This window comes from Notolepis coatsorum (genome assembly GCF_963971535.1).
Source record: "Notolepis coatsorum genome assembly, chromosome: 5".
NCBI lineage: Eukaryota > Metazoa > Chordata > Actinopteri > Aulopiformes > Paralepididae > Notolepis > Notolepis coatsorum.
In genome coordinates, this window is record NC_140169.1 from 1,536,923 (window position 1) to 1,609,011 (window position 72,089).

General features: G+C 45.0%; 1 protein-coding gene across 1 annotated transcript; it reads left to right on the forward strand.

Moving 5' to 3' along the window:
- Nucleotides 1-5,187: 5,187 nt before the first annotated feature.
- Nucleotides 5,188-26,297, forward strand: LOC311229244 (uracil-DNA glycosylase-like; the record flags this gene model as incomplete). Its single annotated transcript, XM_084315311.1, has 6 exons — nucleotides 5,188-5,238; nucleotides 6,549-6,677; nucleotides 6,767-6,862; nucleotides 13,643-13,740; nucleotides 17,094-17,182; nucleotides 26,272-26,297. 6 exons carry the CDS (start codon nucleotides 5,188-5,190, stop codon nucleotides 26,295-26,297), a joined length of 489 nt encoding a protein of 162 aa, XP_084171437.1.
- Between the last annotated feature and the right edge of the window lie 45,792 nt (nucleotides 26,298-72,089).

The window sequence follows — 72,089 nt, forward strand, 5'->3', positions numbered from 1 at the left end:
AGGCGGAGGAGTTGGAGACACCAGACTGCTGCTGACACAGGCCCTGAGTGATGGACAGATCTTCAACAGCAAGACAAGGCGAGACATCAGCCAGTTTGGCATTACGACGGAGCGTGATGGGGCTCTGTGTCGGGTTCAAGACCTTCATGGGGACCCAGCGGTCGCCCCACATGGGAGTCACCACTCTCCCCACTATGATGTTGCGAGGGGCCGACCTCGCTGAGGTGGGCTCCACAATGACTGTACTCCCAGGAGACACATGTGCACTGGCTGGTAGCTTCCCCCACACTAGATACTCCTGCTGAGGGAGGAGGGTAACCGCCTGGCATAGCTTCACTGTGCCTATCACCCCGGGCGGGTCTGGGCCCGACCAGCGGGAGGTGCAGCTTAAGAGCTCAAGGAACTTCTCACACTCAGGGTCTCTGTTTCTGCAGGACACAAGCTCCCAGTACTTTTCAGTCGACTTCAGCCTTTGGAGAACGGACTTGATTACATTAGTGCCAATTATAAACTCGTCTCTCTGACCTGGCACAACCAACGTAGGAACCACAAATTTTGACCCACAAACTTCAATCTCCAAATCATAGACACACTTTGGTCGAGTAGTCAAGCCACCACAACCAACCAGCACCACATTCACAGGTGCCGGCTGGACACAAGGGAGAACACCAGCGGTTTGTAACTTTTGTTCACCTTCCTCACTGAGCGTGCATGACATACTACCAGAATCCAACATCCCCCTCAATGTGTACTTGTCACTGACTAACACTGGAGCATAAAACAGTTCACTAGCTCCGTTCACTCTCTGTGACCCAACAAAGATGGCTGTTTCGTTTTCTGGAAGTAATCTGCAGCTGTTTACATAGATGGCTTCTAAGTCTGGTTCTCTCTCGAGGGTTTCATTCACTTTGCCCATACTATCCCTCTCATTGCATGGGCTGGCTAGTTTAAAGGGGCAGCATTGACAGGATGGGTCTGAGCGGGTCTGTTGGAGGGAGATGCTGATCCAGCTGATGGCTGGGAGATGCCAGGGCATGAGTCCTCATAGTGACCAGGGCGGAAACAGCGGTGGCACAGCCGATAGAGCATACAGTGTTGATAAGTGTTATGCCTGCTGTCTTGACACACTTCGCATGGGTCGTGCTGGTTGTGCGGGTAACTCTGCTGATTCGGTCTGGCCTGGTTGCGCGAATAACCCTGCTGACTTGGTCTGGCCTGGTTGCGCGAGTAACTCTGCTGACTCGGTCTGGCCTGGTTGCGTGAGTGGTACGTCTGCCCATTACTTGGCTGGATGTGGGAGCGAGACGGCTGACCAGGCTGAGCCTGTACTGCTGGGGCCAGCGAGGCCGAACACAGTGAGAGCACACGGTCTAACAAGTCAACCACCTGATGAAGGCCAGGGTCTACAGAGGGGGGACTCGCCGGGGCAGGAGTCATTAAGATGGGTGTAGGAGGGCTGAGGGCCTGCGTTGCGGCTAAGACCCTGTGGGGCTCACCAAGCTGTTCATGAAAAGAGCCAAAGGAGGGAGGCTGCTGTGACTGCACAACAACAGAAGACTGCTGGGCCCCACCATACAGGACAGGAGGGGATGGGCCACCAGCCATGGGGCTCTGACTGCATGCCGAGATGTTAACCTGCTGTGCCCATGAACTGGATCTCCTTTGGTCTCTCTGGTAACCATCTAGACGCTCCTGGACCTCAGCTGCAGTCCACTGCTCCACAGGCTTCAGCTGGAAGGACATAGCTAGACTGGGATCTGGGCAGTGCGTGATCAACATCATCACGACCTCGGCGCTCGCATCATCAACACACCGACCCCGGCGACGTAGACACTCATCTGCAACATCGATTGCTTTATTCAGCCGGACCCAGTAATCCATCACTCCCTCACTAGGCCTGGGAACCATGGCATAGAAGTCGGCCATGGGCATACTGGAGTATGTCAGCTCGCTGAAGTTACGCTTTAAAATGTCAAACACAGCTGCAGGGGTCATATTGGCAGACAACTCAGGCCGGCTACGCAGTGACACCTTCACTATGTCTCTAGCTTTACCAGTCAACCTGCCCATCACTAGATCACACAATTCTCTGTCGGTTTTACAACTCGCTCTAGACAGATACACTAGCATCATGTCTTCCCACTCATGTATGGAGACTGGCTCAGTGCGATCACCTCTGAAGAACGGAGGTGGTTTAGTCTCCGCCTGCACTATTACTTTCATCCTTGACATGTCTGCACACCCAGAAAAACATTGTGGCTGAGGGGCGGGGACCTGGGGCTCAGGGGCGGGGACCTGGGGCTGATAACTGGTCTGGTGCATGGCATGCAGAGTAGATGCAATTTGTTCTCCTATCTGTATGGCAAGGTCTGTGACGAGGCTGCCTAAATCCTCTGACCTAGCAAGTTGCGGGGCTGCATCATTGCCATGCGTGATTGGAGTAGATGTGGCCACTGGCCCCACTGCTTCAAACACTGACTGGCGAACTGTAGACTGACTCAGTTCCACAGGTCTTCCCCTCCCACACATAAGAGCTGACTGACCCCTGCCATATACAGGCATCATACCCACCATCTCCAGATCTGGTGGTGCTGCTTCAGACATGTTCAAGAATTAAAAATAAAAATGCTTTAGAGGGCTATAAACAAAAGAAAAGTATGTGTGAATGTGTTAAATGGCCGCTTGTTACTGCTCAGACTTTAAACACTAGACTACACACGAATACATGTAGGCTACTGTATGGCTATCCATTCACAATTTACCAGAACAGATGGGGGGGGGGGGAAATAATATATATATATATATATCTCATTACCAGCCAACCATATAAACAAATTAGTTCCTAATTATATTTACAGTGGGCATGTGTTAGATAGCAACACTTGTTACTGCTCAAACTTTGAACATTAGACCATAGGCTATCTATTCACAATACATAACAGATGAAAGAAAAAGAAAAAAAATACAATGGTCTTGTACAACTAGTGTCGTCTCCAATTACTGTATCATTACAATAATATTTACAATTACAATCAATAGCATATTATTATCAAACAAAAACAACCAATATCACATATGCGCTTATCCTATGCGCACACGTTAACGTTCGACGTTGTACTCAGCACAGCCAGTTGAATGAAGAAGCGGCGTGCAGACAGCGTCCCCGGTGGACAGGCGAGCGTTGTCCGTTGTCCGAGGTCAAACGGCACCACGTGTGACCGGTGTAGTAGGGTGTACTCTCTGACGGCGTTGTGTTAAGGACGACAGACATGGATGACTGTTGACGGACTTTATTTCCCTCCTGTTAGGTTACAAAGGCAACAATATGCAGCAGCATTAGGAACACGACATCTGCAGCACGAGCTCACGGAGTTCCAGGTGGGACTGGCTCATACGAATGACACATTTTAATATACAATTACATTGGAAAAATATACACAATTGAATACAAAACGGACACATGGGAGCTACTGTACACACATACCTGTTAGGTTACAAAGGCAACAATATGCAGCAGCATTAGGAACACGACATCTGCAGCACGAGCTATGGTTGAGAAAAGACGTGACTGCATTAACTCCATGTTAACAGTGCACGTGTGTGCAAACTTCCTACATGCTATTAAAGTGCATTTTACCCAGTCAAACCTCCCACAAAACAACTGCACAGGTACATAATTATTAACAACAGTAGTTACATTACAAACTTGTTTCACAGTTTTAGGAATGTAACATACAATATTTAACAACTTTTAGACCGAAGTCTTTCACTGAACATAAGTAGTAGTGCTTACCCCACGGAGTTCCAGGTGGGGCTGGCTCACCGCGAGACAGCAGGCAGGATGTGTGTCCCGGAGGACCGGAAAAGTAAGTGTGTCGATTTCAAAATAAAAGCCTTAACTCCCAAAAGTGCAATAAAACAAAACTAAAGGAATGAAATCAACTTAAATCAATAAAATAAAATGTTTAGGAGTATTAGTGGAATGTATTAAAGTGTATTTTGTGATGGGGTGTAATTATCTATACAAGGCAACAAGGCACTTGTTACACATTCTAATCTATTCTCAGGGTAAAGGTTGGCTAGAATTGCAAAGCAAATTGAGAAGTAGTTACTGGACTGCCTTGAAGATGAATTGGAAAGTCTGGACTCCCTTCCAGTTCGTCAATATCAACTTTGTGCCAGTCGAGGTAAGTCCCACTGACACACACCACTGTTCTCCTCAAAGGGTTTCAAAGTAACTGACCGTTGCCTTTTCCTGTCTCTTCTGTTTTTACTTTCAGTTCAGAGTGCTGTTTGCCAACATGGTTGCCATGTTTTGGTATGCTTACCTTGCTTCTGTGAGGAAATGAAAGATGATTTCCTCCCTGATTGATGAATTGCACCACAGCAGCTGGTGTATGGCTGTGAACACCAGAGCACACCAGAGTTTGTACAACCAGACCAGTTAATTTTGTTTGTTGTGCTACACCATAGCGGTCATACAATAACTACTGTAATTAAGTCCTAACAAATGGTTTAAGTTTAACTCACTCAAATGTAACATTATGTGATCTAACACTGTTGATGTATTGAAAAAAGGAAAAGGGGAACGCACTGTTGGAGGTTCTGAGCACAATAAAAACACAATAGTATGAAAGAAAGTTGTCGTACTCGTAACTCAATGCAAAGATAATCTTTTAAAGCCAACATTTCTGTTGTGTTGAAACATTGGCTTTAATCAATTATATTTGCATCGAGACTATGATTATGAAAAAACTTTCTTTCAGAATATTGATGATATATTGACCACATTTCAGTGTGATCATAATGAATGAATGTAATATTTTATAGTATGATGTAATTTTTTTTATTTTTTTTAGGGGTATACAAGCATTGCTTCAACATAAACATGAACGTTTTACTCAGAACAAGTGTGCTTTAGCTAATAAATCAATAGGCAAAACATGTGGAAAAGAACTAAATGCCTAAAATGTTAAATAAAATGGAATGATTGACATTAAGGTCTCAGGGGTGTGTTCTCTCAGCCTCCTCTCAGTCGGAGAGTCAGGAAAATGGTGCTTCCAGCTTTGACGTTGTAGTACTCCAGTGTATTGGCGTCTTCCATCTGCCTGCTCTCGTGAAGCAGCCTCTGTTGGTCCACAGGCACTTTCTCCTTGTTTTCAACCTTGGACTTCAAAGTGCCCGCTGATGAGGGTTTTCAGTGAGCTTACTGTTGTGTCTGGCTGCACCCTCAGGGAGGTACACGCTCCATCAAACATAGTGATTTTTATATCCATACCTGTAAAATGATTAAGAGTAACATTTAAAAATATATATCTACTCAATTCAACAGTCAACAGATCCTCTGTTATGTGCTAGCAGTGAGTACAAGTTTGTTTTATTTGTCACATATAATGTGCATTACAGTGAAATGCTTGATTCTGTATGAGCCCCCTGAGAGGTTGCTTCATACAGTAAACAGAATAAAGCCCAAACACTATACAAAATATACAATATACAACAAAATACAAAATGCTAACTTTTCAAAATGCTAAAATGCTATCATAGCAGCCACTGTAGCTGTTTAAGGTGCACTCTCGGTAGAGCCTGTGCTAATTAAGCCATGTGTCGTGGTAATAAATATATACTTTATAAAGTAAAGTATTCCCTCCGTCTGGACAGTCAACACTAATTAATTAGAAATCATGTAAATTGGCTTACCTTTTTTGTTTGTTCTTTAGATTTACAAAAGGTGTTTTATATATATCTCTGAAGAGTAATGTACTGGAAACGACCACAAGTCCTCGCTCTGTACTCTGTGAAGCTACAGCTGATCAGTGTTTATATCGAACGCGTGAATACTTTACCCAAGGCAGTTGTCCTTCCGCGTTCGGTTTGCGCGCCCTGATTGGCCTCTCAGCGCCCAATCGCGTTAACGCTACTATCGCCTAACTACTCGCTCAATATACTACTATCACTCAACTCGCTACCGCCGTGCATCAGCTTTTAGTTCCACAGCCCAAGTCCTCGCCCATTTCCTCGTATTGTTTTCATCTCTCTATATTAACGTAACGCGCTATTCATATCAATCGACATCACATCAATATAAATAACGTATTGTTTTCATCTCTCTATATTAACGTAACGCGCTATTCACATCAATCGGCATCACATCAGTAGCGAGTTGAGTGATAGTGAGTTGAGTGACAGTTAGTTTTAGTATATGATGCACGGCGGTAGCGAGTTGAGTGATAGTGAGTTGAGTGATAGTTAGTTTTAGTATATGATGCACAGCGGTAGCGAGTTGAGTGATAGTGAGTTGAGTGATAGTTAGTTTTAGTATATGATGCACAGCGGAGATGAAAACAATACGAGGAAATGGGCGAGGACTTGGGCTGTGGAACTGAAAGCTGATGCACGGCGGTAGCGAGTTGAGTGATAATAGTATATTGAGCGAGTAGTGCAGCGATAGTAGAGCTAACGCGATTGGGCGCTGAGAGGCCAATCAGGGCGCGCAAACCGAACGCGGAAAGACAACTGCCTTGGGTAAATTATTCACGCCACCCGAGCAGCTAGACCGAATTACCCAAAACAAGAAAGCCGCTCAGGAGAGACTCTCCAGTCGAGCACCAGACAGGTTTGGTGAAAGCTGGAGAAGGGGACTGTCCACTGAGTTTGGAAAGCCTTATTTTGAACAGGCGAGAAATAGAACCATCACATTGTACATTCATTGTTAGTCTTAAAAAGAACAAAAAAAAACTTAAACTGCTTCTTCTCTGTGTCACAGTTGGTATCCTTTGTTTCTGAAGAAAGGAAACGCCAAACTGTCTACCCACCTGCTGAACATGTGTTCACCTGGACACAGATGTGTGACATCCAAGATGTAAGTTGAACAATGCTATCCTAGCGCGCAGTGGTGGAAGAAGTACACCTTTACTTAAAGGATAACTTCTGTATTTTTAAACCTGGACCCTATTTTTCTGTTGTGTGTGTGTGTGGTTTAAATGTAAAAGTAATGTAATAAAAAAAAAGTCAGCCAACGAACAAGATTCTTGTACCGGATCTCCTCTCTGGTAAACAAGAATACCCTGAAGTCTCTGGCAGGAGCACTCATTCAAGGGTACTACGACTATGCTTGCACCTCATGGTACCAAAGCACTTCAAAGGCGCTAAAAACAAGATTACAAACATCACAAAACAAACTGGTCAGACTACTGCTTGACCTTACTCCTAAAACCCACCTCACCCCTGCCCATTTTGACAACCTAGGATGGCTTAGAGTAGACGACAGAGTACAGCAACTTGCAATGGGCCTGGTCTACAAGATACACTACACCACCTAGATACCCATGTACATGTTGAAATACTTCCCAAAGGTCAGTGAATACCACGACCACAACACCAGAGGGAGTTCCACAAATCATGTTCAACACAGATTCGGCTCAAACAAGGGACTAAACACGTTTTGCAATTATGCAACGCCCTACCCACAGCCGTAAAATAATGTGAATCCCTACCCACCTTCAAAACCACTCTCAAAGAGCACCTATGGGAGGCTGCAATTCTGGCCCCGGTAAATGTCCAAACCCCCACCCACCCACCCAACCCCCTCAAATGTACAGTTTCAGATTCAGATTACTTTATTCATCATATACAAATGGAATGTGATTCGACATTTCAGTGCATGATTCTTTTCACAAATAGGAATAACATAATAATAAATATATAAGTGCAAAACAGGACAGAACAGTGAGACAACAATAAGACAGTAAAGGTGCAGTGGTTGGGGACATGGATACAGTGCAGCACAGTTAAAGTCTAGAGGTCCAGCCCTAGATAGATAGATATATAGATAGATACTTTATTAATCCCCTTGGGGAAATTCAGGGTATCTCGCAGCTCATACAGTATACAGACATTGACAGTTCTCATTCAGTTGTTTCACGTTATGTCTGCATCATGAATAAAAAATAAGCACATGATAAAATTCAATTAAATCATATCTATCAATGTCAATAAGAGCATGATGAGATAAAAGCAGGTGTATAAAATAAGTGTGTAAAAACAGGTGTATGAAACAGTGTATAAAAACAGGTGTAAAAACAGGTGTGTGGGTCAGAGGTCGCCATAGGGGGGGGGGGGGGGGGGCAGGGGGGACACCTGACTCGTTTACCAGGCGAGCTGCTGAGGAGAAGAAACGGACTCTATGGCGGGACTTTAATGTCTTGGGTAGCTGCCTGCCGTGGGGGAGCATGATGAAGAGGCCGTGACCCGGGTGGGCAGGGTCTGCCATGGTCTTCCTCGCCCTCCTCGAGGCCCTGGTGGAATGTAGGGACTCGAGGGAGGGAAGGGGGCAGCCGAGCGTATCACCAGCCGCAGCTTGGCCTTGTCCCTGACCGTGGCTGCAGGGAACCAGGTGATGATGGAGAGGGGGGGGGGGGGGGGGGGGGGGTACTACAGGGAGTTCAGTGTCGTATGGCAGTGGGGAAGAAGCTGTTTTTAAAACGGGATGTTTTGGTGGTCAGGGATCTGTAGCGCCTCCCGGAGGGCAGCAGCTGGAAATGTGGTGTGCTGGGTGAGTGGGGTCAGAGATGATTTTTCTAGCTCTCCTAATTGTGCTTTGGCGGTGGAGTGATTCCTGTATTGAGAGAGACAAACATTTGAGGTGCAAACATGCACATTGACCTCTAAAGGTTATGTTAAAGTGGTTATGCCGGCTCTGATTACGTCCTCTTGACGTTGGCAGTCCTCAAATTTGAAAGTACATAATCCTTGCCATGTTTTCTATGCAAAAACATTTTCTTCAGAGGAACTAGTATAGTGGAGTACAATATTTCCTTTGAAATGTTGTGGAGTAAAAGTTCCCTAAAAGGAAAATACTCAATAAAGTGCATAACTCGAAATTTTACTTTTTACAGTTACCTGTTACCTATCTATCCACTTCATGCCTAGTGGCACATAAGGCCTTCACAGAGCGTTTCCACTTCTCCCGGTCAGCTGCTGTTGTTCTTGCTTCAGGCCATGAGCTCCACCCTGCCTCTTTTCTTTCTTTCTCTACTGTGCGTCTCCAGGTAGTCTTTGGTCTTCCTTTTCTTTTTTTCCCTTCTGGTGCCCAAGTCATTGATATGTTGCAGTCGTTGTTGTGGTCTTGCCTCAGTATGTGTCCTATCATCTTCCATCTTCGCCACTTCACTTCCTTGCTCAACAGCTTCATGTCGGCTCTTTCTAGTAGCTCTACTGTGCTGATGCGGTCTTGCCACTGGATTCTGAGGATTCTTCTGAGGCATCTGTTATGGAACACGTCGACTGATTTGTTGTCTCCCTTGTTCATCTTCCATGTTTAACATCCATACAGTAGCACTGGCACAACCAGTGTTTTGTACAATCTCAGCTTTGTTCTTCTTGAGATGCTGTTGGAGTACCAGATCTTTTTGAGTTTGATGAATGCACCTCTTGCTTTGGAGAGTCTGTTCTTTAGGTCTTTCATACCTCTTACTTCTTTACAGACGGTGGCTCCCAAGTATGTGAATTGGTCTACATCCTCAATCTCTTGGTCGTTGATGTTGATTTTGTCATGGTTTCTTGCATTAATTCTCATGGTTTTTGTCTTTCCGGTGTTAATCTTGAGTCCCACTCGTCTGGCTTCTCTCTCCATTCTTGTCGTTTTTTCCTGGATTTGGTGTTTGGTAGAGGAGAATAATGCTACATCATCTGCAAAATCCAGATCGTCGAGTTTTGATGTCAACTTTTTACAGTACTTGAGAGTAAAAATACTTAATTACTTTCCACCACTGCAAGAGGGTCGGGCACCCTAAACCTTTCAGGGGGTATAACATTACACCATACAAATAACAAACGAAATGGTACCACCAGCATGGCATTTAGCAATTGCTGTATTTTCAAATTCAACATACATAGGAAGCGGCAAAATAGCCTAATAATTTATTGAGGGTAGGTCAGAGTGCAGGTTCACCCACTATGCACACACCCCTGGAGCAGTTTTCTGGTTCAGTGCCTGAAAAGCATAATTTGGATTTTTGGAAATTTAAAGGAACATGGCGACATTTTGGGAAATTAGCTTACCGTCTTCTCAAGAGAGAGACAAGAAGATAGATATCAGTTTCCTCTCTGTGCCTCTCAATGAATGGAAGCGGACATGTATGGGTAGCCTATGCATTGTCCAACTAACACCTCTCCCGAAGGCTAACCGGTCATGTCCGCTTCCATCCATTGTGCTAAGCTAGGCTAACATGGAGCCAGATAGCAGCCTACTGAACGCACAGAGAGGAAACTGGTATCTATCTTCTTGTCTCTCTCTGGAGAAGACGATAAGCTAATTTCCCAAAATGTCGCCATGTTCCTTTAAATTGTGTGAAATACTTGCCAGTAGTGTTGTGGATCCAAAGCTGTATAAGCGAACGGCAAAGCTTTAGACGGGCAGCAAACTCTAGCGCGTAGGAATACATTGTTCTTTTCAAGAAACAAAATAGTGCCAAGTGGAGGACCGTGATTTTGTGTTAGTGTAGCTAAGGGGCTACACAACCCTGACTGTATTGAGATATGTTAGATTAAACCACTGCTAAAGAATATGTTAATGGCCAGACAGTATAGGTAGACAAAATGGCGGTGTAGTACTATTCTGGGCCTAAATGTTCTGATATAATCAGAAACGAAACCTCTGTCTGCTCTGCGTTGTGAAAAACCTTAAACGCCCTGAAGTACTATCAAAACAAGCAAACCAGGAAATGGTTTGCGGCGGCGGCCAACAGAGGTTACGACGGCTTGAGAAAGGGAGGTCCGAGCAGTTTGATCTTTGAAGAATCCGTGTTTAATGAAAAGGATTTCAACAATACAAATCAACGATTTGAAGAATAAAAGCAATGAAAACTACGAGATGCAACCACTATGCCGGAGGATTCGTAGGATTCAGTCTAAATATTCAATATCTATGAGCTCGACGTCTGTTCTCGTTTTTCCGTTGTTATCTCTCGTCTGCTCCGGGGCGTCGCCGCTGTCTTTCGGTCCCGTGGAGGAAGAGTGTAGATTGGATGTTGTTTGCTCCTTGTCGTCAGTGGGGTTGTCCCGCTTTCTCTCAGAGCCTACCATCTTAAAGACTAGGTCTCCGCCTCCCAACATTACGTCATGGGGGCGGGTCGTTCTGAGCGTTAACGAGCTCCCTATTGGATGACCAGTAGTCCTGCCCGTTCATAGGCTACCTTCACCCTTGAATAGCTCTAGGCCGGATTTCCTTTTAAGGATTGTTTCTAGCAGTTTCTAATTTGGGGTGTTCAGCAGCTGCCACTACGGTTTCTAAAAGGGTGGCTACTAATCAGCGAGGCCAGTTCCGTCTCTCCTTTGTTCTTAGGGCCCGGTGTAAACACTTCAGTGTCTCCACCCTCCCATAAACACAAGGCTTTCTTTTGATCTATTTGTAACAAAAAGAGTTTGCGACCAAATGTCTGGCTTCTCTTAACAATCAGCCTTATCTCTAAATCTCGGTTTCAAGAAGTCTATTTGATCTTGGGGGGTTTTAAACAGCAGTCTATTGTAAGAATGTCGGTATGGGGTGATACACTCAGCTGCTACCCCCATTTTTCCCCCTCTCCAGGAGTCAAATGACGATTACTTTGAGTCAGCTATGAATATGATGATGCAGCTTACCACCTCCGTCATGTTGCCATTCTGATTCCGTTTGTACAGTATATTTTAAACAGTTTTTGGAAAACTACTACAGCGGACACTCCATTAACTGCGCGGGGACAGGGATACAAGTGGAACAAGCATTTTAATGTTAATAGCGACATACATATTATATATATCACGGTTCTCTTTTAATAATAGAATGTCAGTGCAACAAAGTCAGAGGTAACTATAGTTCCTATACTACGGATACCCAACCGGAGGAGTTCGGAATGGAGTGAGACGTAGCGAAGCGGTACAGGTAAAAGCAAGATGGTGGCTGGAGACGGTGGTTCTCTCTAGAGCTCCGGCTCCAGAGAAACTGTAGACTGGTGGGATGATCCTGTCGTCGCTGGGAGAATGGGTCTCGTACGGACCGGTCCTTGTATTCCTAGCGCCCGATGGCAGGATTAATAGCTATTAGTCCAAACGCCCGTTGGCATGGTTGATAGCTAGTTAGCCCTTGGTGCTAGGCTAACCCGCATGAAGTCTTTGATAAATAGTTATATTCAGAACGTCGCTGAGTTCAACTATAAGTCTCTCCACGTTACTTCGCTTACACAAGTCACTATACTGTGCCAATAATGGCTCGACAATATTATAGTTGTATCTAATTAGCCGTACAGCTCTCTATAACAATACGCTGCTCTCGGTCTGTGTACAACTGCACCAGACGTCTTCTCTCTCACTCTGCTAGTTTTCCTGTTAATGCTGCTGCTACACGTCTTCTTCACAACACACTCTATCTTAGTTCCCTGTGGACTCCGCCTGTTCACCTGTACAGATCAATGCGCTCGCTCCCTTGACCGGGCATGCCTGAACATGTTCTGAAACATGTCTAGAGGGGCGCGCGCCCTGGCGCCTACGGCGTTAAGAATGGGACATATACAATAAGCGAATGATGAATACTGGTAGGTAAACAGATGACGTAAAGATATATATCTTATATATATAAACAATATATAAGTTATACAAAATAATAAACGCAGACTTTCAGTGTTAATCTGGACCTTCAGAACAGTTAGAAATGGGAAACCCGTTTCATACAACTTCAAAGTCCAAAAATCCAAACTATTGTTTTTTTTTTTTCTTTTTTTTTTTTCTTTTTCCCCCTCCATTTTCCTCCGATTTTCTCCCATCCCAATGTTAGTCGTATGCCAATTCCCAGTCCCTTCCTGGTCGCTGCGCACTTACCCCCCACAGTCAGATCATCTGGGAGAGTGGAGGCTACCACGTGCTTCCTCCAGCCAATCACCGCTTCTTTTCACCTGGCAGCGCGGATTCTTATCGAGGGGGCGTAGCGTGTGGGAGGACCACACTATCCCCCTCGAGTCCTATCCGCGCTTAGCAGGCGCCCCGACCGAACTGTAGGAGTCGCTGTTTACAACGACCCGGACCCACCCCGCCAGCTTCTCCCACCCTCTAATACAGCCAATTGTATTAGTGCAGACGGCCAGCCAAGCTGGTAACAACCCCGGAGCTGTGAGCTGGATTCGAACAGGCGAATCCAGCTCACAGCTCCGGGGTTGGTGACGAACGCAATCTCCGCTCGGCCACCTAACCGCCCTCAAACTATTGTTTTAATCAAGGGCACTATGGCAGACATGGTTGGCACCATATAGATGCAATACTGCTCTATTTTACGTAGGAAGGAGAGAATGCTATTTTCCTGCCAAAATTGACCTAGCCTGTCTGGGTTCAATCTCACAACCTTACATTTACAAGCTAGCTTCTCAAAACTTTAGGCTACTACCACACCCGACTCTAAAGATCACTTTATGGGTGTAACTTTTAATCATCTTCCATCAATTCAACAAATAAATTGTGTCCCTGTTCACTCACCCTCTGTCTGTCAAAGCTATAAGGAGCAGTTGGGTTGAGCAAGTAACCTGTAGGCTTCAAAATAGTAATTATAAGGTCAGTTGGGTTGGGTTGTCATTGCCATAGATTCACTGATGAGAACTGTCTTTTTCTCTAACCCCAGGTCAAAGTGGTGATTCTCGGCCAGGATCCATATCATGGTCCCAACCAGGCTCATGGATTGTGCTTTAGCGTGCAAAGACCGGTTCCATCTCCTCCCAGGTACACCATGTCACCTTGAGTACTGATCACACAAGCTACATGTCACCCTGAGTACTGATCACACAAGCTACATGTCACCTTGAGTACTGATCACACAAGCTACATGTCACCCTGAGTACTGATCACACAAGCTACATGTCACCCTGAGTACTGATCACACAAGCTACATGTCACCCTGAGTACTGATCACACAAGCTACATGTCACCCTGAGTACTGATCACACAAGCTACATGTCACCCTGAGTACTGATCACACAAGCTACATGTCACCCTGAGTACTGATCACACAAGCTACATGTCACCTTGAGTACTGATCACACAAGCTACATGTCACCTTGAGTACTGATCACACAAGCTACATGTCACCCTGAGTACTGACCATACAAGCTACATGTCACCCTGAGTACTGATCACACAAGCTACATGTCACCCTGAGTACTGATCACACAAGCTACATGTCACCCTGAGTACTGATCACACAAGCTACATGTCACCCTGAGTACTGATCACACAAGCTACATGTCACCCCGAGTACTGATCACACAAGCTACATGTCACCCTGAGTACTGATCACACAAGCTACATGTCACCCTGAGTACTGATCACACAAGCTACATGTCACCCCGAGTACTGACTTGCTCTGTTTCTTTCCTCTCTTAAAAACAAGAATGCCTAAAGCCACATCCACGTTGATTGCATAAATACGTTGCTCTCCGACAGAAATTAATTAATTTAGAATGAGAGAATCTGTTACCGGTTTTCTTTTGAATGATGCATGTTATATAGATTGGCCAGTTTGAATAAACAATGTTGTTCTGTATATTCATGTCTTTTCATGTATTGAATATACAAACAGTGTCTCAAGCGAACGCCGGTGGTCTCGCGAGAGGTTAAGCGTTGGACCGTGACGTCAGTAGAGTCACTCCAAGCAGTGCTGGGAAGCACAGAATGGAGTGTACTCCGTGATAACACAGCCAATATTAACGAATACACCGAAACGGTGATTGACTATGTCTGTACTCAGGTAGAAGTAATAATCCCCACCACCAAAATTAATATCTACCCAAACCAAAAGCCCTGGGTAGACAAATCCGTCCGTGAGGCTCTGAAAGTGCGCACATCAGCATACAACACCGGGCTGGTGACAGGCAACATGGAAGAACACAAGATGGCAAGATACAACGTCAGGAGAGCAGTAATAGAGGCAAAACGGCGTTACAAGGATAAAGTTGAACTTCAGTTTGAACAGGCTGACTCTAGAGGCATGTGGCAGGGCCTCAGAACAATGACAGACTACAAAGGAACCCCCCTCAAACTGAACAGTGACATCTCCTTAGCAAATGATCTCAACTCCTTCTATGCGAGGTTTGAGGCTGTGAATAACAACACCAGCCTACAAACCACGGCAATGGGGGGGGGGGGGTCTGCTGATGGAGACTCAGTGTTCAGGGTAACAGAGCATGAGGTGAGACGGATCTTTAAAAAAGTGGATATCAGGAAGGCAGCAGGACCGGACGGCATCCCCGGCCGCGTCCTAAAAGTCTGTGCCGACCAACTGGCCCCGGTATTCACTGACATCTTCAACCTGTCCTTGGAACAGGCCGTCATCCCCACCTGTCTGAAGAAGTCCACCATCATCCCTGTACCCAAAAAATCTACGCCCGCTTGCCTCAACGACTACCGCCCTGTAGCCCTCACCTCCATAGCCATGAAGTGCTTTGAGAAGCTAGTGAAGGGCTACATCTGTTCCTCCCTCCCAATCAACCTGGACCCTCTGCAATTTGCATATCGCCCCAACAGGTCCACAGAGGACGCCATAGCCCATGTGCTGCACACAGCAGCATCACATCTGGACAAGAGGAAGGGGAACTATGTGAGAATGCTGTTCATCGACTACAGCTCAGCATTCAATACCATAGTCCCCTCCAAACTCATAGCCAAGCTCAGGGACCTGGGCTTGAACTATGACCTGTGCCAGTGGGTCCTGGACTTCCTGACGGGCAGACCCCAGGTGGTAAGAGCCGGCAACTGCACCTCCTCATCCATCACGCTCAACATAGGGGCCCCCCAGGGCTGTGTTCTGAGCCCCCTCCTCTACTCCCTGTACACACATGACTGCGTAGCACAGCGGAACAACAACACCATCATCAAATTTGCTGATGACACAGTAGTGGTGGGCCTGATCTCTGCCAACGACGAAAGGGCCTACCTGGAAGAGGTAGAGAACCTGTCACAGTGGTGTCAGGAGAACTGCCTCTCCCTGAACGTCAGCAAAACAAAAGAGATGATTGTGGACTTCAGGAGGTCGGGGGTCAAGGACTACAGCCCCCTCAGCATCGACGGGGCACCAGTTGAGAGAGTGAACAGTTTCAAGTACCTCGGAGCCCACATATCCGAGGACTTGACATGGACCACACACATTGACAGTGTTGTGAAGAAGGCACGACAACGCCTCTACTTCCTCAGGCGCCTAAGGAAGTTCCAAGTCAGTCAGAAGATCCTTAGGAACTTCTACTCATGTACAATAGAGAGCATCCTGACCGGCAACATCACCTCCTGGTTTGGGAATAGCACTGCACAAGACCGTAGCAGACTACAAAGAGTGACACGTTCAGCCGAACGCACAATTAGAGGGGGGCTTCCCACCCTCCAGAACATTTACAACAAGCGGTGCAAGGGGAAGGCTAAGAGAATTATTAAGGACTCGAGCCACCCGAACAACTGCCTCTTTGAACTGCTGCCGTCAGGCAAGCGATACCGGAGTCTTATGGCGAGCACAGAAAGACTCAGAAGGAGCTTCTATCCCCAGGCCATCAGGCTGCTAAACGAACAATAATCGCTAAACGAACAATAATCACTATGCAACAACCATCAAATGCACACAGCACACACACCCACACGCACACACACACTCACTCAAACAAACAACACACTGCAGCACCCACTCTCCACACTTTAGATCACACAAACACACTTACACTTTTTATTTATTGATAAAGGATTTGCACTACAACTCGTACACCTACTGTGAATTGTACCTAAACTGCACCTCGTCCATTCATGCCTTGCACTATATAGTATTGTATATTAGTACACTGCACAGTATTGTATATTGTATGGTAACTACGTCTACGAACATTGTACATATGTCTAAACTGAACACTGTGACCTCTTTTTTTTCTTCTAATTTTTACTATGTTCTTATTTCTACTTATCTTGTCATGCACAGTCTCTGGAGCGCAACAGTAAGAAGCATTTTGTACAAAAGTATTCTGTACTTCTGTATGACAACTATTAAAGAAACTTGAAACTTGAAACTTGAATGAACCCTTACACCGTTTCTTCGTTCTCAGTTTAGTGAACATGTACAAAGAACTGGCCTCTGACATTGAAGGCTTTGAGCACCCTGGACATGGAGATCTGACTGGATGGGCTAAGCAAGGTACCGCAGTTGGGTTGAGCAAGTATGACCTCTGGTGTCTGGAGAGGTGTGTTGCCTTCTATCATCATAATGATCTAGTTAGATTTGGTTTACTTTTAATTCATGTTACTTATCCTGTCTTCCTTCAGGAGAGACTCTGCGTTGTGTTGTGTTGTTGAAGTAAAGTCACTTGAATGAAATCTTCCCTTGAGATAATATATGTATATATGGCTCCCAGTATTCTCTTTATAACACAGGTTTATAGGCATAAACAGCAAAATTGTTACAATTCGGTTGCTCTCGGTTGTTCTCTCTGTGTGAGCTGAATACCGAAGAAGGAGACAGAAAACGCCTTCTCTCCTCCAAGGTGAAATACCAAAGAAGACGCCAAGACTTTCTCTCCCTGGCATAATATGACCATTTGTTATCACCCGCTCCATACTTATCTCCCTTTCTGGCGGCTTTTAAGCTTAGCAGCGTGGCTACATAAGTAGAGCTCCGGACTCATGATCAGAAGCTCACCGGTTCGAACCCCGGTCAAGGCTGTTGTCGGAAAGTGGTGTTGTTGTCCAGAAGGGAGCACTGTGTCCTCTGGACTAGTCAGTAACAATGCCCCTGTTACGGTGACAGGGACACCGTACAGCTGCGAGTGCCGTTCTTCGGATGAGACGCTAAACCGAGGTCCTGACTGAATTCGGTCGTTAAAGAACCCAGGACGCCTATCGCAAAGAGTAGGTGGTTCCCCCGAAATTCCTGGCCAAATTCCCAGGTCTCTGACATCAAGGCCACCTAATCATCCCGCCCCCCTTAATTGGCTGATATCAATCCCTGTCTCCTGAGCCGTTCAGCCATTGTGTAGTGTGGTGTGTGCCTAGTGCCAGTGTATGGCAGCCATTGAGCCTGCGTAGCCCAAGGTTGGGTGCTACCAGTGGTGGTGAAGGAGGCATTTTCCACCCTACATTGTGGGGAGCGCTTTGAGTGTAGAAAAGAGAGACGAGAGACGCCATCAGGATACCTGAATCTAGTCTAGCTAACTAAAATGTTGACACTTGCCATAATATCGGGTCAGAAATAAGAATAGACTGTTCCTTCCATATCAACACCTTCTCTGCTTAAAGGAAAACTCCAACATTTTGGGAAATTAGCTTATTTAACATCTTCCCTGTCGTATGTTTTCATTTGGCCCTTCTCGTTCTTCAGGAACACTTGGATTGGAGTGGGTTTAGTTACCAGCAACCACACTTCAGACCCAGATTGCAGTCCGTAAGAGCTCAAAGATCTTGAATCATCATTGAGGCTGATCTTCTGGCCATTGCCATATGACAGTCTCTGACTCACAGTGGGCACTTTAAAGTGCTCGCTGATGAGGGTTTTCAGTGAGCTTACTGTTGTGTCTGGCTGCACCCTCAGGGAGGTACACGCTCCATCAAACATAGTGATTTTTATAGCCATACCTGTCAAATGATTAAGAGTAACATTTAAAAATATATATTTACTCAATTCAACAGTCAACAGATCCTCTGTTATGTGCTAGCAGTGAGTACAAGTTTGTTTTATTTGTCACATATAATGTGCATTACAGTGAAATGCTTGATTCTGTATGAGCCCCCTGAGAGTGTGCTTCATACAGTAAAAAGAATAAAGCCCAAACACTATACAAAATATACAATATACAAAGTACAAAATGCTAACTTTTCAAAATGCTAAAATGCTATCATAGCAGCCACTGTAGCTGTTTAAGGTGCACTCTCGGTAGAGCCTGTGCTAATTAAGCCATGTGTCGTGGTAATAAATATATACTTTATAAAGTAAAGTATTCCCTCCGTCTGGACAGTCAACACTAATTAATTAGAAATCATGTAAATTGGCTTACCTTTTTTGTTTGTTCTTTAGATTTACAAAAGGTGTTTTATATATATCTCTGAAGAGTAACGTACTGGAAACGACCACAAGTCCTCGCTCTGTACTCTGTGAAGCTACAGCTGATCAGTGTTTATATCGAACGTCACGCTGGACGCGTGAATACTTTACCCAAGGCAGTTGTCCTTCCGCGTTCGGTTTGCGCGCCCTGATTGGCCTCTCAGCGCCCAATCGCGTTAACGCTACTATCGCCTAACTACTCGCTCAATATACTACTATCACTCAACTCGCTACTGCCGTGCATCAGCTTTTAGTTCCACAGCCCAAGTCCTCGCCCATTTCCTTGTATTGTTTTCATCTCTCTATATTAACGTAACGCACTATTCATATCAATCGACATCACATCAACATAAATAACGTATTGTTTTCATCTCTCTATATTAACGTAACGCGCTATTCATATCAATCGGCATCACATCAATATAAATAACGTATTGTTTTCATCTCTCTATATTAACGTAACGCGCTATTCATATCAATCGGCATCACATCAGTAGCGAGTTGAGTGATAGTGAGTTGAGTGATAGTTAGTTTTAGTATATGATGCATGCACGGCGGTAGCGAGTTGAGTGATAGTGAGTTGAGTGATAGTTAGTTTTAGTATATGATGCACGGCGGTAGCGAGTTGAGTGATAGTGAGTTGAGTGATAGTTAGTTTTAGTATATGATGCACAGCGGAGATGAAAACAATACGAGGAAATGGGCGAGGACTTGGGCTGTGGAACTAAAAGCTGATGCACGGCGGTAGCGAGTTGAGTGATAGTAGTATATTGAGCGAGTAGTGCGGCGATAGTAGGGCTAACGCGATTGGGCGATGAGAGGCCAATCAGGGCGCGCAAACCGAACGCGGAAGGACAACTGCCTTGGGTAAGTTATTCACGCCACCCGAGCAGCTAGACCGAATTACCCAAAACAAGAAAGCCGCTCAGGAGAGACTCTCCAGTCGAGCACCATACGGGTTTGGTGAAAGCTGGAGAAGGGGACTGTCCACTGAGTTTGGAAAGCCTTATTTTGAACAGGCGAGAAATAGAACCATCACATTGTACATTCATTGTTAGTCTTAAAAAGAACAAAAAAAACTTAAACTGCTTCTTCTCTGTGTCAAAGTTGGTATCCTTTGTTTCTGAAGAAAGGAAACGCCAAACTGTCTACCCACCTGCTGAACATGTGTTCACCTGGACACAGATGTGTGACATCCAAGATGTAAGTTGAACAATGCTATCCTAGCGCGCAGTGGTGGAAGAAGTACACCTTTACTTAAAGGATAACTTCTGTATTTTAAACCTGGACCCTATTTTTCTGTTGTGTGTGTGTGTGGTCTGGTCTAAATGTAAAAGTAATGTAATAAAAAAAAAGTCAGCCAACAAACAAGATTCTTGTACCGGATCTCCTCTCTGGTAAACAAGAATACCTTGAAGACAGGAGCACTCATTCAAGGGTACTACGACTATGCTTGCACCTCATGGTACCAAAGCACCTCAAAGGCGCTAAAAACAAGATTACAAACATCACAAAACAAACTGGTCAGACTACTGCTTGACCTTACTCCTAGAACCCACCTCACCCCTGCCCACTTTGACAACCTAGGATGGCTTAGAGTAGACGACAGAGTACAGCAACTTGCAATGGGCCTGGTCTACAAGATACACTACACCACCTAGATACCCATGTACATGTTGAAATACTTCCCAAAGGTCTGTGAATACCACGACCACAACACCAGAGGGAGTTCCACAAATCATGTTCAACACAGATTCGGCTCAAACAAGGGACTAAACACGTTTTGCAATTATGCCACAACAATGTGGAACGCCCTACCCACAGCCGTAAAATAATGTGAATCCCTACCCACCTTCAAAACCACTCTCAAAGAGCACCTACGGGAGGCTGCAATTCTGGCCCCGGTAAATGTCCAAACCCCCACCCACCCACCCAACCCCCTCAAATGTACAGTTTCAGATTCAGATTACCTTATTCACCATATTGTATATACAAATGGAATGTGATTCGACATTTCAGTGCATGATTTTTTTTCACAAATAGGAATAACATAATAATAAATAAATAAGTGCAAAACAGGACAGAACAGTGAGACAACAATAAGACAGTAAAGGTACAGTGGTTGGGGACATGGATACAGTGCAGCACAGTGGGGGAGCATGATGAAGAGGCCGTGACCCGGGTGGGCAGGGTCTGCCATGATCTTCCTCGCCCTCCTCAAGGCCCTGGTGGAATGTAGGGACTCGAGGGAGGGAAGGGGGCAGCCGAGCGTATCACCCGCTGCAGCTTGGCCTTGTCCCTGACCGTGGCTGCAGGGAACCAGGTGATGATGGAGAGGGTGAGGATGGACTGGATGATGGCGGTGTAAAACTGGACCATCATAGTCCTCGACAGCCTGAACTTCCTCAGCTGACGTAGGAAGAACATCCTCTTCCGGGCCTTTTGTTGTTTTGTTGTTGTCAAATGTATATACTCTCTTTTAGAAACTCTGTCTCTTAAACAGTACTGTATATTTGTATATCTTGTTGTATGTCATAAATGTCTGGATGTAACTGTATATTTGTATGCTGGTCTCTGACAAGAACAAGTTACAGGTTGAAAAAACCCTCAGCTCGGAACTAGGCAAAATCTGCATATGGCTCGCTGATAACAAACTATCATTACACATGGGCAAAACAGAGTCCATTCTCTTCGGTTCAAATAACAAACTCAGCAAGACCGACGGCTTCTCAGTTACAGTGGGTGACAATATTGTCACAAGGAAAGATGAAATTACCTACCTGGGTTCCATCCTAGAGGCTAATCTCTCCTGTGACAAAATCGCATCCAATGTAATAAAAAAAGTCAACCAACGAACTCGATTCTTGTACCGGATCGCCTCTCTGGTAAACAAGAATACCCTGAAGACTCTGGCAGGAGCACTCATTCAAGGGTACTACGACTATGCTTGCACCTCATGGTACCAAAGCACCTCAAAGGCACTAAAAACAAAATTACAAACATCTCAAAACAAACTGGTCAGACTACTGCTTGACCTTACTCCTAGAACCCACCTCACCCCTGCCCACTTTGACAACCTAGGATGGCTTAGAGTAGACGACAGAGTACAGCAACTTGCAATGGGCCTGGTCTACAAGATACACTACACGACCAAGGTACCCATGTACATGTCAAAATACTTCCCAAAGGTCAGTGAATACCACGATCACAACACCAGAGGGAGCTCCACAAATCATGTTAAACCCAGATTCGGCTCAAACAAGGGACTAAACACGTTTCGCAATTATGCCACATCAATGTGGAACGCCCTACCCAAAACTGTAAAGGAATGTGAATCACTACCCACTTTCAAAACCACTCTCAAGGGACACCTACGGGAGACTGCAATTCGAAACTGGCCCCTGTAAATGTCCTAACCCAACCCCCTCCAATGTACAGTCATTTACCTAGTATGGTTTTGTCAATAGTCCAATGTACAATTGTGCTCGTTTGTACAGTGTGTGTGCCTCCCCCCCCAATGTACAGTTTTGCTTGTTTATACAGTGTTTCTCCCCCCCCCCCCCCCCCAACCACCTCTAATGTAAATTACCCAGTATGGTTGTCAATATCCCAATGTACCTAACCCCCCCCACCCAACCTCCTCCAATGTACAGTTTCTACGTCAAATGTATATACTCCCTTTTCTTGACTCTTTTTGTATCACAAACAGTACTGTATTTGCAAATCTGGTATGTCATAAATGTATAGATGTAGCAGTACTGTCTATCTGTATGTCATGTATGTCATATATGTCCTGATGAATTGAAAATGGGGGACCCTGATGTAAACAAGACGAAAGTCTTTCTCTGGTCTGCATCCCCTTAACAATTGTGTGTATTGAGCTGTACTGTATTGTACCCATTCTGCAATCTGTTAATAAAGTTTTCAATCAATCAATCAATGTCGTGTATGTCATAAATGTTAGGATGAATTGAAGATGGGGGACCCTGATGTAAACAAGACGAAAGTCTTTCTCTGGTCTGCATCCCCTTAACAATTGTGTGTATTGTTGCCGTGTGCTGTGGGACATGTATCTGCTGTACACCTGTTCAAATAAAAAGAAGTTGAGAAAAAAAATAATGATGATAATAATACCAAATATATAAAAATACGTATGAGAACAGTGTAAACAATATCATTAACTCTGAATATAAAAATATGAGAAAAGAAAACAAGACGCGGTCTTGGACTAGTGGGGGCCCCTGATTCGAGGTCTTGGTGAGCCGGAGTGTTAAAGAGGCATGATGCTCTGGTTCGCTGGGGCGCCGGATTTGGGGTCCTCACGGGGTGGGGACCTTGGTTGCCGATACTGGAGAAGATGGGTGCTCAGGTAATCTCGTCTTATGGTACATATATATAGGTATATAGGTATATATATATATACTACAGGGAGTTCAGTGTCCGTATGGCAGTGGGGAAGAAGCTGTTTTTAAAACGGGATGTTTTGGTGGTCGGGGATCTGTAGCGCCTCCCGGAGGCGTGTGGTGTGCTGGGTGAGTGGGGTCAGAGATGATTTTTCTAGCTCTCCTAATTGTGCTTTGGCGGTGGAGTGATTCATGTATTGAGAGAGACAAACATTTGAGGTGCAAACATGCACATTGACCTCTAAAGGTTATGTTAAAGTGGTTATGCCGGCTCTGATTACGTCCTCTTGACGTTGGCAGTCCTCAAATTTGAAAGTACATAATCCTTGCCATGTTTTCTATGCAAAAACATTTTCTTCAGAGGAACTAGTATAGTGGAGTACAATATTTCCTTTGAAATGTAGTGGAGTAAAAGTTCCCTAAAAGGAAAATACTCAATAAAGTGCATAACTCGAAATTTTACTTTTTACAGTTACCTGTTACCTATCTATCCACTTCGTGCTTAGTGGCACATAAGGCCTTCACAGAGCGTTTCCACTTCTCCCGGTCAGCTGCCGTTGTTCTTGCTTCAGGCCATGAGCTCCACCCTGCCTCTTTTCTTTCTTTCTCTACTGTGCGTCTCCAGGTAGTCTTTGGTCTTCCTTTTCTTCTTTTCCCTTCTGGTGCCCAAGTCATTGATATGTTGCAGTCGTTGTTGTGGTCTTGCCTCAGTATGTGTCCTATCATCTTCCATCTTCGCCACTTCACTTCCTTGCTCAACGGCTTCATGTCGGCTCTTTCTAGTAGCTCTACTGTGCTGATGCGGTCTTGCCACTGGATTCTGAGGATTCTTCTGAGGCATCTGTTATGGAACACGTCGACTGATTTGTTGTCTCCCTTGTTCATCTTCCATGTTTCACGTTTCACATCCATACAGTAGCACTGGCACAACCAGATCTTTTTGAGTTTGATGAATGCACCTCTTGCTTTGGAGAGTCTGTTCTTTAGGTCTTTCATACCCCCTCATTCTTTACAGACGGTGGCTCCCAAGTATATGAATTGGTCTACATCCTCAATCTCTTGGTCGTTGATGTTGATTTTGTCATGGTTTCTTGCATTCATTCTCATGGTTTTTGTCTTTCCGGTGTTAATCTTGAGTCCCACTCGTCTGGCTTCTCTCTCCATTCTTGTAGTTTTTTCCTGGATTTGGTGTTTGGTAGAGGAGAATAATGCTACATCATCTGCAAAATCCAGATCGTCGAGTTTTGATGTCAACTTTTTACAGTACTTGAGAGTAAAAATACTTTCCACCACTGCAAGAGGATCGGGCACCCTAAACCTTTCAGGGGGTATAACATTACACCATACAAATAACAAACGCAATGGTACCGCCAGCATGGCATTTAGCAATTGCTGTATTTTCAAATTCAACATACATAGGAAGCGGCAAAATAGCCTAATCATTTATTGAGGGTAGGTCAGAGTGCAGGCTCACCCACTATGCACACACCCCTGGAGCAGTTTTCTGGTTCAGTGCCTGAAAAGCATAATTTGGATTTTTGGAAATTTAAAGGAACATGGCGACATTTTGGGAAATTAGCTTACCGTCTTCTCAAGAGAGAGACAAGAAGATAGATACCAGTTTCCTCTCTGTGCCTCTCAATGAATGGAAGCGGACATGTATGGGTAGCCTATGCATTGTCCAACTAACACCTCTCCCGAAGGCTAACCGGTCATGTCCGCTTCCATCCATTGTGCTAAGCTAGGCTAACATGGAGCCAGATAGCGGCCTACTGAACGCACAGAGAGGAAACTGGTATCTATCTTCTTGTCTCTCTCTGGAGAAGACGATAAGCTAATTTGCCAAAATGTTGCCATGTTCCTTTAAATTGTGTGAAATACTTGCCAGTAGTGTTGTGGATCCAAAGCTGTATAAGCGAACAGCAAAGCTTTAGACGGGCAGCAAACTCTAGCGCGTAGGAATACATTGTTCTTTTCAAGAAACAAAATAGTGCCAAGTGGAGGACCGTGATTTTGTGTTAGAAATGGGAAACCCGTTTCATACAACTTCAAAGTCCAAAAATCCAAACTATTGTTTTAATCAAGGGCACTATGGCAGACATGGTTGGCACCATATAGATGCAATACTGCTCTATTTTACGTAGGAAGGAGAGAATGCTATTTTCCTGCCAAAATGTACCTAGCCTGTCTGGGTTCAATCTCACAACCTTACATTTACAAGCTAGCTTCTCAAAACATTAGGCTACTGTGTCCCTGTTCACTCACCCTCTGTCTGTCAAAGCTATAAGGAGCAGTTGGGTTGAGCAAGTAACCTGTAGGCTTCAAAATAGTAATTATAAGGTCAGTTGGGTTGGGTTGTCATTGCCATAGATTCACTGATGAGAACTGTCTTTTTCTCTAACCCCACGGTGCTAATTGCACCCTTACTTACAATTCATTATGAGATTGAAAATGGGGGACCCTGATGTAAACAAGACGAAAGTATTTCTCTGGTCTGCATCCGCTTAACAATTGTTTGTATTGAGCTGTACTGTATTGTACCCATTCTGCAATCTGTTAATACAATTTTCAATCACCTGCAGCCCTATCTACAGTACACGTTCTCTCACGTACCCAGACCCTCCAGATGTGGTGGAGGCACTGGCCTTCTGACCTCTCCCTCCTGGACTATAAGCATATTATCACTCCCTGATCTCAACCTCTCCTCTCTCAAATATCATGTGGTATCTATGTAATCTGTCTGTAGTCCATTCAATCTCACCATTGTTATTCTCGTTTGCCCTCCAGGTTCCCTCGAACACCTCCCAGACTAGCTGGACATGCACCCCCTGGTGCTAATGGGGGACCTACTTGACTCTTCACAGTTTGCCACAGTGGGACACTACCTTCTATCTACTCTACTTCTATCTACCATGTATCTTTGTCTCTCTACCTTCTATCTGCTCTACTTCTATCTACCATGTCTCATTCTGTCTACCTTCTATCAACTCTACTTCTATTTACAATGTACTGTATCTTTGTCTCTACCTTCTATCGACTCTACTTATATCTACCATGTATCTTTGTCTCTCTACCTTCTATATATGCTACTTCTATCTACCATGTATCATCCTCTCTACCTTCTATCAAGTTTCAAGTTTCTTTATTAGTTGTCATACAGAAGTACAGAATACTTTTATACAAAATGCTTCTTTCTGTTACGCTCCAGAGACTGTGCTAGATAAAAAAAGATAAGTATAAAATAAAATAAGTAGGCCTATAGCAGTATAAAATGGAAGTCACGTACGTAGACACAAGCGTTCAATATGTACATAATGTACAATGTTCAATGCAAAGTAGAAGTAACTGAGTTACCATACTATACTATATAGTGCAAAGCAGAAATGGGATGAGGTACAATCTAGGTACAATTTACAGTAAGGTGTACTGAGGTATGGGTTGTAGTGCAAATTCCCTGCAAATAAATATAAAGTGTGTTCTAAAGTGTGTAAGTGGGTGCTGCAGTGAGTTGTTTGTTTAAAGTGAGTGTGTGCTTGTGGATGTGTGTGCTGTGAGTGCATTTGATGGTTGTTGTATAGTGTTATTGTTCGTTGAGCAACCTGATGGCCTGGGGATAGAAGCTTCTTCTGAGTCTTTCTGTGCTTGCCATGAGACTCCGGTATCACTTGCCTGACCGCAGCAGTTCAAAGAGGCAGTTGTTTGGGTGGCTGGAGTCTTTGATAATTCTCTTAGCCTTACCCATGCACCGCTTGTTGTAAATGTTCTGGAGAGTGGGAAGCCCCCCTTCAATTGTGCGTTCGGCTGAACGGGCCACTCTCTGTAGTCTGCTACGGTCTTGTGCGGTGCTATTCCCAAACCAGGAGGTGATATTGCCAGTCAGGATGCTCTCTATTGTACATGAGTAGAAGTTCTTAACACTTTCACTGCCCAAGCTTAATTCATTTTTACCTCCTTGAATGCCCAGCACCACTTCAATGTTAACGTTAATATCGCCTAATCTATGTTTTAAATTATGGCTATGTGTCCAATCTGCCCATTGCTTATCAAAGACTCATTTTCCAGTCAACATTGTAGTAGCAGATTTTTTTTTTGTTTTCTAGCATTTTGAAAAGCACTCGTTTTCATGGAAAAATGAAGACATTCCATGATAATCGCCCTTTACTGGAATATTTTAGAATGTTGTAATTTTTCGGCCTATTTATGAATCGCCCTCAAATAAACGCTAGATTATAGATAGTACATGTGCACGCACGCTCTGGCCGCAAGCTGAAAATCGATTCTCCTATTTCCTGACCGCTCGCACAGTGAAACAGCCATATCACATAATCACATAAAAGCTTATATCTCCGTGAAAACGAGTCTGATTATCCTAAGACTGGTAACATAGATTCCTTACCTGAGATCAGATGGTATCCAAATGGATTATTGCAATTCCTGATCGCTATTCGAAAAAATCGATCCTTTTATTGATTCATACTGTAAAAACACATAATCCTTGCTGCTCTGAGGCTCACTAGTGGAGCTGATCGACCCCGGCTGCGTGAGTGAGAAGTAAAATGTGGAGTCAGGGATTTTTTTTCTCATTCATTTTCATTGAGTTCAATCCAAAAGGGTGAATTACCATCTGGGAGACGATAGGGGGTGCTTTTTTCACATCTGAGCGCTTGGAGTGGCTGAATTTCCAACGGTAGACTCGGTTGATGAAATATGATTTCAGATCGCAAAAATTCAATAAAAAATACAAGAATTCTCGTTCAACATTCAACCCGCGGGGGGTAAACCCGAGAACTCGGGTTGGGCAATCAAAGTGTTAAGGATCTTCTGACTGACTTGGAACTTCCTTAGGCACCTGAGGAAGTAGAGGCGTTGCCGTGCCTTCCTCACAACACTGTCAATGTGTGTGGTCCATGTCAAGTCCTCGGATATGTGGACTCCGAGGTACTTAAAACTAGGGATGTCCGATATTATCGGCCTACCGATATTGCCATAAAAATTTGATATCGGCGAGGCGCCTCGGTATTCTAAACTCCGTGTCGGTCAATTATTTTGCGACAATGACCTCGTAGCTATACATTATCCCTTACTTAATTACCTGAAATTATTCAGTTTTTTTGGGGGGGGGAAACCCTGCATATATCGGTATCGGTTGATATCGGTGTATATCGGTATCCGAAATTAAGAGTTGGACAATATCGGTATAAGGTAAAAAAGCCAATATCGAGCATCCCTACTTAAAACTGTTCACTCTCTCAACCGGTGCCCCGTCGATGCTGAGGGGGCTGTAGTCCCTGACCCCCGACCTCATAAAGTCCACAATCATCTCCTATCTACTATAGACCACCGCAACACTTCCGGGATTCTGAAATCGGGGAGGAGATAGCGGGGGGAGCATATGAATGAATGTGGATGAGAGCCGTGATGTAAGTGGTTGCAGATACGGCTGTGGGGGTGCTAGAAACATGATCGAATAGACGTTTATGCGCCTCAATCTCCTGAACACGGCGTGATCCATTCCTAATCGATCAGAACTAAATCGGCAGAGAAAAAGCCCATTTTAAAGCACCTATTCCGCATGCACATGCGCAGAGTGCCCATGGAGTCTGGACGACGCGAGATGACTCACGAATGAATGTGGACTGTTCCATCAGAGGGCGGAGCTTCGGTGGTAGTGTGAGTGGCTACAGACCACTGCACTTAAATATAAACATTAGTCTACCTGGAGACTCAATGAGGTAATTGTAGATGTCGCCATAAGACGCGTCTGGCCATTTAGTGGGATAATTTTTTTTCATTATCCTGTTCGGCTGAAAGGACACTGGCCACCGAAGCTCCCCCCTCTAATGGAACAGTCCACATTCATTCATGCGTCATCTCGCGTCGTCCAGACTCCATGGGCACTCTGCGCATGTGCATGCGGAATAGGTGCTTTAAAATGGGCTTTTTCTCTGCCGATTTAGTTCTGATCGATTAGGAATGGGTCACGCCGTGTTCAGGAGATTGAGGCGCATAAACGTCTATTCGATCATGTCTCTAGCACCCCCACAGCCGTATCTGCAACCACTTACATCACGGCTCTCATCCACATTCATTCATTTGCTCCCCCCGCAATCTCCTCCCAGATTTCAATGTAACGCGGACGCGGACGTGTAGTGGTCTATACTTCTATCTACCATGTCTCATTATGTACCTTCTATCTACTCTACTTCTATCTACCATGTATCTTTGTCTCTCTACCTTCTATATATACTACTTCTATCTACCATGTATCATCCTCTCTACCTTCTATCTACTATACTTCTATCTACCATGTCTCATTATGTACCTTCTATCTACTCTACTTATATCTACCATGTATCTTTGTCCCTCTACCTTCTATGCTACTTCTATCTACCATGTCTCATCCTCTCTAGCTTCTATCTACTCTACTTCTATCTACCATGTCTCATCCTGTCTAGATTTGAACAGTAGTAGTAGTAGTAGTAGTAGTAGTAGTAGTAGTAGTAGTAGTAGTAGTAGTAGTAGTAGTAGTAGTAGTAGTAGCAGCAGTAGTAGTAGTAGTAGTAGTAGTAGTAGTAGTAGTAGTAGTTTTATTCAGTCATCACACACAATACAATATGCACAATACAATGCACACTTTAAGACCACTAACAACATGGTTTGATCCCCAAGCATTAGTATCCTGGAGAGATTTAGAAGAAAATATAGTAGCTCCACATAGGCTGAAGGGCATAGTATACACCAAATTATCAATTAAGCAATGCGAACGGAAATTTGGCCCCATAATCACTCATGCGATCCGGATATGGCGTGAAACACACAAAAAAAATTCGACCCCACATAAATGGCATAATCATACTCCCTTATTCAATAACAATGCACTCTTGATTGGAAAACAACCTATAAGATTCCCTAGATGGGAAAAGCAAGGCATACACTCATTAGGAGACGTTTTCAACAAACAGGGTTTTTGTAGTTTCAATGAAATACACAAAAAAAATTATCTCACCAAGTCCACATATTATTTTTACGCACAGTTGTTGGCATGTTTGAAGGCTCACGGTGCTCCATTAACGATACCAATTGTACACCACAGATACCACACATTTTTCTATGAAAGAGAGACATCGAGAGGTTTTGTATCAGATCTTTATCATCAATTACTAACGGCCTCGTATGAAACCCTCCATCTAGACTCAGTCTGGAGGAGGGATATACCAGACCTGGAGACAGACTTTGACTGGCAAGAGGCCTGGGCAAATGTACGACTTGCATCAAGGAACCCGGACCATCAACAAATCAATCTTAACTATATTCACAGGACATACTTAACTCCTATAAGACTGAACAAAATGGGTCTTAAACAAGACTCCAAATGCTCCCTATGTACAAATGGGGACGAAGGGACATTCATGCACATGTACTGGGACTGCCCACCAGTTAAGATATTTTGGAAAGAAGTGACCCAGCAATTAGCAAATCTCTTAACTCTGGATATACCTGTACACCCCTCTGTATTACTATTGAATGATGTCTTTGAGCATGCAGTACCTCCACAGCTAAAGAGATTGGTTTTATCCGGTATCACAGTGGCTAAAAAGCTGATAGCATCACGATGGTTTCAACCGGAAAAAATGTGCCGGAAGGTCTGGACTCTTACATATCTCGATGTGATTTATCAAGAAATATCTACAGCAAGAATTTTGGGTCTCAATGAATCCAAAATGACAATGTGGTTAGAAGTGGTGGAGAGAATAAAAGCTAGCATATAATGGTAGTGTCTGGTTAGGAACAAGTTATAATGGTTGGATTAACCAATGGGGGGTCCGGGAGGGGGGGGGTACGAGCTAGAGCATATGTGTGTAGGTTTTTAGATAACAGGTATTAGGGGTATATCCTGTATAAGACAATTGACTAAATGGTAATTTCATTGGATATGCACTGTTAATTAATGCTTGTATATCTTATCGTGTGTTGTCATGTTTGTTTATATGTTTGTTTAAAAAATAATAAAAAAGATATATATATATAAAAAAAAATAAAAAATATGCACAATCATTCCAGACTGTCGACTGTCTTTGATTTTGGCAGTAATAGCCATAAAAAATAGCCATACAAACCATTTTAATTTATTTTTGTTTAAACCAAAAAAACTTGGTTTATTGACATCAAACCAAGTTTTGAGAATTTCCAGCTCACTTTCAATATCATACAGAAGTTCCTTTTTTAAAATCACTTCCTGAGCAATATACATTTGTATCGTCTGTAAAAATAACAAATGTTAACAGTTCAGTAACATATTAATGTAAAGTTTAAACCGTTTTGGACCTATCACAGATCCCTGAGGTACTCCAGAGGTGACCTTCCTAAATCCTGAGTGTCATTCATTTGCACACATTGCAGTCTGTTTTCCAAGTAGTGTAGCTCTTTAGCTATTGAAGTGGATTCCCCAAGCTATTTCGGTTCTGCTCTTGTCGTATATTTCTATATTTCTAAATGAAAACATGAATAAATGCAAGTGAAATGTACAAGGAAAATGATTTGAAAGACAAAATGCTGCTTGATAGAAAGGTTATTTAGAACACCATGTGAAGGTATTTCTGAGACCCTAGGGTAGAGGCGGTTGACTCCCCAGAAAACAGATGGCTGACCTTAAAGACAATAAAACTGACCCCTACCCTAAGTAAGGACTTTCAAGTTACGACATGGCAGAGTGGTCAGGAGACAGAGTAAATCGGACTGTAAAAAGAGCCTCTCAGATAGATAAGTCAGCAGCACTCAAGTGAGGCCAAATGTTCAAAATGCATCAAGGATATAGATAAAACTAATAAAGTTACATGTAGGCATAACTCTTAGAACAATTAGAATAACTTAGTCACAATAAAGAATAAAAACTCTTAAAACTAGAAGCTAAAACTATACCGTATTGGTCAAATGTTCATCAGGAAAATAAAGTGTTCTATTAAAGGACGGGGATATATGGTTTGTCATCTGGGCACTGTCTGAAAAAGTAGTCTGGTTCTTATCTAGACTATGTAAACATTTTAGTCACAAGCATGATGATGTATTATTCAGTGAAAAACTACCCTCTCATTAAGTAATGATTAAAGTGTCAGCAGATTCAAACTGTGAAAACCGTTGTCAGAGGACCCAGGAGGTTGTGTCAGCGAAACATGTGGTCACAAGACACCAAGCAGACATGTTTCTGCTGGAATGTGACCAAAAATAAGTGGACGTGAATAGGCAGGCAGGGCTCCCTCTCTCTCCCCCTCCCCCTCTCTCTCTCTCTCTCCCCCTGATAAAAAGGGCTGATGGCGACACACTAGAGAGACGCACACCCAAAAAGGGACCTGGGGAAGCGCTGACACACACCCGGTGACGGGAGCAAGACACTCAGAGGAGACCAGAAGGAAACCTGGAAACCTGGAGACTGGAGAGACACACAGAACTCGAGAGCCGAGCAAGACACTCAGAGGAGATGGAGAAGGATCCTGAGAGCCAAGCCGTGACACAGAGCCACTGACACCCAATGACAGAAGATCGCTTCGCAGCAGGAGATCCTGCCACGGAGAGAGATGAAATCAAGCGCTCCTTGCTTGAGCGCTGAGACTGACGGAGACCCAAGGTTGCCTTGGCAACCATCACAAAGAGAAGCCGCGTGTTGGCCATGGACAACCTGAGACAGCGAACAGCACCAAGAGACGATTAGATTGAATGAAAGAGACAATTAGATTGAACCAAAGAGACGATGTACTGTTTTAATTCCTAAAGCTGTTTTATTAATAAACAACCGCCGCCCGTTGATTTTGACCATATCGTCAGTCTCCTCTTACTTGAAACCGAACATCTGAAAATACCTAAACCAAATGCAGAGGAAAGGGTGATATAGAACACTATACGATCAATGAACTTAGATAGAGATACATGAATGAAGATAAGACACTTCAATTGGTCCGTGACCCGTCCTGCATTCGGCCAGTACCGGTTGAAAAACGACAGCAGCCACTTCTCAAGGACACGGAGAGGTTCTCTCCCCCTCATCGATGCTCTCTACGACTGAGGACTGAGGATCGTCACCGTTGCGACCGAGGCCAGTGGGAATAGGTAAGTAGTACTAATGTGTTTAAAATTGGTAAATGGTCGAAGCAGTCTCGCATTTTGGGGTTGCTGTTGCATTAGGTAGAAATGAGTTGTAAATGGACCGGGATAATGTTGGTGTTGGAGGAGTACCGGGGTCCAGGTTTCACAACCTGGCTCTGGTCTCAGCCACACACCGGCGCTGCACTTGGGATGTTCAGTTAGGATACCTATAGTTGGTACAAGGCCAAGTGAGGAGAGGTAATAGATGTCTATATTTAGTTATATCAGCTTAGGGGATAGGCTAGGGATTAGGTGAAATATTTGAGGGGACCGGCGTAGGAGCAGTAGAACGGAGATTAGTCACAGATAGCGGGACGTGGGACTGTGAGTGACGGAGTGGTTCATTAGAGAGAAGGTAAAAAGTTTAAAGAGATAAACCGTGGTGTAGTACGGGGCAGCCTGGTTCCACGAAGAAGATAAACCGTGGTGTAGTACAGGGCAGCCTGGTTCCACGAAGAGATAAACCGTGGTGTAGTACAGGGCAGCCTGGTTCCACGAAGAGAAAAACCGTGGTGTAGCACAGGGCAGCCTGGTTCCACGAAGAGAAAAGAGAACAGAAAACGGAGTGTAGAGTAGTATAAGGGAACCGTGGTGAAGTACGGGGTAGCCTGGTTCCGCGAAGAGAGACAGAGAACAGGGAGATGAGAAGAGGTTAAGGGTTCGGGCTAGAATGCTGTAGAAACCACACTTAGAATCGGTGCGACGGAGTAATAGACTTTGGAAGACGTTCCATAAGCGAATTACCACTTCTAATCCGACGTCATTTAGGCTCAGATTGGCTAAGGTCGATATCTGAAGAACATCAAGCCGCGTGGATAAATGCAAGGGGCTCTACGGGTGGCGGGGAGTACGGTCGAACACACGATTTGGCCATATAAACTCCGATACAAGCCAACATAGGGCGCTGCTGAAACTTTCACGGGCTACAATACATGAATGGAGTGGGTTTCTCAGGGGTATAGCAAGTCGGACTCAGTAGATATATGAAGCACTTTGGAAGTAAATACTGCACGGGGGATTAGAAAATAGGAGGATATTGTGTGAAAAAAAAGCAAGGAGATGCGTTTGGAATGATTGTGTACAAATGAATGGTATGCTTATGAATGAGACATTGTTTTGCTAAGTATATGTGTTTAAATGGATGAATGTTAGGAGCTCTGAGTAAATGTCAAGGTATTTTTTATATTATTTTGGACCAGGTGGCCAACGCTGCAGCGGGGAGAAACCACACCCCTGTCCTGCCAGCATTAGCTGAGCGCGACGCGACTAACGTGTGGACGCTGTGTTGCGTTTTCGAGTGAATTGAATGAATGACATGTGAGATGGAACCTAGGAGATGTGTAATGTTCGTTGAAATTTTTCAAATCGGGGCTGTAGAAGTCTAAAAGTAATGTAGTAAAGATCAAAGAAAACGGGGATTTTGGGGCTAATGACGTCACTGGAAGCGTCGGAGCTTGGGGTGCGTTAGATTTAAAATACGGAGCCGGCCGGGGCCAATCGGGCGTGCGTGCTAGAATAAGGATAATGATATATGTTCTGTGAACAGGGGCTTAATAGGATTAAAGTTATGTTGCGGGGGAAAGCAGGGGTTGTGTAAACGTCGCGATGTGTTGTGCCGCTCGGATCAGCAGGAGACTGGGCCGTTTAGGAGGAGTGGTGTTGGATGCTAAGCTAAGCTAATAGGAGCTAGCTGTGCTAAGCTATCGAAGCTAAGATGCTAAGCTACCTGTGCTAACAATATAGCATGATTGAACTCTCGGGGAATCTCGCGTGTTGCTACTGTTGCTGGCGCGGGATCTTGGAGAGGCGGAGGACAGGGACTTCCGGTGTAGAGGGTTCTGGGAATTGTAGTTTTATGGTTGAGGTGGAACGTCGAGTTCCCGTCTTGGGGTGGTTTACGTAATGACGCACTTGCGGGGGAGGGCGTGGGCGCCTCCTACAGGAAGTGGTGAGTGCTGTAGTGCGTTGGTGATGGACAAGACGTTCCAGCGGAGGGCGCTGTTGCCTCTTTTATAGTTTCACCTTTACAGGTGGAACGAGGTGCAGTAAACAATAGAGATCAGTTGTGATTATTATAGGTTTTGAAGCGCGGCAATCTGTGGGAATTTGTGGGTTCTTTTTATCGGTTTTAACTGTTGTTGATGATGGGTGTGTTTACTGGTTTGATTATAAATCTGTATTTGTTATGGGCCAAGTATGGTTGAAGTGAGAGCAGCGGCGTTTTGTGATGGGATTTGGCGTGAACAACCCCCCCCCCCCCCTTTTTCCTCTGTCTCTTCCTCCCTCGTTCACGCTCTCTCCCTCCCTCCCTCCCTCCCTCCCTCCCTCCTTCCCTCCTTCCCTCCCTCCCTCCCTCCCTCCCTCCCTCCCTCCCTCTCTCCCCCCCCGCCCCCCTCCGCTCCATCCCTGTCTCCCGGCTTAACTTTGTGAGATGACAGGTGCACGGAGGGAGTTTTGTTTAGGATAGATTGCCTGGTTGATTGATTGATTGAAAAATTTTATTAACAGATTGTAGAATGAGTACAGTACAGTACGGCTCAATACACACAATTGTTAAGGGGATGCAGACCGGAGAAAGACTTTCGTCTTGTTTACATCAGGGTCCCCCATTTTCAATTCATCATGGGCTTGGAGTGTTGGTTATATTAATATAGTGTTACTTGCTAAAATAGGATTACATAAGGATAGATGGAATATTCATGGTCATTTTTTTGGTCTGATTAAAGTTAAGGTTGATTTAGACGGTTTTGGTAGTAGTTAATGTTGCATTGTGTGACCCCCCCCCCCCCCTTTCCTCCCCTTAGTCCCTGGATCCCTGTATCCCTCCCTCCTTTTTTCTTTTCCCTTCCCTGTCTATCCTTGTATTTAGCCATCCCTAGATTGCGGCGTGTGTTGTGGGCATTTGGTTGTAGGTTTATTTGTACTGCGTTGGTATTATGTATGTGAAGTAGGTACCGGATGGGCGCTGGCCTGTCTAGGTGCAGGTGGTGGTAGGATGATTTGTGATATTCTTGGTGTGGTAAAAGCTATGGGTGTTTCCGTTCAGGTTCGAAACTGAAGGGAGGACGCTTTGGGCTGTGAGTTGACGGTTCTTTGTGTATTCAGGGAACTGGGTGAATATTGCGGTGGCATAGTGCGGGTGTCCATGAAATTATTAACGTGGCCAGCTGTACTATGTGTCGGTCAGGGTTTTAGTGATCTAAGTTGCTAAAAGTTTATTGTTTTCCCTGATTAGGTGGTTGGTAGCAGTAGCAACACTGATTAATTTTTATTAAGTGTTGTGGGGGGTAATGGTTGTGTGTAAGGATGAATGAAATGGATGTAGTATGAGAAGTGAAGCGAAAGCGAATAATACATTTAGTCGATACGCTAATCGGAATAATACATTTAGTCGATACGCTAATCGGGCATTTAAAAGTAAGAAATAAGGTTAGGATGAACAGATTCATCAAGCAAAGAGAGATTAGAATCAGATGAAGGACCAGGTTTACAAAGGATTATTAGACAATGGATAGGAAGGGGATTAATGATTATATTTCCCAGGAAATCAGGTGGAGAGAGCACACAGGGGATTGGAAAACCTCCAGTGTTCCTGTTGAAGGAACGGACAAAAAACAAGATAAGCTGTATCGTTATTTTTTCAAGCAAATCACACTGTGTCTCTTTAAATATATTAGTATAGTGTTGCCCGACATTTCCAATGCATAACGAAGAGTGGAAATAATAAGGGAAATGCCACTGTATTAAGTTTGGATATTTCTGCTTTCTTTCTGTACAGGTGCTCGGCCGGACAGGTGCTCTAACGACTTCCATAACCATCTAGGGAAAACGGCTTTAATGCGCCTTGGTATAAGTATGAATGATAAGCCAATTATCAATCCTTGTCTGCACAGTAAAATTTTGACAGTGTGAGTGTTTTAACTCAAGTAAGTAGAAAATAGTGTAAGACGGAGAAATTTGTTTTTTCAAACGGTAATTACAGGAGTGGTTGAAAGGGAAGTGAATGACAGTAGCATAGGAAGTTCACCTTAGAGGAACATTGATAGGAACAACTGAAGTGTTAAATGCAGTAACAATAGAATAACAACAACAACGATATGGAGGAGGGCCTTAGTGATCGGGCCATTGGGGGGAGTAGGCCGAGGGCCTCTGCAGACATTTCCCAGATAGACTTTACCAGTGATTATAATCTGATTGATATGGACTTCTCTCATGTGACCAGTACGACGGAAGGACTTGGAATGATGACTTTGGTTCCGATGCAGGGGAGTGAACCAGTGACAACGGTGTTACTCCAACCAGAACCGATTCAAGCTGGAGTGTCCATTGCAGGCGACTGCGGTTTAACCAAGGGGCAGAAAAAGAGACTGAGGTTACAGCCGTCCCACGAAGTCCACTCTGGCCGGTTGGCTGGAACTGAGACCGACAGCAGGTATGGAATACACGAACAGTTTCTACAGCCCACCCGTTTCCCATGTCCTCCCTGCCCTCAGCACCAAAGCCAAGATGAGAGGCGGAGCCCAACGATGGGACGTCAAACCGCCCGTGCTGAGATGGGGGAAGAGGCAGCATACTATAGACAACAGAGAGCGTTTGTGACAGCGTTCGAACAACACGAGGCAGTTCATCGAGATCTGATGAAGACACAGCTGGAGATCGGTCAAGCCGCACACGAGACTCAGAGACTGGGACGAGAACTGGCGAGAAAGACTGTGCTACTAGAAGCGACAGCTGTTGAGATCATGCTTCGGGCGTCTGACCTAGGCCGCTGTGATCAAAGAGTGCCCTGTGCTCCGTTGCCCGGACAGGGAGCTGGGCCGCGACAGGGTGGACAGGACCACAGGAGGGGTGAGTTTCCAGGCCCCTCCCAACAAGAGAAGGCCCGAGGAGAGGCAGCAGAAAAGGACAGGTATGCCCCTCTCTCCTCCAGGCAACAGGACATGCGACCAGAGGACAGGAGAGGGGTGGACCTGGCGAGGACTGTGGAGGGCCAGCCGAGAGACTGTGGGAGTCGTGGTAAACTGGGTGAACTGGAACCCCTGGGATGGCCGGCGTCGGCTGTGTGCTGGGGTTGTGGGGAGGTTGGCCATTTCGCTCGGTCATGTGACAAAGGGTGGAGGACTCAGCGAATGTCCAGTAAGAAGCAAGTGTCCAAACAGGGTTGCTGGGAATGTGGAGAGTTGGGACATTGTCAGAGGGGGTGTCTGCATAGGACATAGGTTAATTAAGAGCAAAGCGGAAATGCACCAACAAAGTCTTTTGGGTGCTCGGGAAAATAGAGTTATTAATAAGTTAAAATGGGAAGAAGGACTGATTGGAATAAAAATAGAAAAAAAAAATATAGAAGCGTTGGTACATTAGATTATGAGTGGAAGCGACTAAGATGGATGTGCAACTAACAGGGAGAGATGAAATGACTGACAGATGCATGAGCCAATCGTACTAACAGTTAATTAATGGACAAATCATGGGTTTTCCTTTTTGCTACAGTGTGTCTGATCAACTCTTGCTGTGGCAGTGAGGAAAACGTAAGGGAGAATGGTATGGTGGACGATTTTTGGTATCTCCCACCTGTGCAGCCTGGCCCGGCTGCACAGATTGGATAGAGAGAGAAAAATGGTCACCGCAATGGCTCTTGTGGTCATGTGAACTCTGAACCAGACGGTGTCAGAGAAGGGTTAAACAGTTGGTTTTAGACAGGAACAATGGAACATTTAATGTTAGACAGGGTTAGAAACAAAGGGCTATTTATAGTAGTGATTACATACTTGATCAAAGGGTGGTCAAGTTTGAATAAAAAAAAAAAAAAAAAAAAAAAAAATATTATTTCATTACTTATTTTGTTTCTTTTTGGATTTTAAATTTTGCTGTCTTAAGTTTTTGCGGGGGTATTTATGCCTCTAGATGATAGTTTAATTCTGTTGGATGGGTGTGTAGCATGTAGGCACTCACAATTTTTTTGTTTATTTACGATTTTCTTTGTTTTTGTTTGGTACTCTGATAGTTATAGGAACTGGCTGGCTGGGAGGGTTCTCTCGCCGGTCAGGGATAGCAGGTGGTGGTGACACAGCGAGACTGGTAGGAGGTCTGATATAATGAGCTGGAAACTGAGAATGGACGGGAGCTGGTTCATGGTTTGTTTTCCGCTCATTAAGAGTCCAGATGTAGAATCTGGGCGGTTGTGTCACTTTTTGGGTTATGATAAGTGTTGGGGAAACATATTTCTCTGTCTATAAGAAAGCTCTGTAGGTTTTTGGTCGCCAATTGGCCGAGACAGTGTTCATGTAGAGTGCAGACATGTGAATTTGATGATTGACTTGTGGTAGACTCTGCACCGGCTTGTTGAAAGCTGGCGGAGTGTGTGTGATGTGTGTTTAAAGGGACTGTGGTTTGTTGACCATGCACATCTGTTCTGTTGGTGATTGGCCTCGTCTAGAGCTGACTGTCCGGACCGAGGAGCTGTCGGGAAACGAGGTATTTGAAAGTGAAATAATGGTTATTCCACTGTCAAGGGTGGAGGTAGTTGTGTTGATCTTAAGATATTTGATCTAGTAAAACAGTACAGCACAAAAAGAAATGAGACAAAGATGATTTGATTGAATGCTAACGTAAGAAGCTGTGAAATACATAGATAATGAATTGGAGAAAAATGTATTGTCAAAATGCAGAACAGTAGAGAATGTATCTGCGAAAATAACTGTTTCCAATCTATTGTGTGTTTTGTAAATAATAATCCAAAATGCAAAAAGGACAGAGGGAAAATCGTTTCCTTCTGTGGAAAATCGGAGCAGTACCAGAGACCTGCATACAACGAAGAAGGGGCGGTGATTAGCACAAGATACAACAAGAAGAAAACGGTCAAAAACGAGTTAGCAGTAAAGGCCTTAGGAGGTTTAAACAGGGATAACTGACAGGGATGAAAGCAAAGGATAATTGAGGCCTCAGTGGTCTTTTTAAGGAGTAAAAATGATTTATGTTGCTTGTTTGAATTTCCCTCAAATGTTTAGAGAGTTAATCTTTTAGTGGTGTGATGTATTAATCTTTTCTTGCAGAGTCCATTACACAAAATAGACATTTAAGCTAAGTACATGGATAAATATAGTCTTAAACGAAAAGAAGCTGAGAATGGTACGATCATCTCTTTGCATAGAGAGACGGACCTAGACTGGATGTCATAATAATAACTGATAATGTGTATAAACTGTGAAAGGAGGAAAAGGTAGGTGAAATGATGATTTTGTAACTGTACAGATGGAAAGGGTTTTGTAGTTCGATTTGGGTAAATTTTGGATTTTTTTGAAAATTTTTGAAAATATTAGCAAAAATTATGAGAATGATTTTAAACATGTTTAATTTAGAATATTAATGTTGTATAGGAGGTTATTAAACCCCCTAAGGGTGGATTGTCGTATATTTCTAAATGAAAACATGAATAAATGCAAGTGAAATGTACAAGGAAAATGATTTGAAAGACAAAATGCTGCTTGATAGAAAGGTTATTTAGAACACCATGTGAAGGTATTTCTGAGACCCTAGGGTAGAGGCGGTTGACTCCCCAGAAAACAGATGGCTGACCTTAAAGACAATAAAACTGACCCCTACCCTAAGTAAGGACTTTCAAGTTACGACATGGCAGAGTGGTCAGGAGACAGAGTAAATCGGACTGTAAAAAGAGCCTCTCAGATAGATAAGTCAGCAGCACTCAAGTGAGGCCAAATGTTCAAAATGCATCAAGGATATAGATAAAACTAATAAAGTTACATGTAGGCATAACTCTTAGAACAATTAGAATAACTTAGTCACAATAAAGAATAAAAACTCTTAAAACTAGAAGCTAAAACTATACCATATTGGTCAAATGTTCATCAGGAAAATAAAGTGTTCTATTAAAGGACGGGGATATATGGTTTGTCATCTGGGCACTGTCTGAAAAAGTAGTCTGGTTCTTATCTAGACTATGTAAACATTTTAGTCACAAGCATGATGATGTATTATTCAGTGAAAAACTACCCTCTCATTAAGTAATGATTAAAGTGTCAGCAGATTCAAACTGTGAAAACCGTTGTCAGAGGACCCAGGAGGTTGTGTCAGCGAAACATGTGGTCACAAGACACCAAGCAGACATGTTTCTGCTGGAATGTGACCAAAAATAAGTGGACGTGAATAGGCAGGCAGGGCTCCCTCTCTCTCCCCCTCCCCCTCTCTCTCTCTCTCTCCCCCTGATAAAAAGGGCTGATGGCGACACACTAGAGAGACGCACACCCAAAAAGGGACCTGGGGAAGCGCTGACACACACCCGGTGACGGGAGCAAGACACTCAGAGGAGACCAGAAGGAAACCTGGAAACCTGGAGACTGGAGAGACACACAGAACTCGAGAGCCGAGCAAGACACTCAGAGGAGATGGAGAAGGATCCTGAGAGCCAAGCCGTGACACAGAGCCACTGACACCCAATGACAGAAGATCGCTTCGCAGCAGGAGATCCTGCCACGGAGAGAGATGAAATCAAGCGCTCCTTGCTTGAGCGCTGAGACTGACGGAGACCCAAGGTTGCCTTGGCAACCATCACAAAGAGAAGCCGCGTGTTGGCCATGGACAACCTGAGACAGCGAACAGCACCAAGAGACGATTAGATTGAATGAAAGAGACAATTAGATTGAACCAAAGAGACGATGTACTGTTTTAATTCCTAAAGCTGTTTTATTAATAAACAACCGCCGCCCGTTGATTTTGACCATATCGTCAGTCTCCTCTTACTTGAAACCGAACATCTGAAAATACCTAAACCAAATGCAGAGGAAAGGGTGATATAGAACACTATACGATCAATGAACTTAGATAGAGATACATGAATGAAGATAAGACACTTCACTCTGTTCAGAACCGGGTTGCTTTAGTACTCTGCGTTGTTTCAATAGCTTTAAAGCTCTGGGAATCACTTCTCTTCTTTCAGCGGTGCAGGCAGAAGGAATTAGGAGGAAAAAGGTTATATAACAGCTGTTTAATCAAAGTTTAAGAGTGTATACAAATTACAAATAAAGAATGCTATAGTTGTGATCAAAAACCCTATGCCGTAATTGATACAACCAGAATAAAGAGAATGATAGTTGATGATGGCTTTGTTCCCTTGGCTTAGGGATCAAAGTATAGTTCTGTTTTTCCCTCCAAAAGTTCCTTTGTTGTCCTTTGCCCGCCTGCTGCCTTGACTGTGGATGAGATGGTCCGAGGTCTTGTCGTGTCGGTTGGGTTTTTTCAGAGTCCTCTCCCCCTCACCACATCCCATTATATCCCCAAGGCCCAGTGTCTCGGAGTGATGACATCATCACATTCTTTCCTCCAATGCCAGGCCGGCTAAGCTTGCATTTGAAAATAGGGGTTTGGCTTAATAGGCCAACCCCCTTCACATAAACCCAGATATATTTCTTTACCACAAAGTCTGCTGACTTTCAATAAATTGCTACCAAATCTAATCATTCTGTTAGCTTACATCAATATTTTATAAACTGAATAGAATATAACTGAATAACAGATCAAATTAGAACTGGATAGAATAGAATACAAATCAATACCATAGATCAGAATAGAACTGAATAGAATAGAATACAAATCAATACCATAGATCAGAATAGAACTGAATAGAATAGATGAAGAGGATAGAACCATCAATTAATCAAATTGAACATAATTGAAAACAGAACAGACACATTAACTAATTGTAGACATTGAATTTCTGCAAACTGTAGTTCAGATCAATACAAAATGCTCATATCTCTGATCTGTGTGTGTGTATATATATATATGTATGTGTGTCTATGTGTGTCTGTGTGTGTCTATGTGTCTGTGTGTGTGTGTGTGTCTATGTGTGTGTGTGTGTGTGTGTGTGTGTCTGTGTGTGTGTGTGTATGTGAATGTGTGTGTGTATGGGTAGCTAAGGCTTCCTGCCCCCCACCCCTTGTCTCACGCAGGTGGCTGATTGCGTAAACAGTTGTTGTAAACAGTTCCTCTATTGTCTTGGTTTGAAACTTGTCTACTCAGCTGTTCTCACAGGACCGATTCCACAGATCACACAGGATACAGGCTGTTGCCCACACTTTGTATGCAAATTCACCAAAAGGGCAGAGTAATCTAATCACCAGCCATATCTTTGGCTGACTTTACTATTGCAGCTGTTTTCTCTAAATATAACACATTCGTTCGATTTCATGAGATCTATGTTCCCAGAATCTACCACACTATACCTCGTCGTATCCCATAATTCTGCAATTTTCTCACCAATATGCTGTTATCTATAGTATCAAAAGCCTTCTGCAGGTCAATATAAATACCAATAGAACTGTCACGGGGCTATCCCATGCCCTATAATGGTTGCCTGGCAGTCTTAATTGGTTTAGCCCTGGTCCCCACATGTGGTCATACTACCAAACCTTTAGCTTAGGCCTTTGGCATTGTTTGTATATTGTATGTAGGCAGTGGCGGACTCAGGCTGTTTGAAGGGCATGGGCGAAAAGAAAAAAAGGGCACCTACTGCACAACATGGGACCCCATCAGTGAGCAAAAAGCTATGATGCGTCATGTATGGTGAAATAGTCTTCATCCTTGATTAAGATTAACATTAGAATAACATAGACAATCCAGATTAATAGTATAACCACACCTCTGATAAAAACACACAGGGAACAATACACCTTTCAAATGTTTATTTCACCTCATTGTCATGGTGTTTGAAAAGTAGATTTATCATGGTGTTTGAAAAGTAAATTATCATGGTGTTTGAAAAGTAAATTATCATGGTGTTTGAAAAGTAGATTATCGTGGTGTTTGAAAAGTAGATTATCGTGGTGTTTGAAAAGTAGATTATCGTGGTGTTTGAAAAGTAGATTATCATGGTGTTTGAAGGCCTAAACCATTGCTGCAGTGGTACATTTCTCAATGCTAAAGATATCAGTAAGGAATATAAATATTTGGGGAAAAACATTTAATATGGTCTGGGTTGAAAAATCGGGAACCTATTCTTTAAACGCTATTTACAACATATATTTTACAGGATATAAAACAGTAAAAAAGTTCATTCGAGTGCCGTTGAGCTTCTTCCTTTCTCTCTCCTAACTCTCCTTCTCTCCTCCCCTTCTCTCCTCCTGTACTCCCCTTCTCTCCTCCTGTACTCTCCTCCTGTACTCCCCTTCGCTCCTCTCCTTCTCTCCTCATGTCCTCTCCTCTCCTTCTCTCATCCTGTCCTATCCTCTATCTCTCTCTCTCCCCCCTCTATATCTTCCCCATTCTCTCCATTAAACAAATATATTATACCTGGATACTGGCTGGATCAGTGGGATATTTTAATGGCAAGAGGAGAGCATTCAAGTTATTTGTTGTGTCATTTGAATCATTTCTCTCCCTATCATCATTTTCATCCTTGCTTTCTTTAGCATCTCCATGACCATCTTCATCATCATTTCTCTCCATAGCATCATCTGCATTCTCTTTCCTCAACTTCTTCATAATTTCTCTCAATAGAATCATCTGTATTTTGTCTTTCCTCCACTTCTTCATAATTTCTCTCCATAGAATCATCTGCATTTTCTCTTTCCTCCACTTCTTCACCATCTCTCTTCCTGATATCATCATTTCCCTCTTGAATATCTCCATCTTCATTGTCTGTACTGTCTTTATCTAAGGTGGAGCAAATCATATTTGTTTTATAATAGTAATATAATTGTACTGTATATAATATTCGTACTGTAGCCTACAATGTTATAATTGTATTATAAAATAATATGTCATATAGCACTACCACCACTAGCCCTCTTGCCTTGATTGGAATAAAAAGGATCTGGTTGGTAAATTTAAATGTTTAAGACACATTTTCTGTCCAAAATAAGCATTATTGACCATGTTATCACCAGATTCTCAGTTATAATCCAAACTATTGGCTCTGTGCGACAAGGTTGTACACGTAGCTAGTAGTGAGGACTTACAACAAATACGTGTATCCTTATCTCCTCCCTTACTATTGTTGCTTTGGAGTGGACCCAATTTTTTAAAGAGAAGCTTTTTTCAGCTGCTTTTTAATATTCTTCCGATTTCTTTCTCTCATTGGCATTCTGTAATCATAGAATATAGGCCAATGCTAAACCCACTTTTAAGTTTACTACCACTCTTAAGTTTCGCAATTATGCCACATCAATGTGGAACACCCTACCCACAGCTGTAAAGGAATGTGAATCACTACCCACTTTCAAAACCACTCTCAGAGCACCTAGAGACTGCAATTCGAAACTGACCCCTGTAAATGTCCTAATGCAACCCCTTCCAATGTACAATAAATGTCCTATTAAACCCAATAATACACAAGACCCTCTTCTTGGGACCAAGTAAGGTTTAGTCGATAATCCAATGTACAGTTACCCCCCCCCCCCCCCCACCCCGCCTAGACCATTGGAGGGGCACATCCTCTAGTTTTTTCACTCAAAGGGGCACTTTTCCGTGATGTTTTTCAACTGTGGGGGCACATGGTCAAGTTTAGACCATTGGAAGGGCGCCAATGGGCACGTCCTCTCATTTCTGCCACTCAAAAGGGCACTTTAGCATGATGTTTTCAACTGTGGGGGCACATGGTCAAGTTTATACCATTGGAAGGGCACCAATGGGCACGTCCTCTATAGTTTTTGCCACTCAAAGGGCACTTTAGCGCGATGTGTTCAACTGTAAGGGCACATGGTCAAGTTTAGACCATTGGAAGGGCACCAATGGGCACGTCCTCTATAGTTTTTGCCACTCAAAGGGCACTTTAGCGCAATGTTTTCAACTGTGGGGGCACATGGTCAAGTTTAGACTATTGCAAGGGCACCAATGGGCACGTCCTCTATAATTTTTGCCACTCAAAAGGGCACTTTTGCATGACATTATTTAACCGTGGGGCACATGGTCAAGTTTAGACCATTGGAAAAGCACCAATAGGGCACACCCTCAAGTTTTTCGCCACTCAAAAGGGCACTTTAGCGTGCATTTTTCAACCGTGGGGGCACCAGGGGAGTCCGCCAGTGTATGTATAGGTTTATTAGTAAAACCCATGCACAGAAGACACAAACATTCTGTTAAAGGATAACATGTTATGTTTATTTAAATGATCAAATACCCTGTTTGTCTGTGCTCACACTTGGTTCCTGGTAGAATTTCTCGCTGCCCAACCAGAACCAGAAGTGTATCTCTCTGTTGCATAAAGGCTGGCTGGCAGTGCGCATAGAATAATAGGTTTCAATCCTACCTCACCACCCGGACACAGTTCATCACCATCGGCGACTCCAGTTCCACCCCGGCCCCAGTCAACCAAGGCGTCCCCCAAGGCTCCGTACTTGGCCCAATCCTATTCACCATCTACATGCTCCCCCTCGGTCAGATCATCCGCCGCCATGGCCTCAACTTCCACTCCTATGCCGACGACACTCAACTCTACCTCTCCACCAAACCATCCACCCATCTCCCCCCACACTCCCTTATCAACTGCCTGCACGAAATAAAAACCTGGATGTCATCTAATCTCCTCAAGCTCAACAACAATAAAACCGAGCTCATGGTTGTGGCACCCAAGGCCCTGCTCTGGAAGGTTGGGGATCTCACCCTCAACATTGACGGCTGCTTCATCTCCCCATCCCCTAAGGTCCGCAACCTGGGCGTTATCCTGGACTCCACCCTTTCCTATCAATCCCATGTAAATTCCCTCACCAAATCCGCCTTCTTTCACCTCCGAAACATTTCCAGACTCCGACCATCACTTTCCGACACCACAGCTGAGACCCTCATCCACGCCTTCGTCACCTCCCGCCTGGACTACTGCAACGGGGTCCTGTCCGGGGTCCCAAGCAAAATCCTGGACAGGCTCCAGTATGTTCAAAATTCAGCTGCCAGGGTTCTAACCCGCACCAAACCCTGGCAGCACATCACCCCCATCCTCATCCACCTCCACTGGCTCCCCATCAAATCCTGCATCACCTACAAAACCCTCCTGCTCACCTACAGACTCAAAAAGAGAGGCGATCGCTCCTTCAAGGCCGTGGCCCCCAAGCTATGGAACCAGCTTCCCCTGGAGATCCGATCTGCCCCCTCACTGGAGACATTTAAGGCCCGTCTAAAAACCCACTTCTATTCCCTGGCCTTCAATAAACCCTGATTCTCCCACACCCTAACTCACACACTCCCATGTCATTTTATCCTGCCCCCTCCCTCTTGTATCTCTTATTATGCTCCTCTGTCCCCTGTGTGCTACTGTACTTTGTGTTCCCCTATTCGTGTGTTGTCCTACTGTCCTACTCTCTGAATGTACTGTCTTGTCCTGCTGTGCCTTTTTGTATTTTTGTATTTGTGTATTTTATATTAGGACATTGATTTTAACCTTTGATTGTACAGCACTTTGGTTGGCTCTTGGGCTTTTAAACGTGCTTTATAAATAAATTACTTGACTTGACTTGACTACAAATCCCTTCACTCCCTGGCACCTCAGTACCTCACTGACCTCCTCCACCCCTACACTCAGTCACGGTCCCTGCGATCCACGGACACTGGTCAGCTCTCCATCCCCCGAACCAGACTACGGACGTTCGGGGACAGAGCTTTCAGTGTGGCAGCTCCCACCCTCTGGAACTCCCTCCCCGCAGAACTCCGCACCACCCCAACTCTGGACTCATTTAAAAAAACTGCTCAAACCCCACCTCTTCAACCTGGCCTTCAACCCCTAACTTTCTCACTTTATATGTATATGTTGTGTCTGTCCACTATGTTTGTTAATTTGTTATCTCCCCCCCCCCCTTATGTAAAGCGACCTTGGGTCCTCTGAAAGGCGCTATATAAAACGAAGTATTATTATTATTATTATTATTATTATTATTATAATAAGGCATAATTATATCTACTCCAGTGTGTGCTCCGCAAAGTCAGACAGACTCGCGCTGCTCGCACATCAGAGTATAGAGAGAGGGCGTGTGGAGAGAGCTATGATTGAGGGTCTTTTTGTGTGTGGAGGGGGGAGGGGAAATTGCAGGGACATATTGGTTAAAGTTTTGTTTTATTTGTCATGTATAAAGTACATACAGTATGATGATAAAATTCCAAACACTATACAAAACACGATACAAAATATACAATATACAGACTAAAGTATAACCTAAAGTACAAAATGCAAAAATCTGGTATGGATGTAGTACAAATCTTTTTGTAATAAATGGTCCATATGAAGGCAACATCAAAATGCATTTATTCTCTCTCCCCTATCCCTGTGTGTGTGTGTGTGTGTGTGTGTGTGTGTGTGTGTGTGTGTGTGTGTGTGTGTGTGTGTGTGTGTGTGTGTGTGTGTGTGTGTGTGTGTGTGTGTGTGTGTGTGTGTGTGTGTGTGTGTGTGTGTGTGTGTGTGTGTGTGTGTGTGTGTGTGTGTGTGTGTGTGTGTGTGTGTGTGTGTAATGCCTCACTCTAAAGTCACATTTTAATAACAAAGCCATGTCTGCTCTGGAGGCAATTACTTTTCATTTCATGGGGGTAAAAAAAACTGACAGAAAATGCTGACTACTACTACTACTAAAAAATGTGTTCTTCTTCTCATATCATTTCCTTTTTATATTGGTGTGTTTGTTTGCTTGTTCCTTGTCTTCTATACTCCAACTGGTCTTTACTGTTTTGTTTTTCTTAAATATAAATTGGATCCTAAAAACAAAACAAAAAAAGAACCCACACAGTTCTAATAACAGATCAGCTCGGCCACCATCTTGCTCTGGCAGCACTTCAAGTGAACTCGCAAAGCTCACCTCTGGAGACTATTAAACACACATAATGAGACACGGTTCAGAGAGCGGTCCTCGTGCCAGAAAGGCCCTGTCGCACCGCTCTGTGTTAACCCATTTAACTCCCATCACCCGCCGACCGCTCACTTTTCAGTTCGGAGCCGAGGCCAATGGTGCTACGCCATGTGGCTGCACTCCAAGCTCTGAAGTGTTCACTCAAATTAAGTGTGTACTTGAGTCAGGAGGGAGCAGAGTGCACTTTACTTTACTGGTCCAGGTTGAGGACATTAGTGTGTGTGTGTTTGATTGATTGATTGATTGAAACGTTTATTAACAGATTGCAGAATGGGTACAGTACAGTACAGCTCAATACATCTATACATTTATGACATATCAGATTTGCAAATACAGTACTGTTTGTGATACAAAGGTGTCCAGAAAATGAGTGTATATACATTTGACGTAGAAACTGTACATTGGAGGAGGTTGGGTGGGTGGGGTCAAGTCAAGTCAAGTCAAGTCAAGTCAAGTCAAGAGTTTTAATTGTCACGGCATACAGGTATACAATGAAATGCGGCTGGTCTTGCCCGCGACGATGTGCAATACAGTGGTACAACATATAATAGAATCCAATAAAATACAGTGGTACAACATATTAATAGAATCCAATAAAACAGTGCAATAAACAGGTACATGGTGTGCCATCTCGGTATCTGTACATTAGTATTTACAGAGCATATAGGACATGCTAGGTAGCTTTAGTAGTGCCATACACTGTTCCTGATGCTATACTACTTTAAGTGGCCTTTCCTCTGGCCATAAGTGTGCGTGTGTGCGGCATGAGTGTTAAAGTGGCTGCTAGTGTGTGAGCGTGCTCAGCGTGCGTGTCGTGTATGTGCTTGTGTGTGGATAGTTCAGTTTCTGTGTCTCTCAATGTTCATTGTTCAAGGCTCTGATGGCCTGGGGGAAGAAGCTTAGCCTAAGCCTCTCCGTCCTAGTAGCTGGAGTTCGCAGGCGTCTGCCTGACCTCAGCAGCTGGAACAGGCTGTTATTGGGGTGGTGGGGGTCTTTTATTATCCTGCAGGCTCTGGATTTGCACCTCTTGTTGTATAGAGCCTGCAGGGGAGGTAGCGCAATACCCGTGGTACGCTCGGCTGAGCGCACCACACTCTGTAGGGCCTTCTTGTCCTGTGCCGTGCTGTTCCCATACCAGGCAGTGATGTTTCCGGTCAAGATGCTCTCTACAGCTCCTGAGTAGAAGGACTGGAGTATCTTCCCCGATACTCTGAACTTCCTTAACTGTCTCAGGTGGTAGAGGCGCTGCTTCGCTTTCTTTACTACTGTGTTTATGTGTGTTGACCATGTCAGGTCCTCTGAGATGTGGACCCCCAGGTACTTGAAGCTGCTCACCCTGTCCACGGTAGCCCCGTTAATCGTCAGTGGTGTGTGTGTCTCCTGCTGTCCTCTCCTATAATCCACGATCAGCTCCTTGGTTTTACCAATGTTCAGGAGCAGGCTGTTGTCCTGGCACCAACGTTCCAGTACCTCAACCTCCTCTCGGTAGGCCTTCTCGTCGTTGTCCGAGATCAGCCCCACCACCACCGTGTCGTCAGCGAACTTCACAATGGAGTTGGAGCTGAACTTGGCCGCACAGTCGTGTGTGTAGAGTGAGTACAGCAGGGGGCTTAGAACACAGCCCTGGGGGGACCCGATGCTCAGGGTGATGGTGTTGGAGGTCTGACCCCCCACCCTGACCGCCTGGGGTCTTTCACTCAGAAAGTCCAGTACCCAGGCACTCAGGGCGGAGCTCAGGCCTAGCTCGATCAGCTTGTCCACCAGTCTGGTGGGGACTATGGTGTTGAACGCTGAGCTGTAGTCAATGAACAACAGTCTCACATAGCCCCCCTTCTGACGGTCAAGGTGGGAGAGAGTGCTGTGCAGTACCTGGGAGACCGCGTCATCAGTGGACCTGTTTGTCCTGTATGCAAATTGCATAGGGTCCATATCACTGGGGAGAGAGGCACAAATGTGGTCCTTGACCAGCCTCTCGAAACATTTCATGACCACAGAGGTGAGTGCCACCGGTCTGTAATCATTTGGACATGTTGGGGAGGGTTTCTTCGGTACAGGGTGGGGTTGGGTGGGTGGGTGGGGGCTGTACATTGGAGGTGGGGGGGGGGGGGGGGTTGGGTAGGGGACACACACACATTTTACACTGTACATTGGAATACTGACAAAGCCTTACTTTGTCATTTACTGTACAACTAGGTTAGGACATTTGTAGGGGCCAGTTTCGAATTGCAGTCTCACGTAGGTGTTTTTGAAAGTGGGTAGTGATTCACATTCCTTTACAACTTTAGGTAGGGCGTTCCACATTGATGTGGCATAATTGCGAAACGTGTTTAGCCCCTTGTTTGAGCCGAATCTGGGTTTTACATGATTTGTGGAGCTCCCTCTGGTGTTGTGATCGTGGTATTCACTGACCTTTGGGAAGTATTTTGACATGTACATGGGTACCTTGGTCGCGTAGTGTATCTTGTAGACCAGGCCCATTGCAAGTTGCTGTACTCTGTCGTCTACTCTAAGCCATCCTAGGTTGTCAAAGTGGGCAGGGGTGAGGTGGGTTCTAGGAGTCAGGTCAAGCAGTAGTCTGACTAGCTTGTTTTGAGATGTTTGTAATTTGTTTTTTAGTGCCTTTGAGGTGCTTTGGTACCATGAGGTGCAAGCATAGTCGTAGTACCCTTGAATGAGTGCTCCTGCTAGAGTCTTCAGGGTATTCTTGTTTACCAGAGAGGAGATCCGGTACAAGAATCGCGTTCGTTGGTTGACTTTTTTTATTACATTGGATGCCATTTTGTCACAGGAAAGATTAGCCTCTAGGATGGAACCCAGGTAGGTAATTTCATCTTTCCTTGTGACAATATTGTCACCCACTGTAACCGAGAAGCCGTCGGTCTTGCTGAGTTTGTTATTTGAACCGAAGAGAAGTGTGTGTCTGTGTGTGTGTGTGTGTGTGTGTGTGTGTGTGATTACTTTTAGAGGTATAGAAGCCTGATATAATTATGGTTTTCAGTGGGGAAGAGAGAGAGAGAGATTCAGGTCTATGTATTGATTGTTAACTTGAACTCCCATTAACGTTAGGTTATGACTATAACCAAGTTCTGTCAACACTTAGTGAACGCTCAGCGTTCATTGCATATATCTCGCTTCAGCATATATACACTGAATAATTTCACAAATGTACCTTTAAATGCCAGCATTCATCTGGCCACACCCCCATCCGCTTACCTATATAAGCAGGGGTGGTGCCACACACTCATCTCCTTCCCAACAAATTTCATCACAATGAATGAATGAAAAATCAAGGGCCTGCAGCGTCGTCTAAACGCTGAGCGTTCACTAAGTGTTGACAGAACTTGGTTATAGTCATAACCTAACGTTCTGTTCCACACTAGCTCACGCTCAGCGTTCATTGCATAATAGGAGCTGAGCGGGAGCTAGAAGCTCGACAAATGTACCCCGCTGAGGCCCCCCACAACCATCAGACCAGGGAGGGCCGAGCCCCCCCGACCCACCCTAATGGAGGCACCCCCCCTATTGGTGGCTTCACGGGAGGGCGACGGACCCGACCGTGCGAAGAGGCACTCAAGCAACTCAACGCACAGGGTGAGCAGACCGTGGCTTGACCCCACGACTACACACACGCACAACCCGCATGCCACCCGGGAACGAACGGAGGGAAACAACCTCGTTACTGCCCCCAGAATCACGGGGTCAAGGGCAAACCCAACCCCGTGGCAAGGCCGTAGCAGCGGAGCGCGAAGGAAGACCCAGACCCACCAAAAGGACTGGACTCCCTGGAATGGGGGCCCGGAGAAGTCCATGATGCCAGCATCAAGACCCCACTAGGTGGGCACGTAGTGCCGCGCCCCCCACATCGCCAGCGTATTCGGACAAAAGCCCCTCAGCCGAGCGGGCCCTGTCCCCCCAATAGTACACCGCCTGGCACACTGACCCTGCAACAGGCAGTCAGCATGGCCGTAAGCACACAAAAAAGGTTAACCAACGGAAGCAGGCAGCGCACCGGGGAAAAACCAGGCAACAGGCTATTAACCCTAGCCTGGAGACTGCGGACGAGACAGGCGCCAGAGGGGACAGCTGAACACAGCCGCCCCGGCGGAAGGAGCGGAAGCTGGCGGCGTTGCATGACCAAGCCTCCATTTAAAAAAACCCACCCAGAGGGGTTGAGGCAGAGAAGGCTGACACGATTGGCAGACGTCATGAACGTGCAGGGGCACCCTCAACCGGTGAACCCGAGAGTTGACACTGCTCCAACACACCAGGGAATCAACCACCTTGGCGTTACCCAATGTGATGGTTGTTCCTATAACCCCTCAAGAAAAAACTCCAAAACACACCTGCGGGTATACACCGGCTATACCGCAGTACAAGTGTTTCAGTTTTCAAAAAAGGGTTAACCCAGGCCTACGGGTCGACGAAACATTACCTCGGACCGGGCCTGGCGATACGGGAAGCACAGGGTCACCAGAGGAGGTCAAAGACCACCCCAACAGGCCCCTCTTCGCCATGCGTGAGAGAGGAGCGAAAAAGAATGGAGAACCAGCCCCTAAGCACACCGTACTTGGTATTCCCAGGCGGTCTCCCAACCAAGTACTAACCAGGACCAACCTGTGTAGCGGCCGAGATCCGCCGAGATCGAGCGTCTACAGGCTGGCACGGCCGTAAGCCATTACGACAGTGCTGAGTAAAAACGTACCCAACCAGGGTCTCCATAGCGCTTAACCCTGTGACACCCGGACCGACCTGGCATTTTTCCCCCTGAAAAAAGCCCAAGTCCCTCAGGGTACCAGAACAGCAGATCTGCATCCTTGGCGGACAACGGGTTCAACTGATCCGGACCAGCGTGACCAGAACCAGTCCCGTGCCCTAACCACGCCGACATGCCTACTCCAGGAGAAAGGGCAGATATGCGTGTCGATCTTAACATGAAAAGAAGGCGCCACCCAGACGTTCGGGCGAACCGCGCCTGGTGGCCCACCCCAAGGGCGTGAGACCCCTCTACATACGTTCAGATCCATTCCGTCATCATCCCCCAGACATGAACGAGAATCCGTCGATAACCAACCCAGGTCGTGGGATGTGGTCGTCGGAAGAGGAAAAACCCCCATCCCAGTTGCTTTATAAAAACGCCGTTTTAACCACAAGCAACCAAGGCGTGCCAGTCAGTCGCCTGTTTACAGCGAGCTAGCACTATACGTGCGTCGGGACACACCCCATCAATGAACAGGCTATTTAGACCTGTCATTGAATCCCCAAGGCGCCCAGGGGAACGACAATAGGGGTGTGACACTTCCTAACCCCAACACTTTTTGAATAGAAAAGAAGGAAGCATCAACAGTATGTATCCCAGTCTACACAGCCGGGGGTCAACATTTTTCATATTTTTACATCCCACCACCCTCCCATAGGAAGGAGACAGGGATCCCCAGAGAGACTTCCCACGCGAGCTGTACAGATTGAAAAGAATATATTGCACCTTGAGCCATGTAAAAAATTGGTTTTAGGGCCCTCCGGGGAAGAGGCACTGAACCCATACACACTCAATAATCGAATTGAATCGAATACATATACAATAGAATAGGACACCTTCTAGAGGGTCCACTCACTTTGACAATCTGAGGAGGAAGGCTCTGTACTCTGATGGAGGCTCCCTCACATGGAAGGAGGAGTCCGAAGTCACAGAAGGCCCGAATAGGCGCTTGGTGAGGAGGAGCCCTGACCACCCCCCTGACAGATCCATCACATGGACCTGAACAGCACACGGAAGTCCTACCAACAGAGACGCGCACGGTGACGTACTCTATGGCGGGGGAATTTCTGCGGTGCACACGCCCAATATTCCAGGCCGTGGTACCAGGAAACTCCCCCCCCCGTAACGTGCCGAACCGCAACGTGACGGGAACCTTGAAGGACAGGGGGTGTACCCCTGACCGACAGAAACAAGGGGGAGAGGAAAGGTTACCAGTTCACCCCTTTACGACCCCACACCCATGATACGATGTAATGACAAAAAGAGAATATGAAACAGTCATAGTCAGCTCTATGAAGCGTTTGACAGCTCCACACAGCGCATGAGCTAACCTGCTATCTGATTTTTACTAAGGAAAAAACACAGAATAGAGAGGGCTCTAAGAGCCCCGGTCCAACATACACATGTGCTTCTGTGGCCAGTCCAACCCAGTTGTAGGTCACATGACACACACAACCCATCATCACCTACAAAAAATGGCAAAAACACTCTACAGAGGAACGCCGTTTTTCATAATGAGAGAATACATAATTCTCGATTAGTATCGGCCACAGGCCTTGCTAAGCACACATGACAGCGACCAAACAATCTTTTCTTTTAGGAAAATAAAGTTTCTCCAGCAGTTTTAGCACAACCTCAGCAATCAAGCTAAGGGTTACATCGCATCCCTACCACACAAAAGACACAATGTAGTGAAACATGTCTGATAGGAGGATGAAAACACAATCCTCTTATTTTACCCTTAATACGGCCAGTTAAAACAGGAAAACCTGTTAATATGTGAACACTGTTCATTGTCATCACAGGCTGAGAAAAGAACATTCTTTTACTCATTTGTCACCAAGCATAGCTTCATAGGTTAGTTACCTTAGTTGTGAGTACACGGTACATATAAACACACATGATGTTTCTCACAAAACAAACAGATCATTTTCACATCTGTAACAACCCGATTTGCACGGAGAAGCTAACTGCCAGTGACAAAGACAGTTCACACATAACTCGCGTCGTATCCTAAATGTATTGCAGCAACACACGTTTCGGGAAAACATTGTTATTCACAAAACATTTAGAAAAGTAAAACCAGAAGACGTGTTATAAGGTCTGGTCAAACCTTGTCCTACCCGGAACGTAGATCAGCGAAGTGCAGTCTCAAGATACCGTAGGAAGACAGCCGTCCTGTGTTGTTTGATCCGGGCAGCGTCGCCGCTCTACCCGTCGCAACGGTCCCTTTGTTGACGCAATCCTTGCCGTCCTGGCTCAGGGCAGGGTCGACGAACATCCCCTGTCAAGGATGACGACGTAGTCAAGAGTGTAAAACATGTTATAATCAAAGCACGTTCAACAGAGTAGCATTAAGCTAACGGCCGCTCCAACCGTCGGTCGCTATTACCCCTGCTCGCGAGACGCCGAGCGAACGGCGCACGCGACCAGAGGGGAGCTCACGGCGGCACGCGAATAGCCGAAGCTACCTCGCGCTGGCCTTGTCCGATAGCAGCAAGCTAACGTTTCCTAGTGATCACAAGCTAGCACCGCAGCTAACCGCTGACTGGCTAACAGTAGGCCTAACCTCTGTAGGCCACGCAGTGATCCCAGCAGGCACGCCGCAGCTAACAGCTGACTGGCTAACCGTAAGCTAAGCAGCTATCATCTGAACTTTGTACACAATGACATAACACTCACCCAGACAGGCCGCCGTTCTGAAACTCTCCTCACTTTTTAAGCGAAAAGAGAAACAAGATGTCACACAGCTTTACAACGGTGATTTTACCAACACCCGACGGAATCAGCACAATACCAAACTGGCTTGTGTAGCTGACTTGAACATGGATCTGCCGCTATCGCACATCCATGCACATATCTCCTCGTGAAGGAATACTCTCATTTGGATATGAAAGAAGGGGCTTAACACGGGACAGAGAGATATCCACTCGTCCAGAACACACAGGGATCACCAGTGTTAATGGTCGCGGCCCACTAGTTAAAACTACAATGGTCTTCAGACCAAGGTCTTCTGTCGCCTAGGTGGCTGAACAAAGGACCCTAGCCTGGGGCCGGTTTTCATAAACATTGTCAAGTAGCCCCCATAGCACTAACAGACAAGTGAAGCATGCCAGCGACAGTACTCACCCAACCTGAAACCCACCGCTCTCACAACAGCGGCGCGTCTTACAGTTCAGCTGTGGCCTGAAAGGTTTCACCCCAACAAACACAGCAAGGAACTGCAGTTGAGAAGCATGCAGCGGCGTGCTCCCAATACGAAAACCGGTGGAGGGTTTTTAGAATGATCACCATCTTCCAGACACTCCAGTGACGAAGACAACATTGCCGTATTTTCTCTAAAATAGTGAGAGAGAAAATAAAGATATGATGTCAACGTATCTCCTTGTTCTTCCTTTCCTTGTAAACAATATTTTTCAAGTGGGCATATGAGCAACACGTTGCTTGTGATGAAATTTGAGAAGGAGATGAGTGTGTGGCACCACCCCTGCTTATATAGGTAAGCGGATGGGGGTGTGGCCAGATGAATGCTGGCATTTAAAGGTACATTTGTGAAATTATTCAGTGTATATATGCTGAAGCGAGATATATGCAATGAACGCTGAGCGTGAGCTAGTGTGGAACAGAACCACAATTAATTCTACACTCACTGTTCTTCAAGGACCATCTATTGGCAGAATAGAGTGGATCCTCTTCTAATATATAATTCTTCTTATAATAGAGATATTGGTAATGGTTGGACCTTTTCCATTTTTGGCAAATACGACTGATGTGATTTAATTAAATGATTATAGAGTGATTAGGCTAATAATTGTAGGCAACTATTTGCTACTGACACATACACACACCACTGCCTACACACACACACAATGGATTATAACTACCATTGGAGTGACGTGAATATAATTATGCCTTGGATTACTGCACAACTATGAACCGCTTGAACCATGTGTTGCATGATGTCTCTCCCACAGCTGTGCCCACAACATTTGGACAGTATTGACTAATTGATACATGATTGGGCACAGCTGTGGACATACGGTGTCGGAAGAGGACCTGGGGATTAGTTGATAACCAACACCCCAGCCGCCTCCCCCAGCTCTCTTCTAGTTTCCCATTGGTAGGTGATGAGGTCATGATGGAGACACACCTGGGCTTTATAATGGGAGCTCAGGTTGGGGGACCACGCTCTGGGCGGAAGTCTCTGATACTCCCTTCTACGACGTTGGCTTCAGTTGCATCTTCCAACTTCATCCTCTACCTATCCATCTTCTCCTCCACTGTGGTCTACTCATCTGATGGCTTCTCAACGCACAATATCACCCCGGTAACGTGCCTTTTGTTGATTTAGATCTGTTCCCATCTTGGATTGTACAATAATTGTGGCAAAAAAACAAGTAACAGTTGATAAAAAAAACTAAACAAACATGCTGTACAAACCACACCCACTTATAATAATAAATTAATAATAAAATGCATCACTCTGTAGACAAATTGCATATCACAAGCAATAAAATAAGTAGAAAAAAAATAGAGTTGGGCGGCTAGGGCAGAGGCATTCTGTCTGTGGGCTTCCTCACCACCAGGCTGTGCTATGTTCAGGCCACCAGCAAGCAGTCTGAAATTCTGGAGTTTTTCTCCCGCATTCCCATTGTGTTTTCAAACTTGTAATGCTTTTCCAAATAAAATTTACCTCTGCCACACACCTGTTGTCCTGCTGTGTTACTGTGATGGGAATCTAAGAGAATGTTTGGCCACAGTCAAGAGGACTACGAGGCTTCCCCAGGTCCGCTTCTCTAGGAACTCATATGTAGCAGTGGCCCCACCGCTCCAGCCAAACACACAAAACACAGTAACCACTAGATGGCAACATAAGACAAGGATTGCTACATCCAGAAGTTCATTGTAAAATGTCTTGAATAAATAATTGCCATCTATCAGTTTGCCCTCACAAATACCTTTGCGTGTGAAGAGAGAGATAGAGACCTGCTTTACCATTAAAGGTCACACCTTATAGTCCTTATCAACAAGTTAATATGGGTCTCTGAGGTCCTGAAAACATATCTTTGATGACGTGCTTTACTTTACGGTACAGTTCTGTTGTAGCTACGCTACTGTGTCATTAATGACCCTCTTAAGAAAGTCTAAGGGGGAACAAATAAAATAAATGTGTAGATGTTATGAGTGCTCCAGTGTCTTACCTTGGGTAGTCTATTTTGATGTGCCCGGATTGCATTCTAACATGGGTCTTTCTTGTGGAAAATCACCCACAGGAAATCAAAATGTTGAATGATGGTGTCAGAGTACACTCTCGCACTCACACTTGCATGCTGTCACACGGTCTTGCATTCCCATCGTGATTGTAGGATACAGGTTTACAGCATACTGTATGTAACAGTGAATTTAAACACAAGTCTCCCATGTCACACATAGCCTCATAAAGTCAGAGCATCATTCAGCCCCAGATGTGACAGCCCAGTGACATCACCGATTGGAGGTTCTCTCTTTGATTTCTGTCTGCACAGGAAGAAGGTAGTGACTGAACTGTCCTGGGGCACAGGAAGAAGGTAGTGACTGAACTGTCTTGGGGCACAGGAAGAAGGTAGTGACTGAACTGTCCTGGGGCACAGGAAGAAGGTAGTGACTGAACTGTCCTGGGGCACAGGAAGAAGGTAGTGACTGAACTGTCCTGGGGCACAGGAAGAAGGTAGTGACTGAACTGTTCTGGGGCACAGGAAGAAGGTAGCGACTGAACTGTCCTGGGGCACAGGAAGAAGGTAGCGACTGAACTGTCCTGGGGCACAGGAAGAAGGTAGCGACTGAACTGTCCTGGGGCACAGGAAGAAGGTAGTGACTGAACTGTCCTGGGGCACAGGAAGAAGGTAGTGACTGAACTGTCCTGGGGCACAGGAAGAAGGTAGCGACTGAACTGTCCTGGGGCACAGGAAGAAGGTAGTGACTGAACTGTCCTGGGGCACAGGAAGAAGGTAGCGACTGAACTGTCCTGGGGCACAGGAATAAGGTAGCGACTGAACTGTCCTGGGGCACAGGAAGAAGGTAGCGACTGAACTGTCCAGGGGCACAGGAAGAAGGTAGCGACTGAACTGTCCTGGGGCACAGGAAGAAGGTAGTGACTGAACTGTCCTGGGGCACAGGAAGAAGGTAGTGATTGAACTGTCCTGGGGCACAAGAAGAAGGTAGTGACTGAACTGTCCTGGGGCACAGGAAGAAGGTAGTGACTGAACTGTCCTGGGGCACAGGAAGAAGGTAGTGATTGAACTGTCCTGGGGCACAGGAAGAAGGTAGTGACTGAACTGTCCTGGGGCACAGGAAGAACATACTGACTGAACTGTCCTGGGGCACAGGAAGAACATACTGACTGAACTGTCCTGGGGCACAGGAAGAAGGTAGCGACTGAACTGTCCTGGGGCACAGGAAGAAGGTAGCGACTGAACTGTCCTGGGGCACAGGAAGAAGGTAGCGACTGAACTGTCCTGGGGCACAGGAAGAAGGTAGCGACTGAACTGTCCTGGGGCACAGGAAGAAGGTAGTGACTGAACTGTCCTGGGGCACAGGAAGAAGGTAGTGACTGAACTGTCCTGGGGCACAGGAAGAACATACTGACTGAACTGTCCTGGGGCACAGGAAGAACATACTGACTGAACTGTCCTGGGGCACAGGAAGAACATACTGACTGAACTGTCCTGGGGCCCAGGAAGAACATACTGACTGAACTGTCCTGGGGCACAGGAAGAACATACTGACTGAACTGTCCTGGGGCCCAGGAAGAACATACTGACTGAACTGTCCTGGGGCCCAGGAAGAACATACTGACTGAACTGTCCTGGGGCACAGGAAGAACATACTGACTGAACTGTCCTGGGGCCCAGGAAGAACATACTGACTGAACTGTCCTGGGGCACAGGAAGAACATACTGACTGAACCAGGGCCGGACTGGGGAAATAATTCATACCGGGAGATATAGCGCAAAATATAGCCCCAGTCAGGCCACTTTTTAAGCGGGGGGTCTGGGGGTCCCCCACCAGGAACATTTTAGTTACAAAGACTTAATTTCCTGCATTCTGGTGAATTTGAGTGCATGTGAATCACAAACTAATGAGCCAACAATTGCTTAGTACAATGTACTGTTATGAACCTCAAATAAAACTGTTGTGGCACTATAGCAATGCTACTCTCTCCACCTTCAAAAAGAAAAAAGCAAGAGCACAACATATTTTTCTCTTTACTATTCTAATACAGTTAACCACTCTCCACCTATTCAAACAGAGCAAGAGCACTTAAGCATTACATCACGCGCAGGAGTGGGTTGTGACAATTAGACCATGCCTACACGACTGCGCGTGGTGTAATGGATTTTATACAACTGGCACATTCATCCAACCTTATTGCTATACAATAAATACACATTAATTAAAGATTTATTGAAAAAACCATCCGCCAGAAAAAGTAGTCCCCAAAAAAAAAATAGAAGTTGCCTCCATGTGGAAGCAGCTCGGAAGTGCATCCAACTGTTCTCAGTAGGACATCCAACAAACTAACACATCCAACTGTCTCTCAACTAAGACATCCAACAAACTAAGACATCCAACTGTCTCTCAACTAAGACATCCAACAAACTAAGACATCCAACTGTCTTTCAACTAGGCATCCAACAAACTAAGACATCCAGCTGTCTTTCACCTAGACATCCAGCAAACTAACACATCCAACTTTTCTTTAGTTTTTAACCTACTTTCTATAGAACTTCATTCTTAGATGCTTCTATAGAAAGTAGGTAAAACAAATAAAAAAAAGTTTTCTTTGCCCTATAGGAAAAAAGAAATTATTTGCCCTATATAGGGGCCCTAACCCTATATAGGGGCCCTATATAGGGAGTTTTCTCTGCCCTATAATATATATATATATTTTTTTTAAACCTACTTTCTATAGAAGCAGCTGGGAGGTGCACTGTTTTAAGTGAGCGTGGGTTATTGAATTGGATTGATTGATTGATTGCTAATTTTTTTACTGTCCGCCTTGTTTCCAACTGGTTAAGTTTAGGCCCTCTTTCGAAGTTGGTTAAGGTTAGAGTTTGGAATCAGGGCTGGTGGTCTATCGCCCTGCTCTAAAGACGAACTCTAACCTTAACCAACTTCGAAAGAGGGCCTAAACTTAACCAGTTGGAAACCAGGCGGACAGTAATAAAATGAGCTGTTTCCAACTGGTTAAGTTTAGGCCCTCTTTCGAAGTTGGTTAAGGTTAGAGTTTGGAATCAGGGCTGGTGGTCTATCGCCCTGCTCTAAAGACAAACTCTAACCCTAACCAACTTCGAAAGAGTGCCTAAACTTAACCAGTTGGAAACAAGGCGTACAGTAATAAAATTAAGCATTACATCACGCGCAGGAGTGGGTTGTGACAATTAGACCATGCCTAGGGGTGGTCGTTAGACCCCCCTAGGCATGGTCTAATTGTCACAACCCACGACTGCGCGTGGTGTAATGGCTTTTATACAACTGGCAGATTCATCCAACCTTATTGCTATACAATAAACACACATTAATTGAAGATTTATTGAAAAAAACATCCACCAGAAAAAGTTGTTCCCAAAAAAAAAGAAGAGAAGTTGCCTCCACGTGGAAGCAGCTCGGAAGTGCATCCAACTGTTCTCAGTAGGACATCCAACAATCCTCTCAACTAGGCATCCAACAAACTAAGACATCCAACTGTCTTTCACCTAGACATCCAACAAACTAAGACATCCAACTGTCTTTCAACTAGACATCCAGCAAACTAACACATCCAACTTTTCTTTAGTTTTTAACCTACTTTCTATAGAACTTCATTCTTAGATGCTTCTATAGAAAGTAGGTCAAACAAATTAAAAGGTTTTCTTTGCCCTATAGGAAAAAAAAGTGTTCTTTGCCCTATAAGAGTTTTTTATTATTATAATTTTTTGAAATGATAAAAGTGAGCGTGGGTTATTGAATTGATTGATTGATTGATTGATTGCTAATTTTATTACTGACCGCCTTGTTTCCAACTGGTTAAGTTTAGGCCCTCTTTCGAAGTTGGTTAAGGTTAGAGTTTGGAATCAGGGCTGGTGGTCTATCGCCCTGCTCTAAAGACAAACTCTAACCTTAACCAACTTCGAAAGAGGGCCTAAACTTAAAGTTGGAAACAAGGCTGCTTCTATAGAAAGTAGGTAATAATAAAAATTAAATAAAAATGTGCAATTAATCAATCAATCAATCAATTCGCGCGATTTTTATTTTGTTCCACAATGACTCATGACCCATCAATTACATCATCCAAGGACTTCCGGTTATGGCGTTGGGCTGATAGGACGCACGACGTTTGCTCCCTGAGACTTTTGATAATTTGAAGCATTTGCACCTCGACTTTTGCTAATATCCTCCACTCTTTAAGGTACACTAAGTACCATAACTTCTTCCCGGTACCAGAATGACGGGTCGTGGGCGCAAGACCCAGAGCCAACTACTAATCCATCAACACTTTAGCCCGCAGCACGAGGAGAGATCTGCTACTAGCAAGACTCCATTGCCAACAGCGTCAGAAGCTAATGCTAACGCGGCGCAGCTAACACTCGAAATGCTGGTGGGTGAACTTGATAAGCTGCGTAAAAATGTAACAGATGAACTTACCGCATCCATGAACGCCGCCTTAGCCCCACTCCAAGCCTCTCTTCAACAAATCACCGACACGGTAACTTCACACACCACCACGATGACTGCAATGGAGACGGCTCTTTCTGCACATTCAGATGATATTACCACACTGGGACGTGATGTGGCCGTGTTGAAGTCCAAACTGGAATCCACTACTCAGATGAATGAGAAGTTGCAACTAACCATTGAGGATCTGGTGTCACGCTCTAAGCGACAAAATCTCTGTGTGATCGGCATCCCAGAGGGAATGGAGGGAGAAGACCCCCGGCTCTTCATGGCAGCGCTGTTCATGGAGGTGGCGAGAGATGCGCAGCTGGACCCCAACCTGGAGTTAGACCGTGCACACCGCAGTCTGGGGCCGAAGCCGCAGCAAGGATCCCGACACTTCATTGTCCGCTTCCATAAATATACCCAAAAGGAACGGGTGCTTTTGTGGGCTAAGAAGAACCGAGACGTCGTATACAAAGGGCATTCTATCCGGATCTTTGAAGATTTCAACGCCACACTCGCCAAGAAACGGGCCACCTCTAACCAGGTGAAATCCCAGCTCTACAAAGATGGGATACGCTTCGGTCTCATATATCCAGCCCGCCTCCGGGTTACCGTGAACGGACTGACTCGCATGTTCGAGACCGCGGAGGAAGCAGAGCTTTTTTACGAGGGTATTAGCAGTAAGTGACCAATTATTAGGACTGCCCACATATCCCATTCGAATAACTATTTACAGTTTGTTTGTTTGTTTGCCTTTTTCCCTAATTACTCATTAGGCTGTTATAAATGGTCTTTGGGAACACTACAGGCTTTGTTTATGGGATGTGTGATGTGAAAGGACTTACATATCAGAAGTGTATGTTACAATATAGTATATGTCATGGGGTTACAAACGTCGTCCTAACTACAGTAACTGGTTGTGCTGATTAAAACGGTACATCACGTGTCAAGTTCAGGGGGATACGGGGGGAGGGAGGGTTTGTTTGTTATTGTGTTAAACACAGACGGGTTTGATATAAAGAGGCATTACGTGCCTAGCTCAGGGGGACACGGGGCTAGGGGGGGTTTCTGTTTTTTGTTTTCTATGTTACACTCAGACAGGTTTGTGAAATTGTTTTTAATTTCTCACCTTTATATAACTACCAGCCGCTCTATTATTTTGCTATGTATATCTGTGCTTATTAGCAGAAGTGTTTTTCTTTTCTTGCTTATATATGGCAGCAACTCAGAATAAGATCCAGATCGGAGGTAAAGCTGTCACGTTAGTTTCCTGGAACGTAAGAGGACTATAGGCAATATCATGAAAAGGCTAAAAGTCTTCAGGCACCTTAAATCTCTGTCTGCGGACGTGATATTTTTACAGGAGACACACGTCAAAGCCACACAACAACGTAGCCTGAGGTGTAATTGGATTTCGCAGGCCTATCACTCGCCTTTCTCCTCCCATGCTCGCGGCGTGGCTATCCTTTTTAAGAAAAATGTCCCATTTCAATTGACTTCTATGACTGCTGATCCTTTTGGTAGATATATTTTAGTTTCAGGCACCATTAATTCATTCCCCTTGACTTTACTTAACATCTATGGTCCAAATACTGATGACCCACATTTTTTTAAGAACGTTTTCAACCTGCTCCCCGACACTAGTAACTCAAATGTAATAATTGGCGGTGACCTGAACTGTTATCTAGACCCATACATGGACAGACTATCTACACGCCCACCCCCAGATATCTCATCAGTTCGGGTTCTGAACAACCTGATTAAATCCAGGAACCTAGTAGATATTTGGAGGGTTCAGCACCCGACTGACAGGGATTACTCATTCTACTCTCATCCCCATGAATCCTATAGTAGAATAGACTATTTTTTATTAGACTCCCAACTAATCTCCCATGTCACCAACACAAAATACAACAACATATTGATTTCTGACCACAGCCCCCTGTCAATGTCCCTAGATCTCTCCATCCCCAAGCAAACATACTCTTGGCGTCTCAACCCCTCCTTACTTGCTGAAGGGACGTTTGTAGAGTATATCACCACCAAATTAACATCTTTTATGGAATTTAACGACAATGGTGAAGTGTCAGACTCCACACTGTGGGAAACATTAAAGGTTGTAATTCGTGGGGATGTAATCTCATATGAATCCACTGCCAAAAGGGAGAGAGAAAGGCGACTGATTGAGATTAACAATGCTCTTCCCGCCCTCGAGACGGCATATCAGGCCTCAAAATCCCCTGAAGATTATAATAAAATATTGAAGCTAAAGTATGAATATTGGGTGGACAAATAAACACTCTCCTTTTAAAACTAAGACAAAAGCAATTTGAAATGGGAGATAAGCCTGAGCGTCTCCTGGCGCGACAGCTCAAGGGTGCTCAGGCCTCTAGGTCAATCCTCTCCATCAAGTCTAAGAGTGGCGCCCTGCTGAGTGAACTGAACTGGCGCTGCTGTGATGGCTGCCTTTCTGATCGCTCCGACGAGACTGTGCTTTATTTTGTTAATTTTTATAGTATTAGGAGTTTTATTTGCACCAACTGTTGGTGCATTATATGTGTATGACCGTCAGTCAATCATTGACATTGGATTAAGAAAAACTTACCGTTTGGATTGCTCTCTGGATCGGATCGCTGAACAGCAGAAATGGCCCACCGAGATCCTTTGTTATGCCGGCCACGGACAAGAAAAAAAGCTGCCGCGAAGACGAGGAAAGAGAGCCGGGGTCCGGAACAGACTGAGGTCCAAACGACACAGAACCACATTGCCCAGCATATTGTTGGCCAATGTGCAATCGATAGGAAACAAATTGGACGACATCAGAGCAAGGATCCAATTCCAGAGGGACATTCGGGATTGTAACGTCCTCTGTTTCACAGAAACTTGGCTGAGTCCAGATGTCCCGAATCATGCAATAGAACCGGCAGACCATTTCTTCGTTCTACGAAAAGACCGGACGGCATTAGAGTCACTAAAGAAGAAAGGAGGCGGCATCGCCTTCATGATAAACAAGGAGTGGTGCGATTTAGGCAACACAAAGGAAATGTCTAACCACTGTTCCCCAGACCTGGAGTTTATCACGATAAAATGTCGACCCTTCTTCCTCCCAAGAGAGTTAACGTCCATCATCCTCATCGGAGTGTACATTCCACCACACGCGAACACTGAGGTCGCACTTTCAAAACTTCACGACGAGGTAAACAAACTCCAGGCAGCTAACGTTGACGCGGCCATTTTGGTCTTGGGGGATTTCAACAGCGCGCGTCTTAAAAAGGTGCTGCCGAATTTCTATCAGCATGTGACCTGTCCCACCAGAGGCGAGAACATATTAGACCATGTATACTCGCAATTTAAGAATGGGTACAAGTCACAGGCTCTTAGTCCATTCGGTAAAAGCGATCACGTTGCAATTTTTCTTTTGCCTAAGTACAAACAGTGTCTCAAGCGAACGCCGGTGGTCTCGCGAGAGGTTAAACGTTGGACCGTGACGTCAGTAGAGTCACTCCAAGCAGTGCTGGGAAGCACAGAATGGAGTGTACTCCGTGATAACACAGCCAATATTAACGAATACACCGAAACGGTGATTGACTATGTCTGTACTCAGGTAGAAGTAATAATCCCCACCACCAAAATTAATATCTACCCAAACCAAAAGCCCTGGGTAGACAAATCCGTCCGTGAGGCTCTGAAAGTGCGCACATCAGCATACAACACCGGGCTGGTGACAGGCAACATGGAAGAACACAAGATGGCAAGATACAACGTCAGGAGAGCAGTAATAGAGGCAAAACGGCGTTACAGGGATAAAGTTGAACTTCAGTTTGAACAGGCTGACTCTAGAGGCATGTGGCAGGGCCTCAGAACAATGACAGACTACAAAGGAACCCCCCTCAAACTGAACAGTGACATCTCCTTAGCAAATGATCTCAACTCCTTCTATGCGAGGTTTGAGGCTGTGAATAACAACACCAGCCTACAAACCACGGCAATGGGGGGGGGGGGGTCTGCTGATGGAGACTCAGTGTTCAGGGTAACAGAGCATGAGGTGAGACGGATCTTTAAAAAAGTGGATATCAGGAAGGCAGCAGGACCGGACGGCATCCCCGGCCGCGTCCTAAAAGTCTGTGCCGACCAACTGGCCCCGGTATTCACTGACATCTTCAACCTGTCCTTGGAACAGGCCGTCATCCCCACCTGTCTGAAGAAGTCCACCATCATCCCTGTACCCAAAAAATCTACGCCCGCTTGCCTCAACGACTACCGCCCTGTAGCCCTCACCTCCATAGCCATGAAGTGCTTTGAGAAGCTAGTGAAGGGCTACATCTGTTCCTCCCTCCCCATCAACCTGGACCCTCTGCAATTTGCATATCGCCCCAACAGGTCCACGGAGGACGCCATAGCCCATGTGCTGCACACAGCAGCATCACATCTGGACAAGAGGAAGGGGAACTATGTGAGAATGCTGTTCATCGACTACAGCTCAGCATTCAATACCATAGTCCCCTCCAAACTCATAGCCAAGCTCAGGGACCTGGGCTTGAACTATGACCTGTGCCAGTGGGTCCTGGACTTCCTGACGGGCAGACCCCAGGTGGTAAGAGCCGGCAACTGCACCTCCTCATCCATCACGCTCAACATAGGGGCCCCCCAGGGCTGTGTTCTGAGCCCCCTCCTCTACTCCCTGTACACACATGACTGCGTAGCACAGCGGAACAACAACACCATCATCAAATTTGCTGATGACACAGTAGTGGTGGGCCTGATCTCTGCCAACGACGAAAGGGCCTACCTGGAAGAGGTAGAGAACCTGTCACAGTGGTGTCAGGAGAACTGCCTCTCCCTGAACGTCAGCAAAACAAAAGAGATGATTGTGGACTTCAGGAGGTCGGGGGTCAAGGACTACAGCCCCCTCAGCATCGACGGGGCACCAGTTGAGAGAGTGAACAGTTTCAAGTACCTCGGAGCCCACATATCCGAGGACTTGACATGGACCACACACATTGACAGTGTTGTGAAGAAGGCACGACAACGCCTCTACTTCCTCAGGCGCCTAAGGAAGTTCCAAGTCAGTCAGAAGATCCTTAGGAACTTCTACTCATGTACAATAGAGAGCATCCTGACCGGCAACATCACCTCCTGGTTTGGGAATAGCACTGCACAAGACCGTAGCAGACTACAAAGAGTGACACGTTCAGCCGAACGCACAATTAGAGGGGGGCTTCCCACCCTCCAGAACATTTACAACAAGCGGTGCAAGGGGAAGGCTAAGAGAATTATTAAGGACTCGAGCCACCCGAACAACTGCCTCTTTGAACTGCTGCCGTCAGGCAAGCGATACCGGAGTCTTATGGCGAGCACAGAAAGACTCAGAAGGAGCTTCTATCCCCAGGCCATCAGGCTGCTAAACGAACAATAATCGCTAAACGAACAATAATCACTATGCAACAACCATCAAATGCACACAGCACACACACCCACACGCACACACACACTCACTCAAACAAACAACACACTGCAGCACCCACTCTCCACACTTTAGATCACACAAACACACTTACACTTTATATTTATTGATAAAGGATTTGCACTACAACTCGTACACCTACTGTGAATTGTACCTAAACTGCACCTTGTCCATTTATGCCTTGCACTATATAGTATTGTATATTAGTACACTGCACAGTATTGTATATTGTATGGTAACTACGTCTACGAACATTGTACATATGTCTAAACTGAACACTGTGACCTCTTTTTTTTCTTCTAATTTTTACTATGTTTTTATTTCATACTTATCTTGTCATGCACAGTCTCTGGAGCGCAACAGTAAGAAGCATTTTGTACAAAAGTATTCTGTACTTCTGTATGACAACTATTAAAGAAACTTGAAACTTGAAACTGACTAACCCCAGGGAGATAAATGACCGTTTTAAGGAGTTTTACAGTGAACTTTATTCATCTAAATGTGATCCCACTCAATCTGATTTGAACGACTTCTTTGACCCTCTTGAAACACCCAAACTGAGTGATGATGCTAGAAAGGATTTAGACTGTGATTTCACACTGGGAGAAATAACTTCAACCATTAAATCATTCTCATCAGGTAAAGCAGCTGGGCCAGATGGATACAGTGCTGAATTTTACAAGAAATTCTGTGACATTCTCGCACCACTCCTCCTCAGAATGATATCCAGTTCTGAGAAGGACGGAGTCCTACCCAAAACATTATACGAAGCTAATATTGCCCTCATATTAAAAAAGGGGAAGGAGGAAGTAGACCCGGCCAGCTTCAGACCCATAGCACTCCAAAATTTCGACAGAAAGGTAATTACTAAAATGCTGGCTGTTCGACTAAATAAACACCTGTCAACCATCATTCACCCTGACCAAACAGGGTTCATTCCGAATAGATTCTCCTTCTTCAATGTCAGACGCCTCCTCAACACCATGTATGCTGGTCATAGTCGGACCAGGGGTGCTGCGATTTTATCACGTGACGCACAGAAGGCGTTCGATCAGGTTGAGTGGCCTTATATGTTTGAGTCACTGCATAGATTCGGGTTTGGTGATACATTTATATCCTGGGTAAAACTCATATATGCCAGTCCAACATGTTCAGTTATAACCAACGGGGAGAAGTCAACCAGGTTTCCACTGCTCCGTTCTGTCCAGCAGGGTTGCCCTCTTTCGCCGGCGCTTTTCGCCGTTGCGCTCAAACCCCTTGCCCTAAAAATACGCAGTCACCCAAGTCTTGTAGGCTTGAAAGTTGGAGGCGTCGAGACACGCATCAGCTTGTATGCTGACGATGTAATATTATACCTACACAATTCAGAGATATCGATTCCCCCTCTTTTAGAATTAATTACCTCTTTCGGTGAGCTATCCGGATACACAATTAACTGGACAAAGAGTGACTTTATGCCTCTTTCTGACACCTTCACTCCCGGTTTCCTGGAAAATCTCCCATTCAAATTGGCAAAAGATCACCTCACCTATCTTGGTCTGACCATACCCAAAGATCCTAAATTAATATTTAAATTGAACTTTGCCGACTAAGTTTCAAGGCTAAAACAATGCATTGAAAATTGGAAAGTGCTACCCCTCTCCATGATAGGCCGCATAAACTCTGTCAAGATGGTCTCTCTCCCCAGATTCCTATACCTTTGTCAAAATCTTCCCATCTTTCTCACAAAGTCTTTTTTCAAGGAACTGGACTCTGTAATTCTGTCTTACATCTGGAATTATAAGAATCACAGAATCTCAAAAATGCACTTGCAAAAACCTAAATCTGAGGGAGGGCTGGCCTTGCCAGTATTTAGGCACTACTACTGGGCTGCCAATGTAAGGGCTCTGATGTACTGGCGGCAGGGGACAACAGGTGAATTGACTCCTGGGGCCCCCTTGTGGCTGAGAATGGAGGCTAATTCCCTTATTAACTCATCCTTGCCAGCTATGCTATTTGTCAAACCAGGGGTACCCGGGATCTTAAGAAGCTTGAAACTAAGTTTTGTCGTGGAAAACTCTGTCAGAATTTTTAATCAAATCAGGGGTGCTTTGAGCCTACCAGATGTTTCTATCCATGCACCAATCTGTTTTAATCACACTTTTTCGGCTCCATGGACAGACAGGGGCTACCTTGCCTGGAGTGGGAAGGGGCTAGCTTCCATTAAGGACTTATACATAGACGGTCACTTTGCATCCTTCGATCTACTAAAGAGGAAGTTTGAGTTGCCCGGCACCAACTGGCTCAGATTTTTACAAGTCAGAAATTATGTTAGATCCAAAGTTCAGGCTTTCGAAGAGCTCCCAATTGAACATTCTTTCTTTGATATATTGCTGAGCCCTCCCCACTCCAAGCACCTCATCTCTAGGTTTGTGTGTCTGTTTGACAACTGTAATATGGCCTCTACTGAGAAGATTAAAGAACAATGGCAGGAGGAACTCGGTATTGATCTATCTGATATTATATGGGATAGGAGTCTGTCTATAGTACAACTTGGCTCAGTCAATAGTAGACACCAGCTGATCCAATTTAAAGTTGTGCATCGTCTCCACTACTCCAAGCATAGATTGCACAAGATCTACCCCTCTGTTTCACCTCTGTGTGACAGGTGCCAGGTATCAGAGGGTACACTTTCTCATGCCTTCTGGTTTTGCCCTTCACTAACAGGATTCTGGGCCAAAATATTTGACTG